Raw genomic sequence first — 72,089 nt, forward strand, 5'->3', positions numbered from 1 at the left:
TTATTTTGTGCACTTTCCCATAGAGTTCCATGCAAATCCAATTCTGATTTTTTTCTCCTCGCCGAAGCGCCATCTGTCGCAAATCGGGGGCACCCGCAAGCAGAAGAGTACACAATCCGGTCACGGCGCTGCGGTAGGCTTCTATGGGCCGTTTCCCCACCTGTCTATCTTACACCCTGGTATAAACCGAGATAATCGTTACGTGTATAGATAAATATGGGTAGTAACTGCTTACGCAGTATATGAAATGATAAAAAGAAACATAGTGTTAACGGAGGGTGAAAATAATCGACTGGGACAAGCGTCTCGTCTGTGTCTTTCACGTCTAAGAGGGGTACATTCGATATGATCAAATCGAAAACATTTCCTGTACAGTTTCTTATCGCATTGTGCTGATGCAACCCGTTAAAATAGATAAGATTGGTCAGGCAATGTACTTTGTCTCGTACTACAGCGCAATAATTCTGGGCAAAGACGGTTAACCAGTTGACTTTTGGAAGGCTAAAATCGCCGTAAACGTGTACTTTGTACTTTGAAGAATCAGTTCGGTTCTCTAGGTCTGCAAAATGGTGTACGAAAACACAAACGTCGGAATTAGGAGGAAAATAATAACAGCCAACAAGGTAGTTGTAGCCATCAGATGCCGGTAATTTCATCCAGACACATTCCCTATACGTCTCAAGGTATGTATGCCTATTCGGATAAAAATAAGACTTGCACGCTATTAGAACACCAACACCGTATTTAACAAGGAGAATTGACTTGGAAAATAAGAGCTGCTAGTTCTAGATTCATTTAGCCACGTTTTGGTCAGAGAAATGATGTCATGGTCACAGGAATGTGCCATTACCAAAAAATTCCTCACTTTTGGTTGTGGGATCTTTTTTTTTTGTAATTTGATAATACAAGTTAGTTTTCCGCGCCATCATTGGGGGTAGCTTGGACAATATTAGATTCTTTAAAGTGCCGTGAAAACGACAACTTGCCATAAAATAGACGGAAGACGTAACCAACACGCCACACCTCAGGCTTGTTCAAGAGTTCAAAAAATCCTTCTCCAAAGAGACATGGAAAGAACTTCTACGTCGGATACCTGGTTTTCAGTTTGGTGCACACGACTGCCTTGTCCCCAACAAACCCTGCCAAAAGTCTTTGCACATCCGATGCTTTTGTGCTCGCAGCCAGACTGGAGGCAAAGGGACCTGTCACTGCCAATGGTCTCTGGGCGGTCTTCAGCACGGACAGCTTAGCTGTGCCAACTGTGGTTACAGGCCTATGCGTCTGCCTCTCTGGGTCGGATGAGCGGTGCACAACCGTACGTCGTTGACGACCACGAGACTTTTGTCGATCATGGAACTTCGGTAGCGGTACGCCAGCACGCGATGCACTTGGGTCTGTGATAACAGCTGATGCGAAGCTACCCGTGGATGGAACTGAGCAGTCGCTGCCATTGGGCAGTGTTGAAGATTCTACACTCCCACAGACACAATCCCGGAGTTCACGCACCGTGTCACGAAGCGAAATGTTTTCCATAGACTATGTTTTTGTGTAGACTATGCTTTTATCATATACTAAGTTTTGTCATAGACTATGTTTTTGTTATTTTATCAAGACGTACGCGTTTTTAAAACTTCAAAAGCATCGTTTTGTTTTTCTATAACCAAATCTTGTAAGAACTACCTTACGCAGCACGTGAGTAATGCTCAAAACTTCTTTTATTTTTTTTTATGTGGCAACGAAACTATAAACAGGAGCTCCTAAGAAAAGAAAACCTTCTTTTTTTTCCCTGTAAAAAAATTATGCATCGCAGAAAGCTCAACCTCCGTGAGAATGTTACGCTAGTGGTTGGAATAAAACGCGAAAATGTGAGAACAGGACATTTCTTAAAATAAAAAAGTTAAATGAGACGAACAAAATGTGTATGTGAGCTGATGTACACCAAAACCCAATGTCGTCACAAAAAAAAAAAATTAAATTGTGGGCCTTCGTAGCATTTAATTCAGTGAAACAAACTTGTCAGATAGGAAGAAAACAATACTATATTTTTCGATGACGAGTGCTTTTTACTGATAGGAACCCGCAGGCGTTCGTAATAGAAATTCTTGTTTCGACGACACTCGGCTGGTGGACATCGGCTCATATAGAAATTTCAATTTTAATCAATTATAATTTGATCCAGGTAACGTCACGCTCTCAGACTTTCGAGCTTTCTTCGATGTATAGTTTATTTATTGGGCAGAGAAACACGCATCTGTATTCTCAGGAGCTCCGTATTATCGTTCTGCAGGCGATAAGATAGGGACCCCCCCCCCCCCCCCCCCATTAAGAACGCGAAAGAACGAACCACGAAGAGGGAACCATTAACATGATGGGTGACGCACTTTATTTATTTTTTTTTTTTTGCAGCTGCTAAAGAAGATAAGACTGTGCTATGCACACGGGAGTGCCGAACCGTTCGTTCAAATGATTTCGCATTTCAAATAAGATTGAATATTCATATAAAACATTTATAATATATGTTTCAAATGTTATCTGGAGGGTCTCCAGACAATGCCCGAAGCTGGCTGCCTAGAAAACCAATAGCGTAAAAAAAAAACACGAACAGTGCGTTGTGGGAGGTATAAAGATGTATAGAATATTATAAACAAAACAAGTTACCTACAAAATACAAAAAAAATACTTTGCATAGGGATCAGTTTAACTAAATAACTGACCTTCAAAACTATTGCGGGGAAAAACGAAATAAATTTGATAAGACATACGACGAACGAAATGAACTACAAAGAGCCTTCGAAAATATAAAGTGCTTTCACTCAAACGCCAGTTATTTAAAATTGTGGGAATGTTTTATAAGGGAGGGATATTAAACAGTTATTTGTACGGCATAAATGGAATTCTAATTCAGCGTTTATTTACCATTTGTTTACAATGATGCAGGCTGGGAAAAAAAACTGACTGTTCAGCCTGGCGGGCTCCTTGTTACATCGTACGTCTCTTGTCTGCAAGCAACGCGTCGTCTATTCGGTTTGTTAGCGATCGGGTTTTGTGTCAAGGCCGCCACACTGCACGACTTTCGAAAACGGCGTCCTTCCAGTCATGAACCCGAAGAAGCCACTGATGCGTTCATGCGTGAATGAATGCGTAAGAATCAGCAAAGACAAGAAGGATGAGCGGGTCTATCTTTAATTAGGGCAGTGCCACATTGCGTACTTCCCTTTTTCAAACTCGCCCGACTGTGCACGGCTGCGAACCATATCACTTTTTACGGAGAGAAATTGAGGGAGAGGGAGGCCATAAAAGCGCGCGGGGATCCTAGAGTGCCGAGCTCTACTATAATTATTTGTGGGGAGGCGCGAAACCTGCTGCCTTTGTCTCTAGTCACTGTTCGAACCCAAAGGGCAGACGCCAGCGTTCGGCGCTCGAATGCCATCGAGGGTTGAGCAGAATAAAATTAAACTAGCTTTGCGTATCCCCACTAATTATTCCAATCAGATCTCAGCGTTTTGACGTCCTTATGCCCGCTCTTGTGTCCTCTTCTTTGGTTTCTGTCCATACAGGCCTGTTTGCCTAGGCCAGTGAGCGCGAGCGCGTCTATAAGACACGAGCATGCTAAGGCTGGTTTACAGATTTGGTACAGTTGCGCTCGTATGCAACCGAAACGACCGGGACCACCAAAACACCGCAGCAACCGTGACTCGTGGATTGCTTCGCGAAGCTACCCCCTTGCGTCGTTTGCCGTGCTGTGTGCGGAGAACACTTGTCCCGGTGACTTGGATCGTTATGGTCGCTTCGGTTGCATGCGAACGCGACCAGCGCAGATGTGTGACCCAGCCTTAACGCTTGCATCGAGCATGAAGCGGTACTGCAGTGTCTGATTTTGCATGAACCACGGTGGTTCACACGCGTGCTTCAACATCCGTCTACGGGCAGAAAAGGAGCTTCCGGAAGATCTAACAAAAATATGTTACCAAAAAAATTGCACCTCGTTTTTTTGGTGTCCTTAGAAAACGATAATATTGCATCCCTTGTCGTTTTCTTTTTTTTTTTTGTTTTCTCGTTATTTCTCTTTGAAAATGTTTTTTTTTTTTTTACTAATAGACTTCTTTTATTTTAGCGAACGCGATCAACACGAAAATGCGTTGTAAACCGAAACGCGACCGAGAAATATTCGATTTTCTCGCACGAAGCGCTGCCCGAACTTGAGAAATACAAGCCACTTCACGGGCACCGGCTCGTACCCAAGAATGACTGGTAACCCAAACGAATAGTAAAAATAAAAAAAAAAAAAACTAATATACGCTGCAAGGGAACCAGTGACTTGCCTCTCCACTTGATGTCGACGCGTAGGCATACAAGAAACCGTCTTGACCTTATTGAGGTTACCTTGCATTTAGTAGCAACCAGCATACACCACCACCACCACCAACAACAACAACAACAAAAGAATACAAGCTTCAGCCAAACACACGCTTATGACAGTAATCGGCTCACGGATGATCCAAAATCCGTGAGCGTTTATAGAATACACCAACCTTTTCTATGACCTCAAAACGAGACATTTCTAGCGACGAACGCGAGAGCAGATCCCGCTAATCCGATGATCATTCCCTGCATGGAGGCTGCAGGAGATTATGAGTAAGGGGAAGAGATCATTTTCAATGGATTATTGCGCTCTAACTCTGAACCGACAGATGGATAAGTCGCAACCGGAACCTGAAAGAGCATTTTGACGATCCCCAGCGAATCGATCGAGCTCTCGGCGACTCATTGCTGATTCTGGACGCGTTGGAATAGGAGCCGTAAGGAGATTAATAGAAAGTCTTCAAAAGGAAAGGGGCTTGATTCGAGAGATTTGGTATGCAGCGTGCATCCGATCAGTTGAGTCCAGACAGTCATATTGTTGATATAGGCACATATTTTGAAGGATCATTCAGTATATGCTGTCGGGGTACTCGGGAATTGCAGTTTCTGAATATTTGTTCTACAAGTTTAAGATCACTCAATAAATTAATCGATTATAAGTAGCGATTAAGAGGGTTAAAGTTTGTAATCGACGCCCAGCTATAAACAAAATATCTCGATGTTGCAAACCTTTTAAAACGACAAATTCGAAAAGTAGGCTTTTAAATCACGCGTAAGAGTTCCCACGTTATTTGTAACGTGCGGTACAATTTGGCGGCGATGTAACCATTTTGTTGCTTGTTACAATCAAGAAAAAACAATGCAGTTTCGTTAATGTTTCAGAGCTTTTCATGTGACACATGTTCGATTCACACGTTACAGTCGCTCTCTCCTGGTCGGCAGCGTCATTATCTTCTTGAGCGCCAATAATACAAACGGGGAGAGAGATTCGCATATAGAGATAACATATATGGATTTATCGCATGCCTGCAAACAACCAAAATAAACTAAGTTTGGTCTGCTGGCACTTCGTTTAATGCATGAAATGCTTTTTAACTCTACCCGAAATCCCAAAATTTTGTCCGTCCGTGTCCTCTAAATTTAGCGGAAAAATTCACGTTTCGAGGCCAAAATATTATTGAGTTTCTCTGCTGAATTTAGCGGGAAAATATACGTCGCATCACACCGATTCCGTCAATTATTACCTATACAAGAGCCCTGCGGGGATGAAAGTTTGATCATCCGTATTTCGTCCGCATCCGCAGACTTTGTATCCGCATTCAAACCGCATCCGAAAAATTGAGAACCACGTCCCACCCTCATTTGGCGCATTTATTTTACATAAAAAAATCAAGCATGAATAAAAATTAAAAACATCTGTATAGTATCCTATAAGCCATCTGCTTACCTTTGTACGAAAAACTCTTCCTGTCAGAACACGGTGAAAGTCATTTTAGCATAATCTGCTCGGTTGTATTTATGAAATAAGCGATCATCGTTCCAGAGACACTTCGCATTGCTAAAAAGATGGTCTCAGTTCTGAAATCTTCTTGGCAGTCCATGATACTGACACTCTGTCCAGAAGATGTGCTCAAGGGAGGAAATTTTTATCTTGATTTTCCTTCTTCCTTTATAAAACCCACTTCAGACAGACACCTATATTATGAACATGAAAACATTAACGAATAATAGACTAATAACATTGACTCACTTTATTTATGCCAAACAATAAAAAGTGAAAAGGAAAGGCGTCCACACCTCGCAGCAGAGTACTCGTGTATGTGTGGTATGGCGTAAGTACACCACTGGGAAAATATCACATTATTCAACGTTGGCCACTCCACCTGTAGGTTTCAGTTTTAAACTCGAACGTTCAAGTGCATGCTGTTAACCATAAACTTCAAAACAACTCCATGCCAACTGTCGAGAAAAAGAAAACGCACACACACGCAAGTTTCACTTCTAGAGTCTGCTGATAGAAGAAAGAGAATATCGTCAACATGGACGCATTCGGGCTGGTTTGCCTCTCTTAAATTAATACATTAATACCAGCTAATGAGATGTATGTTTCTGTTGCGGCGCTGGATGTTGAAATGGCATGCACGAATAACGCATCAAGATCGACGTGGGAAACTCGTGCTGGAACAAGTTCCACCACTCAAGAGGATCGAATTCAGTCTCATCGATCTACTTACAGGCGAAGAAGGCACTTGCGGGCTTCCTCTACTTTCTTGTGGGTTGCACGCTTTGGGTTTTCTTTGCTCAAGGGACGGTTTCCTCTTTTTCCCTGACAAACGAGATCTAGCTTTTGCCGGGACGACTGATGCTCCTGGATTTTTTTTTTATTTTTCTAGCGGGAGCTGATTTGAAAAGATAGAACGTTCTGGCATGATTTCCTGTGAGTGTCCTAACTTTCTTGACGTAAAAAATAAAACAATTTTCTCCTCGATCGATACCATTTATCTAAGGAACTTGCTTGCTCCAACAATACGTTCGATGAAGCACTTACAGAATAATTCACTCATTCACTCTACAGTGAGCGGTCGCGCACGTTCATGGTCCGCCTCGGCAAAAAATGTGGATCCGGACTCGCGGATATCCGCATCCGATCCGCATTCTCAGCGCCTGGCATCCGCATTCGATCCGCGATCCGCCAAATCTGACACATTTGTATACGCATCGTCCAGTTTACTGCATATATCCGTGGATTAACCCCGGGTAATCCGAAGATATGCAGGGCTCTAACTATAACGCATTTCATGCATTACAGAACTTTGAAGGCCAAGGTCACTTCCAAATTTTTCATTTTGTATCTGATCTGTATCTTTTATTACCACATCGTCGACTAGTTATTTTAGCACCGATGTAAAAAGAAAAGATCAACGGTTATTATATGTCATCTCACTTGCGTGCTAGCTTTTCTTTGACTTCTGCTATCACATTGGCTCTCTCCCTTCCTGTGTGTTTTTTATCAGCGTATACCTTCGTTGGAGCTACGGTGCAATGCGTCTCCGGTCTGTTGTCTTCAGAGACCTATTCCGCTCATTCATCAAAAGCTGTCCCGCAGTGGCAACCCATGACGTCATAGGAGCCGGTGTGTCATGTCATAGGATGTCGCGATACTGGTGGTTGTTCGGAGAAGTCCCGCCAAAAAAGAACGAGCGAAATTGAGTGAAGCTGTCATCGCGGCGTCCCTTTTCCTGCCAGCCGATGCTTCCATAAACTGTCACATGGGAGAGCCACTTCCAGCAGAACAGGCGTCTGCCACATCCACCACCCCTGCTGTGACACCGCCAGGGTCGCAGCCAGCGACGCCATCCCATTTTGATGACGTCATCAGACGGAATCGACGGACCATTTCTTAGAACACGGTGAGCAACAAATCAAAAAGGCGTTCGAGACACCATATCTGCTAATGAAATTTCAATGTTATTTTCACGGCAATTTGACGACAGAACGTTTTAACTGTCGGTTAGTGCTTCGTCGAAAACTATAAACGCCAAGGTACGGCCCTTCTACGAACGAATGCGACAAAATGTGCCACCGACCACTACATCCAATAGAAAAGTATTAGACGTGCCAGACGTAAATCTCAGACACCCCAATTTTCCGAGATAAATCGGGCACTCCACATATGGATCAACGAAGCAGAACCATTAGGGGCGTCCCAAGTGCGAGAACCCTTTAGCGGCCATTTTTAATTGAAGTGGCGCCGTCATTTATCGGGTTTTCTCGGGGAAACGATGCGAAGGTAAATAAAAGAAAACAAATAATGGGGGTCCCAGTGTCGATAGTGTAAATGCCCATTTGCATTTCTATACTTAGAGCCTGGTCAACTCTGTGCTAGGAAACAAAATAATATTATTTGTACGATCCCCGCGACTTACGGCCATCCTTATGCGACAAGTGTCTTTTGTATGGATATATAAGGGAAATGAGCAGAAATATGATATCTCTCGCCTTTATTCTGTGTATGCCTTCGGGCCAATGTGAAGCTTTACAAATTTTTATTTCTCCAGAAGTGAGAATATGCGGTAGCTCTTTGGGATTCCGATCAAGCTACTGACATATCTTCAATGGAACCCATTGAGAACAGACCTGCTCCTTTTATTCTCACGAACTACCATCGTACTGCTAACGTCACCTCTATGAAAACTAGTCTATCATTGCCACCTTTATACATCTGTTGAAATATTTTTTTTGTCTTTATTCGATTAATCTTTCATCATAATCTTTTCATCATCACATTACGGATATGAAAGCTATGCTGGGATGGGGAACACTCCAACGTAGAAGAAAGAAATTTAGACTTAAATTCTTCCACCGTGTCTTTCACAACAAAACAGGAATTGATAAAGCCACCTATCTTATGGAGCCATCCTACGTCTCTTTCCGTTGTGATCATTTTAAAAGGTTGCTGTGCCCGCTTACAGGACTGACAGTTTTGCTAACCCATCCTTTGTCAAAACCACGAGAGAGTGGAACGTCCTCCCGGAAGATATTGTGTCCATTGATGACAATGACGTTTTCGTTTTCCACTTGTCATGATGTTTTCTTAAACCCCCTACAATATTGCCCAGGGGGCGATGTACGTACAAAGTAAATAAATAAATAATAAATAAATGCCTCAAGCCTGAGCGAGGAACTAATTCCCCAGCTTGTTTACGTTTCCTTTTGTCTAGATTATGAATATAAGCTGGACGTATCTATGATGGAAACTTCGCGTTCATCTCTCGTTCCGCGTACATTTCAGAAATCGACCCACCTTCCCGGGTCACTGCACATCATTACAAACTCGGGCCTCTTTAAAAATGCCATTATTAACCTTCTTGTTGAGTGTGCTTGGGAGGAGAGCGTGTTGGTTTTAGTCATGAATGAAGAAAGAATAATACAATTAAACAGGGACAACACAACCACATCTTTCAACTAGCAGCTGTTTCTAGTTGAAAGATGTGGTTGTGTTGTCCCTGTTTAATTGTTTTATTCTTTCTTCATTCATGATTTGTTGAGTGTGTCTACTAATAGGCATTTTGTCTACTTCTTTAACCTTCTTGTTGCTCTTTCCCTCTGTAATGCCCTCGGGCCATGAGGGTAAACAATAAACGAAACTCAATTAAATTAAATGAAACCCGTTAATTAACAGCTTAACATACTCAGCAGGCAGTGACGATTTTCTTCGTATTACGATGTTTTATATGCGGTGTGCGGTTAAGGCTCTTATTTGAAGATGTTCGCGCACGAACTCATGCTTCTGTCGTCGCGCTACAATCTATGAATAGAAGGTCCGTGAGTTCGATTTTCTGCAGTACATGAGGAAACATATCACGAGAAAAAACAACAAGATCCCAGCGAATGACCAATATACAATCATCTCCGACAAAAAGAATGTAAGCACGCACAATGTGAAAATTAAACGTCATGTACATTGACGCGGTGGACGTAATATTCTTTCCGTCTAACCGTATTTTTAGCAAGTGACGTCGCAATTAAGAAAAGACAAAAAAAATGAAAATCGCGATATTGGAATAAGGCATAGCGGAGCTAACGCCAGGTTATTCAAATAAAACCGCCTGTTTGTGACGGACCTAAAAAAGGCCGGCGTTGTAATCGAATCTAGCCCGCAGTGACTCGATTCCGGCGAGCGACACAAGTTCGCGTGTCGAATGGCGTGTATCCCAACTTAGAGTCACCGGCAGGACAAGAACGGCAGGGCGTGTCTTTTGATACGCCCGGCCTTCAGCACGCGCTCCACGCCTTCCGCCGCACTATGGGAGCGCTTCGGCGAGCCATTATTGTGCACGAGACGCCGAATTTAAGCGTCGTCAACGGCAGGACGCTCGCGCTGCCGGCCGGGCAACTCAAGCTCCTCCCCGCCATCATCGCCGTGTCATTAAGTACATTGAATAGGGGTATTTTGTACTTCTTTCTCAAGTTACGTTTGACCGCGTCCAGCAGACGCTGCAGTCCGATCGAACCAATCACGCAGTATTAAAATTGATTGACACGACGCCGGTCATATTTGTTCGTTTGCTATCGACCACTGAACCAATCGCACGCTGTGAATGTTGCGTAATTATGCATTCGTTTCTGCGTGTGATTGGTCATGCTGGGCAGAGCAGGCGCACAAAGACGACTACCGCCATGGTGATTTAATTTTGGTGCTTCTTGATTAACTTCGTCACATCGTATCCGGAGCTCAAGTTCGTCTGCTCCTTTGCAGGGGTTGTGGTGACGTCAGGACGCCGAGCTCTAATTGGCTCTAATGGAAGCATAGTGGGTAGACCTCGAAGCAAGCTGCCTTCAGTTCTACCCACTATCCTTTAATCAGAGTTAATCGGAGCTCGGCGTTTTGACGTCACCACAACCCCAGCAAAAGGAAGCAGACGACCCTGCGCTCCGCATATCGTCGACAACGGTTGAACTTGAAGTGAAAGGATGTATAATGGCGTTCTCTACGGGAAAACATCATTGTCATCATCGGCGTCTGCTATGTCGGGGCGCGGCTGTTGCAGCTAGCCATTTGTTCCTGCGAAGCGTACCCACACGCGGCCAAAATGAGCCATTGTTCAGCCAAGGGAGCTGCTTGAGGAACTCTTTAAAGACACTTTTGAAGGCAGGTTTTTTTTTATTGTTTTTGTTTTTTCACGGGAACGCCTCGGTCATTAGCAGTCAAAAGAACACCTCACGCGGACAGAGGACGAAGCAGGAGTGACATAACAGAAAGTGTAACATCGAGGAAATTCATGAAGAAGTGACAATGGAAAAAACGAAACCCCTTCCTGCGTGAACGTGGAAGTGGTGCTTGTGCGCGCTCATCAGAATCGCAGACTTGTGCGGCACTCACTTCAGGTGATCAAATTACTCGTATTGAAATATTTTTTTTTGTAATTTTGTGATATCTCGTGTACAGTTATTGACAATTTGAAATACAGTTTTATGTTTTAGAAAGTGAAATTTGCGTGGGCATACTTGCAACGTGAAACCTTACCAAGCCTGTTCTGAACTTTCATCCTCTTGAGATATCAATACAGCCGTTTGTGCTGCACCCACACTGGCTACTTCGGACAGGTAGAGACTTGATCCATATGAAGGTACACAGGTGAGTATCAACTGCTCAGTTCCGTCAGTGGTGACGTTTTCTCCTTCTCAGACGACTTACCACACTTGGTTCGCAAGGCATTTGAAAAGGAGAGCAAGTCAGCTGCCGCATGATGATCCCAGTACTGAGCAGTCGACGATTGCTTGTTCACCTTCGTATAGATCACGACTGTACTTCAAGCTCGGCAAGTGTGAAACTTATCTGATTCAGCCTAGCAGTGGTGTGCTGAGCGGTATGTGTAGAGCTAGTTGACTTGTGTACAGACAGTGGCTGTGCGGTATAAAGCAGACCCAATTGGGAAATTTAATGCAATCTTGTGTAGTCCCATTGATGTTATGATTATGATTATGCAACGTTTTATAGTGCAAAGGAAAAAAAACGCGATATAATCGTTTTTTTAGACTGCGTGTGCCACCTCCAAGCTTGTGTTTGTACTGTTCTGTGCGGTCAAATGCCCTGTATAAGCAAAATTAGAGAATCCTTGAGCTATATGCTGCAAGGAGTGAAAACAGCAGTCCGGCCGCATTCTCCCCTCTTCTGGATACTGTGCAAATGCAGACGGACCTGCACTTTGTATGCTTTGCACTTAAAGGCCCCACATAAAGCACACCGGTTAATAAGCATCAATTATTGTGTAGTGTCCGCGGATTTGGCTTTTAAATGTCATGCACATAGGAAGCACAATGGTGATGTAAAGTACGCCGAAATTGTAATGGTGCACTTTAAGGTTTTACAGGGTATGTTCAGAAAATTGCGGGCCAAATCGTTTGTGTCAAAACTTTACATCGGCCAAAAGAACGTCTTGTGTTGTCCTAGGCCAGGGGCCTATTTAAAAAAATTATTGGAAAACAATGTAGCTAATAATGTGTATGCGTGCTGATTATTGCTTTTTTTTTCTTCCAATTACAGCATACACGAAGGGGGTCTTCAACGAGAAGGGGTAGGATTATGTAGAGAAGCTAGTGCTTCTCCTTATAGGTACAGAGCTGTCCGAAGTAAGGTCAGAATGGAAAGCGCACCACCAAGTTCCGCCTGGTCCTGAACAGCCACAATAATGAACACTGAATTCAGAAGAATAGTAATACGAAGGACCTAGGCAGGCAGCCACACGTTTTGTGTCCGCAATGACATTTGAATATGATCACGAATATTCCTACTTTGCTCAAGGTCGCCTAGTTTACACACCATATTGGTGATGTTTAGCACAGCAGGAATATTTTTTTTTCAGACTCAAAGGTCATTGTTAATTGAACAAATGTGGCTGTCTGTGCAAGTCCTTCGTGTTTTATTCTTTTTTATTTGTGTGTTCATTATTTCATTTCTTTTCTCGTGATTTAGTTCGTGATTTTGTTATTTATGTGTTCATCATTTATTTTTTTATGAAGTTTTAGTTAAAGATATGATTCCCTCGTCGTCATTTTCTAGTCCGGGAAACGGTGGTGACCTCGTCGTGTTCAAGGAGCAGTAATGAGCTTTTCATCTCGTATTGCTTCCGGCGAAGCATGGTGTCTTTGTGCGTGTGTGTGTGCGATGTGTTGATTACAAGGGATGATTTCGGGACCGAACGGAAAGACAAGGCCAGCGAGGAGCGACTGGGGGACTTTAACATCGCACGATGGAAGGAAGGACTTCAACGACGAGGCTAGCAAGCAACCCTTTGCCAAAACTGATGTGCTCGACCGAAGAGTTGAATCAGGACTGTGACCCTGTGAGTAAGAATCAACGACTTTGAAACTTTCGTATAGTTTACACCTTAAATGTCGCCTTCCTTTTGTTTTATTTTAATAGGTGTCTGTGTGCTATTACATTTTTAGTTTATTTTAATGGTTGTCCGTGTGATATTACAATTCTTTTGTCTTGAACGGCGGAAGTGCTTGTTCGGAGTTTTGGCGCTTTTATGTATATAACTTTTTTGCGAGCGTTATACTCTGTCTGCTCCCTCAACAACCAATCCCGCCAAAGAACTGTGATTTTCCGACGTCGAATGACATGTTACAATGTTTCCCAACTAGCGATCGCCTACATTCTATCTTTGTAGCATACATATTTGTCGGAATTACAAATTTCCAACCAGGCCGATAAAGATTGGTCAGTGGCCTGTTCTGTCGATGTATCTACGTAAACACACGTTTGGCAGTGTGGGATAGCAGTAAAATGTCAATTCTGTGGATATTCATAGAAATGCATTATATGATCCCATGTCTGGACCTGAAAGTATGGTACCTGTCCCATGGCAATAATTTTAATGTGATACTAGAAGGAGCATCACATGAAAATTGCCTTATATGGGGTGAGTACCCTATTTTCCAGGCCCAAACACGGGATCATATAAAGCAGTATATATATGGTATATAAGCAATTGGGCAGATATGGCTATATCCATCCAGATATGGCCTGATTATGCATATGTGGTCATATCTGCCCAATTCCCTATATATCCATATCTGTGTTTTTTATTATAAGTCTAGATATGATATTTTTGTAAGGGATGGCTTGTAGCATCAGCTGCAGTACATCGGAAGGTGAAACAGTAGGTATGTCACACTATTAAACTATTTATATTATATTCCGGTGTTGCCTGATACGGTTTAATGTACGGTTAGACCCACTCCGGTGAAGCTCTACGGATGTGACAGATACGGTTCAGCTTCCGCTTCGACCAATTACGGTTGGGTTTCCGGACTGGGTATTTCCGGTTCATTTTACGGTTTCTAGAAATCCGGTTTGCTTAGGGGCCCATATGACGGATTGAAATTCCGGATTCATTTCGGTTTATCTTTAAACCGTTTTTTGGTAGGGTAGTAGTTCAAACCGAGAAAAAGAACTGCACAACATATGGCCGCTTTTTACAGCATCGAAGCTGAGGATGACACTTTGCTGTTTGATTCGACTTAAAAGTCCAACACTCAAGATTAAGAATAACTTCAACGATTGAAGCTAGACATCACATAACGCTTTCTTTTAGAGTCAGTCGTGAAGAGCAGTATTTTTGTCACTATTCCTAAAGTCCAGCAAAACACTTAAAATATTCCTTCCTTGGAAGGACTCTCAAGGTTTTTCTTCGCAAGGCTTTCTTCACTCCATCACCGAAACGTACCTCCCAATAAACCCTCTCGACTTCCCCCTTTTTTATTTCTCGCTGGAGAACGCCGTGTTGATTGAAGCACGGGACGCTGAGTTGCTCTATCAGCGTGTTCACAAACGCAGGCTCGGCGACCGCGAAAGCAACAATCAACGATGCCCTTTTCGGCCCCTTACCTCTCCGCCTGCACGCAGAAGAACCATTTGGCCGAAATAACCCGACGCGCCGAAACCTCTGGGACCAGCCGACTAACCAACTGAGCAACCTTCCCACCCGGAAATGATAATCACAGTCAAAGGCGGTCGCGTATGTTTTTGGTTCCTTCCGGGCCATCGACTGGGTCAGCAAGCATTCTCCCACCCGTCCTAGCTTCGAGTGCCAGGAAGCAGACGATCACATACTCTTCGCGCTGCGCTGATGTTTACCCATTACCTGTTTTTTGCTCAGTCATCTTCGCTGGAAGCTGTACTTCGTTTCACCTTACGATGTACCGCTACGTTCGCTATCCTAGCCATTCCAATCGATCCAGCGTTCTGAACGTGCAAAGCTACTACGTGGTCTGCGCGTCATTGCCTCATCCTTCCGAAAAATCACGTGATTTTCACACGCCTTTTGATTCGCTCAGACGGCTCGTAGCATCCACTGTGGTCAGTTCTAGGGCGAGAGAGTAAGACTGAGTCCTGATGTTCTCCTTATGGTTCGTGCTGCTGGGTTTCAGGGGAAGAACGCGAAAAAATGCTGCTCTGGTAGAAACGGAGCGTAATTGCTTTGTTTTTGTTGATTTCTTTTGTGTGGTGTTGTGGTTACCGCCGCATTAAGTTAGGCTTAGAAGTGGGCTGCTGTCTGCTAGGGGGGGTGGGCATTTTCGGGGAAAGCGTGCGAGGTCTGGTAAGTTGAGGTAGATGGTAATTGCTCCCCGGAGGACTGCTCCGTGTTCCGCTGCACCGCTCGTTCCTTCGAAAAAATGGCGCAGAGCGAGAGTTGGGAAGTGGGGCTGGAGAGTGCTATCGCTTTTCCAAAATGTTTGTGCGAGCGTTGAGTTAAAAAAATAAAAATAAAAGTGACACTCTTTTTTGGTGTCACTTCAATGCCACACTTTAACAATTGTTTCAAGGTGTGAACTTTTTAAACACTCACTGCTTTCTGTGCTGAGGAAAGAACGTGCCACAAGGCTTCGTTAAATAACGCAATTTCCTGTATTTGCGAGTGGTCAGCACAAGTTTCGAGGCCAATGTGGTTGTGTCAAACTACTCGGTATTGAGATTGTAACGTTAAAATCTACAAAATAAATGATTCCTATCACCTACGTTTTATGCACATTTTATATTCTTTTTTTTACCGCAGTCGGCATTCTGCGATGTACCCATGATTACAATATATCTTAATAATTATGTAAAAAATGTCATAAAAAAAAGTAGTTTCGCGCTCCAGAAGCATTATTTTGTCGTTTAAGCAGCCCCCCGAATCTATGACAAACCCTGTGCCGTCGTCGTCAAGACGCAACATCAGAACGACATTCAAACGTCACCTTCGCGCTGTGAGCATCAGAGCAAAGGTGAAGGGGTTCTTAAAAAAATGAAATAGAAGTGAATTACTGCATAATTCTGTCCCGTAAATTCAATTATCACAAGCATTTGACCCAAACATATCCAAAAATGTAAGAAAACAAAACAATAAAAAAACGAAAAATTAACGTCAAACTCAGAAGTTTCAATTGCGGAAAGTGAGAAACGATTTTGATTGCTCGAGTAAAGCGCGATCCAAACCAACGCTTCTTTTTGCGCCTGTAGGTCGTGCGGCTGCGGATGTGACGCATTTTCGTGACGTCGCGCCGCTTCTTCGCTCCTTCCGGGCGCGCACAAGAAAGTTGGTTGATTTCAACTTCTTTCTCAACGCGCACAAAAACGCGCGGTGACGTAGGAGGGCGCTCCTGTGTCCCGGCCAATCGGTGGAGGGCAAGCTAGTTCCGGCTCTGCGTTTCTCGCCGTCTGGCTGCCCTCTCCTCCCCCCCTTTTATTCTCTTCCAAGATGACAACGCGATCTCTCTCTCTCTCTTCCTCTCGCCGTCTGGCCGGCCAGTCTGTCGCAGTTGCACTTTGCTTGTGCGCTCGTGCCTGCCTGCGCGCGTGCGCGCTCGCCCGAAGTTTCGCCCGTCCAAACCAAGGCGCACGGTTCTGACTCAGAAAGCGCGCCCGGAAACAGCAAAAACGCCACGAAATGCGTCACATCCTCCGCCGCACGACCTACAGGCGCAAAAAGAAGCGTTGGTTTGGATCGCGCTTAAGGCTTGCGGAAGGCGCGGAAACGTTGAGATCTCTGCATGAAGTCACGACTCCCTCCTCTCACCGAACACGTCGGGAAGGATGCAGGGCTTAAGCGCTATTTCCAAAGCACTATTCAGGCTACACTTGGCACATCAACTCAAGATATACTTTTGATATTCGTAATCCTGGAGGTCGTATGAAGACATTTTAAGTCTCTTTTTCCCCTCAAATACAAAACCTTCGGGGCGCGAACGCACGTGGGAAAAATCAATCAAACAAAAAAACGCATATGAAAGTTTTAGCATGAAAATATGGTTCCACAACATTTTCCACAAATGGAACCAACGAGGATATTTGGGGTACGGAAATTACAAATATACAGTGAAAGAGTGAGGAAGAGGAGGAAATGGAAGCGTGTGGGAGCGCGCTTTCACTGGAAAAATTCGGGGGTACAGACACAAAGTCTTTGTCTTTACCCAGCCTTGAATACGTTACCAAAGATATGTAATCGCTACAGTTAAAATCACTATTGGCTAAGAGGTATCCAATTAAACTAATTAATTCATCAAGAAAAGTAATTGACCGTTGTTTGAAAAAGTAACTGCTGCTTTTCCAATTGCTGCCGATTTTCAAATCGACGGATTTTACTGCCTGTTTGAAAACGGGTGTTCCGTGCCGTCCATGATTGAGTTGGAATAAACGAATGTATCAACTACTCATCTTTTAAATAGACAGATTTTAGAATACCGTCCTCTTGCCGTATTCTTGGTTCGAAAATACCTTGGTAGAAAAGTTTTAGAAAACATGCGGGGCCATTAGAAAGGAAAAAGAGAAAATAGCAGCGATTACAAATAAACATGAACACAGTGCAGCGATTACGAATACACTCGGCCAGCTTACAACTTTACTACAGAATACAAATAACTTTTGTACTGACAAAAGTAATAAGATTACTCTTGCGATTACTTCCTAATAAGCGTAATCAGACGACTACAACATATGTTTTAAATAGAATTAGACTATAAGTAATTTGATTACTAGTAACGACTTGCGAACATATCTGCAATCTGCCCTCTGTCTCTCTCGAAACAGAGTGCACAGAATACGCAGCTACATCAAATTAATCGAGTACGAATACATTCACTCTTTATTATAAGTACTCAGATTGCTCGATCATGTGAAAAGAAAAGTAATTGGACGTTACTTGAAAGAGTAAGCGTCACTTTTTTAAATAGTTAAGATTTTCAAACCGCGATATTCTCCCGGTTTGAAAAAGGGTTTTTGTACAGTCTAATATTGGATTCGAATCAGAAAATCGGAATCTACTCGTATTCTAAATCCACCAATGGTCGTAAACCTTTCTTCTTTGAGAGGTTCGGCTCGAGGATTCCTTTGTAGGCAACTTGTCTAAACAAACAGAACCAAAAGAAAGGGAAGAAAAAGTGGTTACAGTTTCATGCATTTTTAGTACTTCATAATGGTAATAAAATTACTCTTTTGATTACTTTCTAAGAAAAATGCATTCGAGTGACGTCACAATCGCTACGGGAAGTAATCGATAGCAAGTGATTTGCTTACTTGTAATGACTAGCGTGCAAGTCTGGAGCGAACGAGAGCGTCGTGTGCTTCTCATGCAGTTCCTCGTGTTCGAATGCCGAACGCCGAACGCCGAACGCCAAACTTGTACGAACGCGTTCGGCGGTCATACGAGTTAAGAAAACGGGCAGAGGCAACTTTACCCAATCTTTGCGGATAGACACTCATTTTGCCCATAGACCAATTTCACCAGCCAGTATGGCTACGCCACGGCTGCCGCAATGCATTGAGAAAACTTTAGTCTTACTACGAGTGCGAAAACCTCGCTGGAGTTCTGCACGTGCAGAGTACGTACAGTCTCATACACTGCCGTCTGCCTCTTGTCGACTGAAGCATAGCCGCCTCTGTTGGCGGCGAGTTGTTTTAGTTGTGCCCTGCTAAGTTTACCTGTTCTGACGTAATTACTCTGCAAACAACAAGTTCGATTGTGTTCGTAATTAGCATGGTGGAAGATTAAAATCGCGCTACTCTGAAAGCCACTCCGCAAACACCGGCAAAATTTAAGTACTCACATTATTCTTATTTCCGTCAATAAGAAATTCCTTGCTGACGTCATAGTCAGCATTGGGCCAATCGTGGCATGCCCACCACAGTGCCGCTATCGATGGATGACGCCGCCAATACTGACAAAGCCTGGCAGATCGCCACAAGCCGTGGAAGCCGAAATGGAAAAGGTAGAGCGGCAGTCAACGAATGAAAGGAAAGCCACGTGACGGGCGCCCCGCTGTGGCGAGACGCCGAAACTCACTTCTCCCGAGCGATGGAATGTCCGCTCGTGCTTCTCGCGTTCCTCGCGCTACCGCTCATGTTCTCTTCGGTCTTTAAAACCATGTTTCGGCTCCTCGCCACTGCAAAAGCTGTGCGCTAAAGACCAGCTTCCCCAAGAATTTCTCTGTGCTACCAGATTCTCGCGCTCAAAATCTGCGACTGTGCACTCTATGCCTCCGCCGTCGAACTGGCAGGAGTTGTGAGTATAGAGGAGGCTATGACGAGAGTCATGGCGGCGTCACGCATCCGCCGAATGCTCGGAGAGATCGGTGTATTGGAACTCGGCGTTTTGACATTCCCCGCGCATTTTAGTTTCACCATCTCCCCATCAGCTTTCTTCTGCCTATACCTTTATCAAGACCATATATAGGGTTTGCTGGCAATAAATATGTTTGTTTTTTGAAACAGAGTGAATCATGTTTCGCGCATTCCGAGTTCCAATCTACATCTTTGTTGTTTTCTTTTGCACGTGAATTTCAGCCATTATGACTCGACACAAGACTAATAAACAAAATGAACCAAACAATAGTTAAAAGCCATTACGATCTCGCACTACTGATACGTTTCAGATTCGCTTTTAGACGTCACAGCCTTGTAGGCCTAAAGCAAGAGTCACACTCCTAACACCATCATGTAAAAGACAGTCTGTAGACACTGTCTCACGCGTAATGTTTTTTTTTTTTTATGGCAAATTTTTTTACATTGGTCGAAAACAAAACTCATTTGACATGATGATAATGCAATAAAGCAAAACTGCAAGCGAGCCGGAGAAGATTGGCGATAATACTCTCCGGAGAAGGGGAACAAGGGTGACATATCCTGGTGCTCGTATCGAACCAGGGACATCTGCATTTCCAGTGGAGCGCTCTACCAACTGAGCTAACAAAACTTAGACGTCAGTGGAGCAAACGGGTTTGCTCTACTGACGCATAACTCCTGGTTAGCTCGAACTGTGGCTTTAATGGTTAGACCCTCGTAGGGTTTAAGCAGAAAACACACTACTATCGAATCATACATAAGACGGTGTGCAGAAACTATCTGACAGATATTTCTTGCCATTAGGCCGATGCCGTATCATTGGTCGTACAAACACTGCAACGAACTGAATTGGTCGGCTTGTTGGTAAAACACTGTACAAACAAACAGCACTAAGTACTTCTACTAGTCCTCGTTCTTAGCGCTGTTTGTGCTCAAAAATGGTCCGTGGGCATCTCCGAAGCATGCATATATACAAAGCACAGATGTTTCGAACAGTCTTAGGGGTTGCCTGGAAATAAGTTTATTTCCATGACCGCAGTGATTGCCATGTCCTAAGAAGTTTTGGAAAATATTTTCGCCTAGAGGCACTCATTCGATTCATCTTCAGGACGAAAATGGAGTCGCTGTATCTGAGCTTCATTGCGCTACTGTATTAAAGAATTATTTCTCTTCTGTGTTCACCTGTGAAAATACCACTGATATTCCATGTTAACCCTTGTCCGACTTTGTACCTATGGCTTCCATTGACATTTCAGCCGATGGAATACTTCACCTCATAGAAAGATTAAAACCAGCATCATCTTGTGGTCCCGATAATATAAACCCGAAAATTCTTAGCAATACCAAAGTTACATCTAGTGAGTGTCTTAAATTGATCTTTTCTCAGTCACTGAAGCAAGGTTGCTTACCCTTGAAATGGAAGGTGGACAAGGTCGTTCCAGTCTTTAAAAGCGGCGATCGTAAGCTGCGCTCGAACTACCGTCCCATTTCATTAACCTGCATTGCGTCCAAACTTCTTGAGCTTGTAATATTTTCCCACGTTATTTCCCACCTAGAAGAAAATAACTTTTTTTTTTTCAATCGCCAGCATGGTTTTCGGAGGGGCTTCTCGTGCGAAACGCAACTTGTAGATGTAGAGTTCACTCATAAACTCTTCACTAATACTGACTAACTAAGCCAAACAGATGCCTTGTTCCTTGATTTCTCGAAGGCATTCGACAGGGTTCCTCCTCATCACCTAATCGATAAACTTTCTTGTCTTGGCATTGACCCTCTTGTTGTCTCCTGGATACGTGACTTTCTTTTTTCTCGTACCCAGTTCACTGTTGCTAACAACCATAATTCAAACTGCGGTCGAATCACTTCTGGGGTTCCTCAGGGATCCGTGCTTGGACCTTTGCTGTTTCTAATATTTAATAACGATTTACCTAACTTAATCATGTCTAGCATCCGTCTCTTCGCGGATGACTGTGTTCTGTATCGCAAAATTAATTCTCAAAATAACCATCTTCAGCTTCAAAGTGATTTAAGTTTAATTTATGCTTGGTGCTCCAAATGGCTTATGTCATTGAATATATCAAAATGCAAGCTGGTTCGCTTTACTCGGAAAAAAACAACAAGCAACTTTTCATATTTTATTGGTTCCGACCTAGTTGACTCTACATCTTATTATAAATACCTCGGTGTAACGCTGACAAGAGATCTAATCTGGAATAACCACATCGAAACTATTGTGGCAGAAGCTTCCCGGACTCTGGGGTACATCAAACGAAATTTGAAAGAAGCGCCCTCTCACTTACGAAAATTGGCCTACGAAACATATGTGCGACCGAAATTGGAATACGCATCAGCCATTTGGAGCCCACACCAAGCCTATCTCATCAGCCATCTTGAGTCCATCCAAAATCGTGCTGTTAGATTTACCTTAAACGACTATTTCCCAACGACTAGTGTTTCATCTCTCAAACGTCAGCTCGATATCCAAACTCTCAACGTACGACGTAAAATAACACGCTTAAGTTTGTTTCATAAGGTTACCCATTTTCACCCAATACTACGTTCCTCACTGCTTCTTCCTCCTAGCAGATCATCATCACGGCTAAACCACTCACGCCATGTGTCGCGGATCACTGGTCGCACTAATAAATTTAACCAATCTTTCTTCCCACAGACCATCATAGACTGGAACGACCTGCCACCTGACATAGTGGCCATTGATGACCCCACCTTGTTTCGTGATGCTATAATTTCACGTTTTTACTAAGTATCAATCATTGTATTTTTTCACATTTTATGCAAGTGCAGCATTGTTAGCGGCAACACCTGGTGCTTTGTTTTTGTATTTTTTCATGTATACCCCCCCCCCCCCCCCTAATGTAATGCCCTTGAAGAAGGGCCCTTAAGGTTACAATAAATGAATAAATGAATGAATATAATGCACGGGCAGTGTGCTGCGGCTCTGGTGGTTAGAACTTCGTAGGCTTAAGGGGGATACGAGCAATTAAATATGCAGACAGATTCTCTGGCGCACGGTGAGAGGAAAATAAAAGTAGAGCGGAAGCCAAACCAAAGGCTTTGGTGATTTTAAACGCGCCAGTCGCGACACCCTATTATATTTAGCGGTACTTTATTAACCTTGACTCCCCTGTTTTGGTCGGACCGGGATTGCGCTGAGCACTTACATATTGAAGCTCTCACAAACACACTTTCGAGGCTGCTACGCTTGTCTCCGGGTTTCGGAAAGTTTTCGTTGGAAGGCAATGCAGTCCGCGAATTTCGGAAGAGTTCGGGCAATGTGTAGAGTATATAATATTTTATATGTATTAATATATTTTACTTCACTTCATATTTAAGTAGTTTTTGCTATCCTTGCGGCCCTTTCAAAGCCCTTAAACCGACGTCTCACAGTCCAAACATCGCACAAATGACAAGGTGCTCGCCGCAGGCATGCTGACATATGTATCTGCTTACGCGCCTCGAGCAAGTTCGAAGTACCTTCGTTCCCTACATATGCATACTTGGAACTTGTGTATAGATAACGTTTTATGACCAGTGTAACAGGGCCGCCATGTAAAGGGTAAAGAGACCTCAAGCAGTATTTGAGCACTGCCTTTCGTATAATGTATTATCCGCGGGAACGTTGCTCAAGAGGGCACTACCGAAACATAAACAAATAATTAGTCCTCAGTTGTTTATGCAGCAGGAGGTTAGTCTTCCAGAACATAGCGACATTGCGGCCCACTTTAGATGAGAAATTTATTCAGTGCAGTACAAATGCGATCCTGGGGTCTTTTACCTGCATCACGCTGTAGTGATACACTACTGCACGGCCGTACGGGCTCATCCAGACCGAAACGGGCAGGTGTGGCGATTGAACCCAGGATCTTCTGGTTCTGCAACCACCGAAACCACTCGGTGTTACTAGTTCGTCTCGGTGTAAGCGCGAGTGAAAAAGAAACAGAAAGAGCGAGCGCAACACGTTCAAACGTATTGCGCGCGCGAGAGCTCGTGAAGCGAAACTGTCATTCGTGAGAACATGCTTGCTCGTGCGCTCCGCAATACCTTCGCTCGCACTTGGGTAAAACGACGGGCTCCCACACAGTGCCCCCAACGTTTTCAAAACAACTTACGTGAGTGCCTGCCTTCGTTTGAAGTCTTTTTTATACAAGAGATCGTGCGAATGAGCTGCAAGACAAAGCCACGTCTTCTGGCAGCATGACGGGGCTGCAGTAATGTGGCAAATGGGCTACATTCACTCAAGGAATGAGAACGGCAGTAAGGACGTTTGGTTGTCCCGTCTCCTGCACGAGCTTCGAACTTATCCTCGATAACGCTTCTGTTTATCGTCAGTTTTGACCGTAAAGCGCAGCAAAAGTACGGTGGAAGGCAATGGTCGAATGGTGAAGGGCGAGTATTTGAAAGGAACGCCTTCCCGTTCTTGTCGTGTCAGTTACTATTGCCTCAGGGACGTAATCGAACCCTCTTCTTTTAGTTTCGCAGTAACTGCTTTGCGTTTTTTGCCTTCTTGATTTCGCATTAAATATATGTATATATATATATATATATATATATATATATATATATATATATATATATATATATATATATATATATATTCTTGAAGTTCACTTAGTCCTTTCAGTAATATCTTTTAATGTTCAGTTAAAGCTGGTTCGCAGAGCGCAGTTGCGTTTTATTGCGTTAGGCATAAAGCTGGCGTTCCACCGCTCATATACGAAATACAGTCTGCGAATTCGAGTCACCACAATATACGTCCTTCGAATGTCGCGTGCCAATTTTACCCTTGGACTCTTTGCCATGCGGCATTCGAAGCGCGGATCTAGCTCTGACTCGTGTTCGAATTTATATGCAAACTGTATCTTGTATGACGTATAAGCAGCGTGATTATTGCCTAGGTCACCAAATCATCTGTGTCTTGAATGTTGAGTGCCAGGTTGTCTTTTTGAACTGGTGGTCACGCTTAATAAAAAAACATAGATGTGCCGGTGACTTCTGGCGTAAGCTCCCGTAAAGTTTAAGACGTAACTTAACGCAAGAAAACGGGGATGTGTGAACTAGCCTTTATAAAATTGCCCCACTTAGCGTCCGAGAAAGAAATGTGAAGGTTGACGTCGAAAGCGGTTTTAGTGTCCGCAGGGTGAAACGAGCGGATCGAATTTTTGCCCTTTGAAATTTGTTCCACCCACCCTCGCCGAAATACATTGAAGAAGTAGATCTGATCCGAGATCGTTTATTTATGTTTTAGACTGACAACATCAAAACTATATAACGAGAAATTTATGTGAAAAAAGACAACATCCTGAAGCCACACTTGAATGAAAAAAGCTATAACCTGTTATGCCGACTGAAAACTTTGCCTTGTCCTTTGAAAGAATATTGCCAAAACTCATTAACCAACCTCAAAGTAAGGAAATAGAATGATACAAAAAAAAAAGAAAAACAGAAGTCAAACTTGAAAACGTTACTTACTCACCCCGAAAGCTAAACAAAGCACGAAATACGAACCACCGTGAGTGCAAATGTCGTTCCCAAGGAAAACTCATCCGTCCGCAGCAGGCGCTCTGATTTGCGGGAAAGCGAACCACGAAGTGCCTTAGAAAGCATGCCGAGAATAAGTTCAAGAGGCAGCTGAAATACGATGGTCGAGTTCTGTTCCGCATCGATGGTGACCAGCGTCTGCAGGTACCTCAACTGGAGCGCAAAGGACTCTCAGATATGACATTTGCGGCCTCCTTGAGAGCGCGAGAGGCGTGCTGCGAGCCTTCTACCGAAATAACCTTCGCCCTGCCTTCACGTACCGCCTCTGCTTCGGTACCCATTGCCCTTTGCATCTGAATTGGAATCTGGAAGTCCTTCATTTCAACCCTCTCAACTTTTACTCCCCAAGGGTCTGTAGCCACGTCTAAAGCAGATTGCATCATGTGAGAGATAGAGTCCCTCATCAAGAACATCTCGGATAGAATCGTTCTTCTTAGTACGTTCCTGAGCACACTGGATGCCAAAGTCCTCCACGTTGCTGATGGCCATGAACGGGTTAAAGACGTGGTAGGAACCACGGCGTCGACGGTCACGTTGACTGAGCCTTTCGATAGGACTTCTTTTGGAAGTACGTCTAAGACGACCGTGCGCAGCTATAGAATTCGGTAGTCGTCGGTGCAGTGGATGATGAAGAACAAACCAGGTCCCTTGGCGCCTCCGCGAATTATCCGACCCATTCTGAAGATGCCGGCTCGCTTGTAGTCATTCATCATCACGACGCAGAAGAGCAGTGAGAAAGGAAAGGTGATACAAATCAGGAACCAGGAGATAAAAACCAACACTGAGACGCAAGGTTGATCGCAAGGCAGTCCGTTATCCATCGTGGAACTTCTGCGGCTGCAATGCCTTTGAATTTTGCCGCTCAACGTGAGGTGATACGGCTCCTAGAAATTTTCGACACGTGGACCTTCGCCACGTACCTCGGTTCAACAGCACGAGACGAGTGGTTTATGAGGATTAGAAAATAAAAGGCAGTATCTTTCTACTCACTTTGCGCTTGGTAAAGCGCATCACTTCTTCACAGACAACGAGCACTTTTGCAACCATGCGTCAAATCGCGTTCAGCGTTCACGTGAACGTATCTTTGGCAGATTTGTGATTATGCGTGATTGCCCATACAATCTGACCTTTAGCGAGAGCTCTCCACGCTGCTAACATTAGGATATCATGCTTCAGCACCAGCACACCCGTCAGCACAAGTTGCACAAGAGGCAAGGATGGCAACCAGCGCGTGCTGAATGCGGAGCTTTTGAAAACTTATATTTCTTTTCACCTTAAGTCAAGACGTAGCCGATGCTACAAGCGCAAACATGTGGCCCTAAACAGTTCTTGCACTGCACGAGCGTGCGTGCATGGCAGCAGAGAGGTATATGGAGACAGTGTGGCCGAGAGCCGTGTGTAGGGCGAGTTCGGTCAGCGGGAGGAGCGGGCAGAGGCATGACCCGCACCAGACTAAAAAAAAAGGCTGACATATTCTCTTGACCAACCAGAAGCCGAAAAGAATCAACGTTGGAAAAGAATATCCCAGTGGTCGTAGCAAGAAACAGTTTTAATTATAGGTATAAGCGCGTACAACGTTAAATGTAGTAACCCTTCATGCTTGAAAGTAGGGTGCGCGTGATATTTCAATTCCGGTCATTCAAAATCATAGTGGAAGAGCGCGACTAGCAAAACGATCGACATAATCCGCACGCCAGGCGCCGAGGTCCGGGAATCTGCCGTCCGAGCGATCACACTCTAGCCAAAAGAAAAACAGAGTTCGACCGGCACATTCGTTTCTTGCATCATTTAGCATGATCATAGTTTAAACATCACGTGCACTATATTTTCAGCCATTAAGAGGAGATTAAAAAGAGAAGGAGGGGAGGATACATGGTTTTGCGCAAAAAGACGGACACAAGAGAGAGAAACAAACACGAGAGCAACTTACATCTGTATTGAGGAAACCTTTAGAAAACATGCATATATATCGTCATCTTCAATACGTCCACGCATGCGTCGTATCACTATCACAGGCTCGTCACAGAAACTTATCAAGGAAGCGTTTATCAGCATTATACAAACTTATCGAGGTATCGCTCACACATGGTCGCCTTTCTTTTCGATAAAGAAGGCTTCCAACAGCTCACGTGGTTTTGTCCCTTTCTTCCGCCCGAAAGTACAGTTGCAGAAAAACGTGGCTCACACTTACAGTTTCTGCAGTGTGCAGGCAAATGTGCCCCGTCATTAGTCTTTAAACTTTAAACATGCTGCCTGAGACGGTCGTTGGCACACCTTCCCGTTTGCCCCATGTGTATCTTCCCACACGTGAGCGGGATTTTATAATGACCTGTTTTGCAGCCAACAAACGGCCTCGTATGCTTTGTGCCGCATCCTCGCTTCTGTCTGCTTTCTCCAGTAATGGCGGGGGGGGGGGGGGGGGGCAGAGTTGCCGAGTTTTGTCGGACCTGTAAACACAATCGGCAACCCATGTCTGTTCGCAGCCTTCTTGAGGTTATGCGAGAGTTTGTACACGTATGGTACCGCTTCAGGTCTCACATTCCTCAGTGCTGACTGCATCTGTTTTCTAGCAGTGTGACCCTTCACTCTTTGCAGGATGGTTTCCGTCAAACTCCTCAAGACCGAATCAAGGAAGCTCGCTGACAGACCGCTCCTTCTAACTGACCTCCGCAGCGCGCTCCGCGCAATATAAGGTCAATAAACGTGTTTTCAATCAATCAATCAATCAAACCTAATATACTTCATAGTAACCCACGGAAGTTCTGGAGCTTAATCTTGCCAAAAAATAGCAACCCTGTCATCCATCTTAAAAACGCTAATGGCGACCCCATCCTGGAGAGCGACTGCCCTAGAGTCTTTAATGATTACTTTTCTTCAGTTTTTACAAACGAGTGCTTGGACAGCGTTCCCATATTCCCCGATCAACCCTACGAGCCTATGCCCCCTATCACTGTTACTTCTGCCGGAATAAAAAATCTAATTGATAAATTAAAACTTACATCATCTGCTGGTCCCGATAATATCAACTCTAAAATCCTAAAAAATACTAGCATAATTTCAAACGAGTTTCTTAAATTGATCTTTACCCAATCACTTTCTGAATGCTGCCTTCCCTCTGATTGGAAGATAGCCAGGGTAGTCCCAGTTTTTAAGCAGGGTAGTCGCTCTTCTGTGTCTAATTATCGCCCAATATCATTAACCTCCATCTCTTGCAAATTACTAGAGCATATACTTTACTCCCATATCATGTCTCACCTAGCAAGTAATTCTTTTTTCTTCAAGCAGCAGCACGGTTTTCAAAAGGGACTTTCCTGCGAGACTCAGCTTTGTGATTTTGTTAATGACCTACACACTAACCTTGAATGTCATACTCAGACTGACGCCGTTTTTCTTGATTTCTCAAAAGCCTTCGACCGTGTCCCTCAACAACGCCTACTCTCTAAGTTGTCATCTCTACACATTGACCCACTCACATTTTCATGGATACGTGACTTTCTTTCGTCCCGCGTGCAACTAACGTCAATTAATGACCAAGAATCATCCCTAACAAACGTGACTTCTGGTGTTCCGCAGGGGTCTGTTTTTGGGCCTCTGTTATTCTTAATATATATAAATGACCTCCCTAGCAATATTTCCTCTAAAATACGTCTATTTGCAGATGACTGCGTCGTCTATAACAAAGTAACATGTGTGCAAGATAACGACCAACTTCAAAGTGACTTATCTAAAATTAACAAATGGTGCGATGACTGGTTGATGTCGTTAAATAAATCTAAATGCAAACTAATTCGCTTCACTAGGAAAAAATCTGTACTGTCCTACCAATACTACCTGGACTCCGACTTAATTGAGAATGTTTCTATGTATAAATATCTTGGTGTAAGACTAACACCCCACCTCTCCTGGAATAATCACATTGAAGCCATTACTGCTGACTCATCAAGGACCCTTGGACTAATAAGACGTAACCTCCGATCCGCACCTCCCCTGGTTCGAAAACGGGCGTACGACACGTACGTCAGACCTAAATTAGAATACGCCGCTACCATCTGGGATCCCCATCAAATTTACCTAATTAACAACCTCGAAGCAGTTCAAAACAGGGCTGCTCGTTTCATCCTGTCTACTTATGATCACTCATTTAGTGTTTCCGCCTTGAAAAGTCAACTAACTATGTCCTCTTTGCAGCTCCGCAGGAAAGTCTCTCAGCTCTGCCTTCTTCATAAAATCTACTACCACATTCCAGTCCTTAAAAATGAGTTGCTATCACCCCCCGACCGAACATCTTCACACCTTACCAACACATGTACAATCAAGCGTATTTCAGGCTCTACAAACGCATTCAATCGATCATTCCTCCCTCAGGCCATCAGCGACTGGAACAACCTCCCATCGTCCATTGTCACCATTGTGGATCCCATTAATTTTCTATCGTGTATTAAACTTCATTTATCGTCCTACTAGTGCTATGAGTTGTGTAACTTTGAGCAGACCTGAGTGTGTTGAGTGTGCTAAGTGTGTTTTAGTTTCCTTTTCTGTTTTTTCTTGTACTTGCGTTTCTCTGTTGTATAAAACTCGAATACCCCCCCTCCCCCCCTTATGTAATGCCCTTCACGGGCCCTTAAGGTGTAAATAAATTAAATGAAATGAAACGATACCTCGATAAGTTTGTATAATGCTGCGAAACACTTCCTTGATAAGTTTCTGTGACGAGTGTGTGATAGTGACACGACGCATGCGTGGACGCATTGAAGTTGACGATATATACGTATGTCTTCTAAAGGTCTCCTCAATACAGTTGTAAGTTGCGCTCGTGTTTGTTTCTCTCTCTTGTCTTCGTCTTTTTTGCGCAAAACCATGTATCGAAACGTTCACAAACTCGCCCAACAACAAACTATTTTAGAGGAGGGGAGGATACGGAAAAGGAGCAAAAGACATGCTCTCCCCTCCGTACCCTCCCCTCCCCCTCCTTAAGAGCTGCGTACACAAGTTCGCATTACAGAGGTTTGTAAACATCTTTCAATTTTTCAGAGTGCAGCTCTTAGGCGCCCGTTTCCGGCTTGAGCGGCGTCGCCGTGGCCGTCGGCCCAACCGCGCGTTGCATTATGGGACATTTCCCATTATGACGTCACAAGTGACGTCACGAAGGTCACTAGGGTAACGAGCTACTTCACGAAAGTCACTCGTAAAGCTCACGACGAAGGCCACGACCTTCACAGTGAAGGTCACGGGAAGGTCACGATTTTCACGTGACATTCACTCGTGAAGGTCACGACTTCCCCGAGTGACGTCACGAGGGTCACTAGAGTCACGAGAGTCACGAGTGACCTCACGAGGGAGGGAGTGGAGGAGGAGGAGGAGAGGAGGAGGGGAGCAGAATAAGAGGCGGAGATAGGAGGGGTAGAGGGAGGGTGAGTTGGAGGAAGAGAAGGAAGAGAGGAGAAGGGGAGAAAGAGAAAAGGAGGAAGAGGGTACGGAGGAGGAAGAGGGGCATACCCTCCAGTCCGTACCCTTCCCTCCTCCTCAAGAGCTGTGCTCTAATTCGGCATTACAGGGAATTGTAAACATCTTTAATTTTTTTTCCTTGTATGACTGTCTGTCACTTTGGTCGTACAAGAAATTAGAGATATTTACGATTCTCTGTAATGCCGAGTTAGAGTGCAGCTCTCGATGAGGAGGAGGGGAGGGTACGGACGGCAAGGTATACCTTTCCTCCTTCCCCCCGTACCCTCCCCTCCTCCTCGCCTGCTGCCATCCTATTTCGCGGGAAATGTTAGTTAAATTTTCTGCTAAATTCAGCAAGAAAACTGAATTGGTGGGAGGCGAAGTGACGTCAATTTCCCCGCTATATATAGTGGCGAAATTTTCCCCCTATCTGCAGCTTGAACGTTTTTTCGCTAAACTTAGTGGAGAAAATATTTCGCTAAATTTAGCGAGAACAGTTTTCCATGAATTTAGGGAAAAAATCACCGGATAAATTTTGCGGTAAACTTTTCCCGCTAAATTTAGCGGGAACCTTTTCCCGCTAAATTCAGCGGAAGATTTTAACCCGCTAAATTTTTGCGAGGAAATTGTTCTGCTAAGTTTAGTGAGGAACGTTTTTCGGTAAATTTAGGAGATAAAGTTTCCCGCTAAATTTAGCAGAACAATTTCCCCGCTAAATGTAGGGGAACATTTTCCCGTAAATATAACGGAAAACTTTCCCCGTCACTTTTAGTTGTGAAACTTTTCCACTATATTTAGCGGGAAACCTTCCTATAAAGTAATGCGCGCGGTTACACCGACGCCTATGGTGACGCCGCTCAACCCGGATTTGAGCGCCGAAGAAATACGCTCTACAAACTGTTGTCAGACAGCTTTGTAGCATGCATATATATTGTTATGAACGGCCCCCGGACCAAACCCTCTCGATCTAAACCACCCGGCACTGGGGAACGCCCCTGGGTATCGTCGCCATATGGTTCTGGTCAGTTGAGCCCGGAAACGAAGCGAGAGGCGACAAAGGGATGGCTTTCGACGGAGGACCACCGTGTTGATGTCGCCACACCTAGGCGCGAAGCTGAGCCGGACCCTTACTTCTGGCGGGGATTACGCTGGCCCGAAACGGGGTCACTCGACGCAGGAACCGGGGGGGATTACTGTGCGAAGATTCCGGATGACGGTGCGCCAGCTGCGGGACCTCCGTGAGGGTGTGTTCAGGACGGATCATCCTCGGACGCCACTTGCGGTTGTTCCGGCCCAACCCTTTTCGTGCCACAAAGCCGCCTAATGGAGACATCGGCACCACCTCGGCCAGCGTCGTCTCCCAGGCTGAGAGTGGACCCTTTGTTGTCGCCTCCTCGGCGCGGCATTCGAGGGCGGGAGTGACTCGGCGCCGGGATGTGATGTCCGGCCGCCACTACACTGTGTGCTTGTGCGTGCTAGTGGGCGGGGCCTGACCAGTTTGGGAACGGCGTCCTGGCCTAGAGACGTAAAGAAGGGGGACCTTATAAAAAGAGCAGTTTTACGCGCTCTCGGTGTGTTCTCACGTTGTTCTCATGCCGTACGGCAGACTGTACATAGAATGTAAATAAACAGTTTGAGAAGAAACACCCTGGCTCGCTACCAACTCTGCCCGATGTCCTGGGCGACGCATGGCTCCAGCGGAGATCGACTACATGGACAAGCCCCGAGTCACAACAACTGGATGGCAGCGGTGCGATTCGACTCCAAGCCACTGAGGAGACCTGGTACGATTCGACTCCAAGCCGCGGAAGAGACCTGATGGGAGCGACGGCACGGAACCTGCGGAGTTCGGGCTGCGGCACCGGTGAGTGTTCGACACTTTTCCTTTGAGATTTACCAGGATTTGGATATCAAAGAGTAATATTTAATCTGGTTCTGAACGTCTACCTGGAAGAAAGAAAAGGGCTACTTCCAGGTGTGTGATAGGAAAAGTGACTTACACGTCAGGTATCATGGATCTCAAGGCACTACGCAAACCAGATCTAGAGGCAATTTGCCTAGAGTTGGGGATCGACATTGCGGGCCTGAAAAAAAGCCTCTAATTATGGATGCTATTCATCAGTCGGGTGCTGACGGAGACGAACTGCAGGAGTATTGGGAGTTTATTCAGGAACGCGAAAAAAGAGAGCAGGAGGAAGAAATGAAACGCGTGGAAAGAGAAAAGGCGCAGAAAGAGTCCGAGGAGAGAGCAATCGAGAAGGCCAGGATCGACCTCGAGCTTGCGCGGGCAACTGGGAAACCAAGTTCAGTGGGGCAGCAGGGCTGGAAAATGAAGAATCTTTTGCAGCCCTACAAGGTTGGCGAGGATATAGGCCTATTCCTCGTCAATTTTGAGAGGGCTTGCGAGAAGGCAAGTTTCTCTCGGGAGTCGTGGCCTCAGCGCCTCTTGACGTTGTTGCCGTGTGAGGCGGCGGACTGTCAGCGCCCGTTTGCAGAAGAGGAAGACAAAGACCATGAGAGTTCCGGGAATGAGAAATACGTTATATTATTTAAGCGAGCGGAAGAACTATAATGAGAAAGAAAGATAAAAGTAAACCGTCAGAAAAGAAAGAGAGAGTCACAAAAAAAAAAGAGTACAATAAAGAAATCTCTACACGCGTCTCAACACTAATCAAAGTTCCGTCAAGTCATAGACACATCAGGTGAATCTCGCTCACGAGTCCTCCGTGGCCTGTCCTCGTGAAGGCGGTTGTCTTCGCCTCGATGATTGGAGGTCGTAGCGCAGACTTGGCTGGGAGCTGTGCATGGCAGTCCCAGGTGTCGGAGTCCGGCGAAGGTTCCGTCGACCAGACCGCTAGACTCAGCGTTCCGCTGACCGTGGCAGCTCTTGAGCGATCTGCAGGCCGACCGTCGCGGTCCGTGCTTCGCTTCCAATTCCCTGCTCGGTCGCGCGCTCCCCACCTCGTGCTCTTCCAAATCTTCTTCGTCTTCGATCGCGGCCGCGGTCGAAGACGAGGAAGAAGTGTGAGGTGTGAACGCCACCTCACACTTCTTTGGTCGCGCTGTGATGTTAGCGGCTTGCAGACGATCGAAAACTGTTCTCAGAGTTTCCATGTGCTGTGCCGATGAGTCTGACGCTATCAGGATGTCATCAGTACAGTGATGAGCGTCAGCGATTCCACCAAGTAGTTTCCTCATCAGTCTTGTAAAGATAGCCGAGGCAGTCTTAAGCCCGAACGGCATAAACCTGAATTGGTAGTGTCCACTTCCTGAAGAGAATGCAGTTTTCTCTTTGGCCGACTCCTCCAACGGGATTTGCCAGTATCCCCTCGATAACTCTAATTTCGGAAAGAACCTCTTTCGTCCCACGTTGGCAAAGGTGACATCAATCCTTAGGATAGGCTCCGCGTCTACCTTCAGCACGTCATTCAATCTTCGATAATCCACGCAAAATCTATTGGACCCGTCTTTCTTTTTAACAGTCACGACCGGTGCATTGTAGGGTGACGTACACCGCTCGATGACTCCCAGTTGTAGCATCTCCGAGATCTCCTCTTCTACTACGTCTTGGACCGCAAAGGGCAGCGCATATTGTCTCACCCGGACTGGTTCCTCAGTGGTCAGTTTCAAGTCACACGTTACCAAGTTGGTCTGGCCGGGTCGATCTGAAAACACCGACTGGTATTGTCCAATTAATCTCCATACCTCCTCCTTTTCCTTGTCCTGCAAGTCCTCGTTGACGACGACATCTTGCCAAGACTGTTCTGTAGTGTTTCTTTCGGAAAGAGTCTTCTCGCTGAAGTCTTGCGTCGCCGCGCCGCAACTTGGCCGATTCATCCCGTACTCCAGCCTGTCTTTATATTTCTTTAACATATTCACGTGGAATACTTTCTTCCGCCCACATCAAGCTCGTAGTCGACTTCATTCCTCCTACTTGAGACTTCAAAGGGTCCCTTCCATTGCATGATCAGTTTATTATGATCGCTTGGAAGCAGGATGAGAACCAAGTCCCCTGGTCTCAGTTGGCGGGTGACGGTCTTCTTGTCGTAGTATTTTTTGTACTTGCCCTTGGCTTCTTCCAAACAATGGTGAGCCAACTCGCATGACCCTTCCAGTTTATTTCTTAATTCTAGGACATGGGCGTAGGTCGTCTTGAGGTCAGCTTTGAGAGACTCGTTGGACCATATCTCCTTGAGGATGGTCAACGGTCCGCGCACCTTCCTCCCATAGAGCAACTCAAAAGGTGAGAACTTCAGGCTTGCTTGCGGGACTTCTCTGTAGGCAAACAGCAATGCCGGAAGGTACCTATCCCAGTCTTTGGGCCTTTCCTGACACATTCGTTTCATCATCTGTTTGATGGTTCCGTTAAATCTCTCAACCAGTCCATTCGCCATCGGGTGGTAAGGGGTGGTCAGTAGGCGCTTCACCGAAAGAAGTTTGCTCACCTCCTTCATGAGATCTGAGGTGAAGCAGGAGCCTCGATCGCTAAGGACCTCTGATGGAATGCCGTACCTGGAAAACATCTCTAAGAGCGCTTCTGCCACTTGCTCTGTCCCAATGTTCCTCAAGGGGACAGCGTCCGGGTACCTTGTGGCCATGTCCACCATCGTCAAAATATATCGGTTGCCCGAACTTGCTGTTGGTCTAACTGGCCCGATGATATCTACTGCCACTCGCTTGAATGGTGTGTCGATTGTAGGCAAGGTCCCCAGAGTTGCTTTGCCCACTCTTCCTTTTGGCACTGTTCGTTGGCAGACGTCGCATGAGCGAACATACCACTTGATGTCGCTCTGAATTCCGGGCCAGAAGAACTCTTCTGTCGCCAATGCAAGCGTATTCTTCACACCTTGATGCCCAGACATGATGCCATCGTGTGCCATTGACAACACAGTTGGCCTGTATCTCGTTGGGAGCACTAATTGCTCAATGCTTCTCCCAGTGGCGAACACGCAGCTTCGGAAAAGCAAGTTGTTTCGAATCACCATGTCATATCTTGTCCGGCATTTGTGTTTCCTTATCACCTTTCCTACGTTGTCGAAGCACTTCTTCAGGGATGAGTCATTCCTCTGCTCCTTCGAGAGCTCCTCTGCTGTCGTTTCAAGGATTGGAACCTGTGGTACGTTCAAGGGTGCCTGTCCTCTATTGCTACCGTTCTTCGCCTGTCCAAGTCCGGCGACGTTGACATGTAGCATCGTAGAGTGGTTACTTGGGACGCGTCGTGATGAATCAGCTCTGTTCATCTCGATTCTCCGCTCTTCCATGTCCTCGCAACCCAGATGCTCGGTCCGCGGTGGAATTTCGTTGCTGCTCTGTTGGTCGCAATTCCAGGCCAGGTCCGGCTCGTGTGCCTCTTTTGCCTGGGGGATGTTGCCGAGAACTAAATCGTACAGTGGGTTGTCGATACATTTTGCGATAACTTTTCCAACGAAGAAAGCTGTATCAACAAAGATCTCAGCTTCTGGTAGGTATTTTACGGTTCGGTCAAGCAAAAATACAGGGCTCGATTTGCCAGTGTAGCACTCGACAGGGACTAGGCTCTTTTTCACAACTACGGTATTACAGCCAGTGTCCCGCAGCACTGTTACCTTCTGTTCCCCAAACGACCTTCAACTACAGGCATGTTATCCACCAAGAACTTGGGTGCTCGTCCAACAGCCGCATTTACAACTGGGATCCTGCCTCCATTCTTGAGGGTTATGTAGGAATCGTCCGGTTCCCCTTGCCTTTCATCCGATGCTGTCCATAGACAAGAAACTTGGGTCTTATCCCCAGACCTCAGGTTGCATCTTTCAGCTTTATGCCCCGGCTTCCCACAGTGCCAACACGTAGATGGTCTAGAGTATTTGCTTCGACTCTGGCAGTTCTCTGCCTTGTGCCCTATCTTGTTACACAAGAAACATCGGAGAGTTCTCCTTACATCCTCCTTGAGCGCGTTACCGGATGTCCTCATGCTGGCATTAAACTCACGTTCGTCTCCTTTCGCTTTTTCATAGCTCGGTTGAACTTGAGCCTCTAAAAATACGTCAGCCTTTCCTGCCAGATCGTCTAGCGTCGTGCAGTCCCTTTCTTTCAAGAACACGGTTAGCTTGCTGGAACATGTTTTAATAAACTGTTCGATGAGCATCGTCTCTCGTAGCGCCACGAAGCTCTTCTCCACCTCAGCAACTTCCAACCATCTATCAAAATATCCGGCCAACCTCGCCGCAAACTGTCGTCTAGTTTCTCCGTCTCCCGGTTTCGCATCACGAAATTTCTCACGATAACCTTCTTTGGTATATCGGAACCTCTGCAGCAGCGCGAGCTTCACCTTGGTGTAATCCATCGCGTCCGCAGGAGTCATGCGACCAACAACGCTTAATGCCTCTCCCGTTAGGCATAAACTCAGGGTGGTTGCCCACTTCTCTTGTGGCCATTCTAGACCTGTCGCCGTACGCTCAAATCTTTGCAAATAAGCGTCGAGGTCGTCGCGCTTCTCGTTGTATTGCGGAATAAGCTTATGAGGGCTTGCCCGATGACTTGGTCCAGCTGAATTACTTCGGTCCCCCTCGTCTCGTGCCACGCGAGTTTCTCTTTCCTGAGCCGCGAATCGCAATTCTAATATCTCGCGTTCTTTGTCTAGTCTGATGGCTTCGGCCTGGCATGCGCGTTCTCTCGCTTGTTGTTCTTCTTTTGCCGCCTCGCGCGCCTGTGCTCGCTCTTCTCTCAAATAGTTCTTTTCTCGCTCGACCCAGTTCCTGAGCTCTTCACCAACGTACCCCAGCTCTTTTCCGGCCGCCATCAGCTTCTCAGTTTCTACAATCCCGGAACTAGCCATCACAGTGCTCCCGCTCTCCCAAACAAGCGTGATGTAATAAGTGGTCTAATATCCTGGCAAGCTCGCCATTGTCTGGAAGAAGCCAAGGGCAAGTACAAAAAATACTACGACAAGAAGACCGTCACCCGCCAACTGAGACCAGGGGACTTGGTTCTCATCCTGCTTCCAAGCGATCATAATAAACTGATCATGCAATGGAAGGGACCCTTTGAAGTCTCAAGTAGGAGAAATGAAGTCGACTACGAGCTTGATGTGGGCGGAAGAAAGAAAGTATTCCACGTGAATATGTTAAAGAAATATGAAGAAAGGCTGGAGTACGGGATGAATCGGCCAAGTTGCGGCGCGGCGACGCGAGACTTCAGCGTTCCGCTGACCGTGGCAGCTCTTGAGCGATCTGCAGGCCGACCGTCGCGGTCCGTGCTTCGCTTCCAATTCCTTGCTCGGTCGCGCTCTCCCCACCTCGTGCTCTTCCAAATCTTCTTCGTCTTCGATCGCGGCCGCGGCGCAATCATTGTCATGAGGATCGTGACACGGACGTGGTAGCCAGGCTGAGTAGGGAAGACTCGGAGGACTACACAAAAGTAAAATCGGGCCTCCTCAGAAAGTACAGGTTGTGCGCCGACGCTTTTCGCAAGCGATTCCGTGAAGTAAGGAAAAAGACCAGCGAGTGTTATCCTGAGTTTGCGTACAGCCTGAAGTCGAACTTAGAGGAATGGCTAAAGGGTTCCGAGGTTTTTGGGAACCATGACAAGGTGGTAGAGTGCGTCTGTCTGGAACAGTGTTTTAGTACCTTGCCCGAAGAAACCCGCTACTGGGTGCAGGACCGGCCTGACGTGAAGACGGTACAGCGAGCGGCGGAACTCGCTGAAGAGTTCAGCTCTCGTCGTGGCGTGCTTCCCGAATGGCGCGGTCGCCAGCACAGAGACCCCTCGAAAGGGACCGGCGCGGGGTTTAAGGACAGGTTACGGCAAGGGAAAGAGAAGGGTGGCCACAACGGTAGCGCAGATGGGGCGGCGAAGGAGGGCGAAAACGGAGGAAAGAAACCCGAGGAGAAAGGGCACGGGAAGGCGTTCGAGTCCCGAAAACCTTCAGTATGCTTTAGGTGTCACGAGCCAGGGCACTTCGCTGCCGGGTGCCGTAAACCACGAGTAGTGTTTTCTTTCGTGAGTGAAGACGAGATTTGGTTGTGAACGGTAGACCTTGCAAAGTTCTCCGTGACTCAGCCGCTACAATGGACGTGATTCATCCGTCCTACGTAAGTCCATCTGACTTTACAGGCGAGTGCGCCTGGATTAGGCAGGTCGTTGAGGAGAACAGCGTATGTCTGCCGATTGCCAAGGTCAAAGTGGAAGGGCCTTTCGGGGAAATAGAAGTAGTAGAAGCAGCGGTATCGAAGTCCCTGCCCGGGAGGTACCCTTACCTCTTTTCAAACAGATCCGATCACCTCCTGAGGGAAAGGGGCCTAAGATTGGGGGAAGGAGTTGTCCAGGCTTTGACACGTTCCAAAGTGCGCGAGCTAGCAGCTAAGCAGTCGACCGAACACGGCAGTGAGGGCAGTCGGGACGACAAGCACAATGGGTCAACTACTTCTGACTCCATCGAGATCCCTGAAGTGATTGAAGTTGCGCCCAGAGAGAGCAGTGACAGTAGGAGTGATTCGGCTGAGGATCAGGAACACGTAGATAGACCAACTCCTGAGGAAGAGGGTAATTTTCTCTCGCCTCACTCATCGAGTTTTCAGAGCCTGGTGGAGGTGGACAGAGACACTTTAGCGGCCGAACAGGCGAGTGACCCCACCCTGAGTAACATGACAAACCACACTCAAAGGGAGGGAGTGGCTAAGCGGAACGTTTCGTTCCAGACTCGTTCTGGCGTGGTTTATCGACAGTACAGGAATCGCAAAGGGGTCAGTTATGACCAGCTTGTAGTTCCGACAAAGTATCGCAGGGACCTTCTCTGTCTTTCGCATGCTAGCTCTTGGTCGTGTCACTTAGGCTTAAAGAAAACCAAGGCACGATTGCAACAGGAATTTTACAGGCCGGGTTGTTTCAAGGAGGTGGAAGAGTTTGTGCGCTCGTGCGATGCCTGTCAACGCGTTGGAAAGCCAAATGACAAGCAAAAGGCGCCACTGAAGCTGGTACCACTAATCACCGAAGTTCCGACGTCTGGTGATTGACGTTGTGGGACCTCTTCCGGTGACCGATTCAGGATACCGGTACATCTTAACCATGCTTTGCCCCTCGACTAAGTTTCCGGAAGCAATTCCCTTAAAAGAGCTTAGTTCCGCCGGGGTAGTTGACGCGCTTCTGTCGGTGTTTGCTCGGATAGGATTTCCGGCAGAGGTGCAAAGCGACCAAGGGAGCGTTTTTACTACCGCCCTGACCACGACCTTTCTAGAAAAATGCGGAATTCGCGTAGTGCACAGCTCGGTTTACCACCCTCAGAGCAACAGCGTTGAAAAATGGCACTCAGTTCTCAAACGCGTTCTACGCGCGCTCTGTTACGAGCGTAAGAAAGACTGGGAAGCCTGTCTGCTTGCTACGATGTTTGCTCTGCGGACGGTCCCGCATGAAACTACTGGGTTTAGTCCCGCTGAGCTGGTGTACGGGCGATCCCTGAGGTCTCCCCTCCGAATGTTACTTGAGGCATGGGAAGGCGAGGGCGAGCAGGTGACGGTTGTGGCCTACGTTTTAGAGCACATTGATCGCATGCACAGCACTAGAGAGTTAGTAGAGGCTAACATGAAAGCCGCGCAGACGAAAGCCAAACTCTATTACGACAGAACAGCCAGACGTCGCACGTTCGCCGTAAGGGACGCGGTTATGCTGCTCAGGCCCACTAAGAAGAATAAACTAGAAGTTCAGTGGGAGGGGCCAGCTGAGGTGGTTGGAAAGTTGTCTGACACGAACTATGCGGTGAAGATGCCTGGCCGGCGAAGGGAAGCCAGAATATTTCACAGCAATTTAATGAAACCATACCGACAACGGGAGGCAGTAGTCAACCTGGCTCTAAACATGCCTGAAGAAGTCGAGGCAGACTTTCCGCGGGCGGTAACGAGCCAGGAGGTGAGTCTCTCCAGCGAATGCTGGAGAGAGTAGAACGCGAGACGGAGTTAGATCCAACGCAGGTAGCCAAACTCCACGCTCTGGTTAATGAGTTTCGTGACTGTTTTGCGGATAAACCAGGGAGAACCAGCCTAGTGGAGCATGACATCGAATTAACGACCGATACTCCGATCCTTTCCAGACCTTATCGCGTCTCTCCTAGGCAGAGAGAAATCCTAGATCAGGAAATAAAGCGAATGTTGGAGCTAGGGGTCATCGTACCAGCGGAGAGCGACTACACCTCCCCGGTAATCCTGGTAGAGACTCCTGGGAAAAGCCCTAGACCCTGTGTGGACTATCGAAAACTAAACGCCATAGCGCGGGACCAGACTTACCCGATCCCTAATATTGAGGAAAAAGTCGAGCAGGTAAGCAGCGCAAGGTTTCTGTCAACTTTAGACTTAACTAGAGGTTACTGGCAAGTCCCCCTAACGGAGCGGGCAGCCAGTACGCGTCTTTCATCACTCCGATGGGAACCTTTCGGCCAGTAGTGTTAAGCTTTGGCTTAAAAAACGCGCCATTTTGCTTCTCCCATCTCATGAACCGGGTATTGCAAGGGCTGGAAACTTTTGCTCTTCCTTGCCTCGATGACATTGCTGTGTTTTCTGAGAGTTGGGAGGAGCACGTGGCAAATCTGAAGGAGGTTTTGAATCGCCTGCGCGACGCCGGATTGACCATAAAAGCGGAAAAATGTCAACTAGGCCGAGCCTAAGTTAACTACCTGGGCCATATCGTAGGAAGAGGATACCGACGGCCGTCTGAGCTCAAAATCGCAGCTGTAGAAGAGTACCCGAGGCCATTAACCAAGACGGACATAAGATCATTCTTGGGTTTAACGGGATACTACCAACACTACATCCGAGGCTACTCCCAGATCGCTAGTCCGCTGACAGACGCTCTTCGAAAATCTGAACCTTTGCGGGTGCTGTGGAGTGATGCGAAGGAAGACGCCTTTCGTTCACTCCAGAGACAACTGTTGAGCCAGCCGATCCTTCGGTCGCCGGATTACAGCCGTCCTTTCATAGTGCAGTGTGACGCGAGCGGCCGGGGCATGGGGACCGTGTTAAGCGAGAGGGAGGACGATGGGAAGGAGCACCCTGTCTTATACGTTAGCCGAAAGCTTTCTACCAGAGAAGAGGCCTAGAGCGCCTCGGAAAAGGAGTGTGCATGCCTGGTTTGGGCGGCCGGAAAGTTGGATTGCTATCTGACAGGTACGCGCTTCACTTTAGAGACAGACCACTGCCCACTCACGTGGCTCCAAAACATGTCCGCAAAGAGTGGGCGTCTTCTGATATGTAGCTTAGCTCTACAGCGGTATAATTTTGAAGTAAAGTCCCGAAAAGGCAAGCTAAACGGGAATGCGGATGGGCTTAGCAGAGGCTTTGTCGCGTAGGTTGAAATTCTTGATAATGTTGCCGTTTTCTTCTTTTTTTTTTCGCGTGTGTAATATGGTTTGATGTCAGCCTCATTTTGATGAAAAGCATCATCATATGACTTTCCTTGGGATCAAAATTGAATGAGTTAATCGCCGGCTTTCAGAGGCGGTATGTTCTACTAACCTTTACATTTGGTTGCGTGGTGTATATTTTCTAGATCTTTTGACGTATCAGTTACGGGGTTGAGTGTATTCACATTAGTGGTCTTAATTGTTTGTTTTCGCTACCTGGTAAATTTCACTGGTGGAGTGTTGGGCACTGGCTGGGGTTACGGCTTCGGCTTTTTGCGGGTTCTGTTATGCCTTCGACAGGTCTTCACCCAAGTCTGCTCCTCCCGGGGCAGTTCTTCGTTGGCCAACCACGTCTACGGAGGAAGCGGAACTTCCTGGACTCTTCGAAGAGCAGCGGTGACTGCAACCCCTTCGAGTCCACTACCTGGCGGCGGAGGAGCTGTTATGAACGGCCCCGGACCAGACCCTCTCGATCTAAACCACCCGGCACTGGGGAACCCCCTTGAGTATCGTCGCCATATGGTTCCGGTCAGTTGAGCCCGGAAACGAAGCGAGAGGCGACAAAGGGATGGCTTTCGACGGAGGACCACCGTGTTGATGTCGCCACACCTAGGCGCGAAGCTGAGCCGGACCCTTACTTCTGGCGGGGATTACGCTGGCCCGAAACGGGGCCACCCGACGCAGGAACCGGGGGGGGGATTACTGTGCGAAGATTCCGGATGACGGTGCGCCAGCTGCGGGACCTCCGTGAGGGTGTGTTCAGCACGGATCAACCTCGGACGCCACTTGCGGTTGTTCCGGCCCAACCCTTTTCGTGCCACAAAGCCGCCTAAAGCGCGAGACACATGCGCGAAAAATCTGTCCGATCCGACGTCCGATCCGGCAATACGACTGCCTGATCCGAAAACTTTGGTCGCGTCAGGCGTCGGATCGGCGATCCGACGTGCGTCCAACGCGCCAGATAGTTTTGCACGGCGGACGGATTGTCGGATGCGTCCAGACAATGACAGCACAGCTAGCGCGAACGTCATGATGACGTACTGGGTCTGTCGGGACGAATCAGAAAACGGGACGGGCGACGGGAAGCCGGACGCGTGGATCCCGCCGACCCATTCGAGGAAGATGGCCCCGGCAGAGAATGCACGCGCTAACGAGAACGAGCTTCTAAGTTTGCTCGTGTGAGCTAAACCGTCAATCTGGGACCAGAGATCTGTGAACGCGGACCTCCGCTGGGGTGCTTGGATCTCCTGGGCGGAGCCGAACGGATCGTCGTGTCGCATGCAAGGTCGGAAGCGTGTGTCTCAAACTGTCGCGTGCGGCAATTCGGAGCGGCGTTCGGACTGTCGGATCGGACGTCAGATCGGACGATTCTGTCGTCCATGTGTCCGAGAGATCGGCACCACCTCGGCCAGCGTTGTCTCCCAGGCTGAGAGTGGACCCTTTGTTGTCGCCTCGTCGGCGCGGCTTTCGAGGGCGGGAGTGACTCAGCGCCGGGATGTGATGTCCGGCCGCCACTACACTGTGTGCTTGTGCGTGCTAGTGGGTGGGGCCTGACCAGTTGGGGAACGGCGTCCTGGCCTAGAGACGCAGGGAAGGGGGACCTTATAAAAAGAGCGGTTTTACGCGCTCTCGGTGTGCTCTCACGTTGTTCTCATGCCGTACGGCAGACTGTACATAGAATGTAAATAAACAGTTTGAGAAGAGACACCCTGGCTCGCTACCAACTCTGCCCGATGTCCTGGGCGACGCATGGCTCCAGCGGAGAGGTCTGTCTGGAGACAATTGTGTTATAACGTCTGCGACGTTATCACATCTTTCGGCACGATGCATGAGCAGTGTTACTGCGGCTAGGTGCAGCCTACTCAGGTTACGGTAAATACTCATGACATTGCTAACTAAAGACATTCAAAGTAAACCAAAACAAAGAAAATTCAGTAAGTGTAACGCAGCAGCCTTAAACCGTTTGGGCAACTTTAACTCATGGGTTAGATAGTGCATTCAATATAATTTTAAAAAAATAAACTTTACTTGATAGAGTAGTAATGATGTATGTTTTGACTACTAGACACTCTGCTTTGAGAAGAGATCAAAACATTACTATTTGAATGTATTTGTTTTTTCTGGTGGAAACGCGTGTCTTCAAAATGTTCTCCTAATCTTAAAACCGCACAATGAAACCGCGAAAACGTGCGTAGTTTTTGTGCTCATTCTAAATATCTGCTCATTTTCGCCATCGAGAGGATAAAGCCTTCAAGAAAATTGAAATTTACCAGTCTTTGTTTAAAAGGAACGATGGAGAAAACACTGCTGAACAAAATATTATATTAAACACATGGCTAGATACTTAAAATATTAAAGACTATAATGCTGGAATTACTTTTAAGATTAATTCATTGTTAATGATTTTACCAAGCATTTGAAGTTCAGTGCTCAACGTGTAGTTGCCAAGTAATAAAACAAAATATGAATAAAAATTTCCTAGACCTATATTGAAAAGTTTGTTTTCAACATATTAAGCATCACATATTTTGTTGCACGTTGCAAAAAAGCTTGATTTGTGTTTGGCACAGATGATGAAATTATTCCCCCTAAAACTTTTTATTTATTTTGAAATTTTTTTGGAAAAGGATAGTTTTGCAGTCAACTTCAATGCACATTCAGTCCGCATTGACATTACAAATTTATTTATAGCTCAAATATTAACCCACGAAATGAAAAACATGGTAGATTGAAAAACAACCCCTTAAGCTGTAAAAGAAAATATTGACTTATAATCGCAAAACACCTATAGGTTTTAATATATTTTACACCCCCGCCTATTTTCATATGTATGCGCAGGCCCATAGCCAGGGGGGGTGTTCAGGTATCAGAACATTTCCCAAGATTCCACTTTAATATATATATATATATATATATATATATATATATATATATATATATATATATATATATATATATATATATATATATATATATATATTTTTTTTTTTTTTTTTTTTTGTATCGTGATTGCAGCAACACTTTGAAACACCCCCCGAAAATATTTTCCGTCTATGCCACTGTGTATGGGCATTCTACCGGAGTGCGGTAGCGTACTCACCACTGCGTGATGCGTTTTAAAAACCTGAGAGGAGCATCGGTAGTGCACTGACTATAATTCTTAACGACAGCAGAAACCTCAGAAGCCCATTGGGGCAATCTAATCTTCCGCTCTCTAATACCACACACACACACAGAACGAAATTACATTTTACAAAACTCAACTAACTTTTGGGTAGAACTTTGTCCCTAATCGCTTACACTTGTACAAGTGCACAGGCATTGAAAATATACTAGCTAATCAACTAAACTAAAAGTAAAACCCATTGTAATTACTTCTTTAGGAAAAACATTTACATTTCAGCTGGGTTCATCTAATCATCATCTGATACACGAAAGGCGCCGGGACTAATTCAATTATCACAGTCAGGCGCTTTTGTCCACACGTCCTTGAGAACAAAAGCAAACACACTCTTGTTTACTTTTTGTATTTCTTCCCGTTTATATGTGTCACCCCTTAGCGCATTTTGTATCTTTTCACTTTGCACAACGGAAGAGCCTGTGAACCCCGTCTTTATAAACACTTCGTTTTCAGATGCTCATTAGTTCGTTTATGTACTAGTAGTACCCTATTTACTACTAAAACAAATAGGCTACACACCAAAGTATTTTTTTCTTTAGTACGCGTGTGCAAACATTCTTTGTTGATTTTTTCTTGCGAGGAACACCATATATTTATTTTCTTTGAGTAGCCGCGCTTTCTGTTGTTGTTTGGCCTAGCTAATGTCCGGCTGCTGCGTTATTAAAATATTAAACTAAATTTGGAGTTGACACTCTCAGCACTTGCGCAAGGGCATAAAGAAATATTTGGGTGCTCTTGCACTGGTAGACATAACGCAGAGAGAACTTCAACCAGAATACATTTTGTTCGTCCTGTGTTTGGTTCTTAAGACCAATCTTGGACGGCAAACATAAGCAATATCAGAAAAGGAAAATGTTACTATATTTTCTGAATTTCATCAAAACATGCACTTTAAGCGCAATGAGTAAAATCGCGTTCCTACCTATGTATGTGTGTGTGTGTGTGTGTGTTTTTGCCCCTGGTGATTTTATATCACATCTTATCTTGTTTGCCTTTCAACCGAGGCGCACCTGTTCAGCTTTTGTGTTCTGTGCTGAATTCATTATATTTCTTTTTATCGCCCCGCTAAAGAAAATGAAGGCTCTGGAGGGCAATTGTTGTGACAAGTTGTCGCTGCTTCGAGAGCGGGAGAGTGTGTAATTTGGTTACATGTTTTACCTCTGACATCACACAACTTGTTTTTATGAAAGAGATGGAAAAGGGGCAAGAGCAACGTCTCGAGAACAAGCCCGTATTTAACAACTCCTAGACAAAAAGTCTTAGTTCTGAATTTTATAAGTCACTGAAAGACAATTGAACGGCACTGATGGAACACGAGTGCCGAGTCATCCAGCGTTCGTTTGGAACTCATTCTAAGCACGAGTTCCGGCCAACCTCTGGCGCAGTAACGTATTTGTAAACGGTGGGCGACATGCGACATGGCAACGCCGCTCGCGCCGGATTGGAGAGGACGCTGCATCGACACATATAGCAACGGGCACTCCGGCCGGCAGGCATTGAGCGTGAATCACTAGGTCACGTTTTAACCTCCCATCCTCCCCCCATCCCCCCCACCCTCCTCCTCTTTTCTGTTCGCGACTCTTCGCGGCGACGTTGCACGTGTGCATCGCTGGTGCACGAGAATGAGCAGCCCGTTGCTATATGTGACGACACAGCGTCCTCATCAAGAAGCAGCCAATCGGGCGGGAGCGGCGTTGCCATTCCTCGTATCGCCCTCCGTTTGCAAATACGCGGCGCAGCAATCTTATCGAATTGGTGCTCTGCGCTGAAAACCAGTAGGTGGCATAGAGACTCCAGCGCTACTGCCTTTCTGCCTCCCAAGTGTTGGAACAAGTGTACTTCGTTACAGTAATCACCGACCTTTGGTCGGTGTTTACTGTATTGACGCCAGTAGCACAGTACATTGGGCGTTTGCGCGGCACATATGTCATGATTCATTCCAGCGTGAGCAAGGTTCGGAGTATCCCCTAAAGAATCTCCCAATTTCAGTTGATTTGAATTTTAGTTTATATTACAATTCATGCTGCTTGGCTCCTTCTGCACTTCTCTAATTTTCCGCCTCTTTTCTTCGTTCTTTTTTTTCCATTTTGTCTTTCATAATGTTAATTTATTTTAAGTTCCTCACGAACCTGCAATAAAAAGAAATGTCCAAGATGCTGACCTTGGAACAAAAACATATAGCAGAAGTCTGGAAAATGAGTGATATTCGAAACATCGTGTGGTAATTCACTCCAATCATTTATTGATAAAGTAAAAGGAACTTGATTGCGTCGTTATAGAAACTATATATATATACAGGGTGTCACAAAAACGTTTACAGATTTGTTTTTTTTTTTTTTTGACGCGAAAATTAATTGGTCATAGATGAACGCTCATTCTTCGCCCAAAGGTACCGCTAGAGATCACAACCAGATGCCAAAGTTTCAGCCCGATCCGAGAACTTAATCAAAAGTTATAAGTGATTGTCTGAAAATTTCAATGGAAGAATGCCGGTCGACGGATTTTTCGAATACATGGGACTCTATGAGGAACCAGAAACTAAAAATGGGCAAAAATGGGCTCCATTTTCCCATTGAAACTTTGGCATCCGGTTGTGTCCTCTAATGCTACCTTTGGGCGGAGAATGAGCGTTTGTCGATGCCTAGTTTATTTTTGCGGTGAAAAAATCCTGTAAACATTTTTTGTGACACACTGTATATATATTTGTTTTGCTGTAAAAATGTCAAAAAGACTTAGGAAAAAAAGAATTAAAATACTTCTTTTTATTTCAAGCTGGTCATTAACGACGAGAGAAATATATACATGCAACAATTATTCACTTTGGTTCCTGTAACGTTTTCAGGTCTGCATCAATAGAACAGCGCGTATACAACGCTGTCCGTTCGTAACATTTCATTCTGGGAATCAAGATGAAATAAAAACTTATTATACCAGAGCTAAAGTATTGTACGCGAAATTCCCAAGAGGAAGGATAGACGAGGGAAGTTTACCGTGATATTGAAGCAAAAGTAGATGTAAAAGCAGGCCAGAAAGCACGAATAAATTAGCATTCTAGAGAAAAGAAAACGCTACCAATAAAGCGCGTTGCTTCCCAAGACCATAAGCCAAGACGTGCGATCCAAAACCAAAGGACCAAAGGTCGCCCACCTCAATTCTTTTCCCTTACGTCTCATTGCGGTCTCGCTGGCAAGACACCGACAACCCACTCTGGATACTCGATTGGTTTTCGCTGGATGTTTCTTTATTTTGCTTTGACGTCCCGATACGTGCAGCATCGACAGACTCCCCTGAAAGAACCAGGCGTCTCAAGGCAAGCTCGCCTCAAGAACCTTCTACTGCTCAGAGCTTTTGGAGCAAGCTCTCAACATGCTGTGTACCTGTGGGGGGCTGAGGACCACTCCCCAATGCTGTGTACCTGTGGGGGCTGAGGACCAGTCAAACTGCTTGCACAACTTTTTTCCTCAGCTCCCACCATACTTGTATGGTATATAAAGTCATTATTATTAAGCTACACTGGCCGAGGTTGAGAAGTTTCGCGTGGCTGTCAAAGAGCGTGCTGCGCAAGCGCGAGGAGCAGTGACGTCACACGGAGCACAGCTGGCGCTCCGGAGCCGCCGCCACCGCGCGCGCCTCGCCTGTCTGCGCTTTCCAGAGGAGTGACGTCATAGCAACGGCAGACGCACTGGCTCCGCGGCGTGCCCATCTGTGAGCCTCCGTTGCGCATTGGCCAAGTCTGACCCTTCACCGGAGCCGCTTGATAGCTCCTCTCATTTTGTGCGCATAAGCTCACGCTACGTATATGCTGGCATAGCCGAGCTAAGCCACCGCAATTTTTTTTGTCTGCATTCATTCGTCTTTAGTGTCCGTGTGTGTGTGTGTTTGTGCGCGCGTGTGCGTGTGCGTGTGTGTGCGCGTGTGCGTGTGTGTGCGTATGTATGTGTGTGTGCGCGTGTGCGCGCGTGTGTGTGTGTGTGTCTGCGTGTGCGTTTGTGTGTGCGTATGTGCATGTCTGTGTGCGTGTGTGTGTGCTTGTGTGTGTGTGCGTGTGTGCATGTTTCTGTGTGCGTGTGTGTGTGCGTGTGTGCGCGTCCGTGCGTGTGTGCGTGCGTGCGTGTGTGTGTGTGTATGTCTGTTTTGCGTGTGTGTGTGCATGTCTGTGTGCGTGTGTGCGTGTGTGTGTGTGCGTGTGTGTGCCTGCATGTGTGCGTGCGTGCGTGCGTTCGTGCGTGTGTGCGTGTGTGTATGTGTGTGTGCGTGCGTGTATGTGTGTGTGTGTGTGTGTGCGCGCGTGCGTGCGTGCGTGCGTGCGTGCGTGCGTGCGTGCGTGCGTGCGTGCGTGGGTACGTGCGTGCGTGTGCGCCCTAAATCGAAAAATCCCGAAGTTTTGCAACCCTTGCAAACTCTTCCCGCTCTGAAGAGTCCGAAATGAGTTCGACGCGATCACACACTGGTCTTATTTCATCATTTCGTTGCGACAATTTGTTCTTCTTAATTACTGGACCAGTACTTCTTCGGCGTATTTTTATGGTCGTTATTTTTCAATGTTTTATTAAGTTCTGATGGCTCTGTTTTGCTAAAAAGACGTGTCCGAGATCGACTCAGGTAGACCGGTCTGGAGAGTGGAACGAAACGTTCGTTTGTTAAGAACACTTGAGGTTGGCTTTCGCATTACCGCTACTGCAGTTTTGTTAACGGTTAATTTAGTCCATATTACTAACTTATTGTTCAACATTTTCATATTCTCTCTTTCTAACCCACCTTTGGGTTAAAACAACGAAGGGTATGAGAGCGGGTGAAGAAAAGCAAAAAGACAATAACGAAGGCAACCTATCCCGACTAGTTTCCGCTCTTCTTCTGCAGTCGTTTCTCCATTGTCGCCAAAGCCGGGAATCCCACTCTGCTTTACTTTTGTTCGACCACTGCCGACGTTGCTATTCGGTGGAGGCAACCAAGCGGCTCCAAACGTTTATGAGCAAGGCGTTCGTTTTCTTTGGGTTCGCTATCACTTTCTATGCCAGTCACACACACACACACAAGAAAAAAAGTCGCATGATTGCGAGGCATTCACGATACGTGATTGGTTTAAACAGGGTTTGCAAGCGGATAAGAACAATGAGAGATTTTGTCGATGTGCTTTTGTTGCCACCTGATTAAAAGTGAAACGGAGTATAGTCGCTTTTGTCATTTTTACCCGACATTCGGTCGAAGGTGCACTAAACTTGCAAAAATATTTTCGTAATGCCTCTATAGGACACGTACTAGGTACAAATGTCACAAAGTAATGTTTCCCCAAAAAGAAAATGGTGTAGCGCAGTATTTACTTCGCGAGAGTAATTTTGTGTTAAGAGAGATTTCGCAACACAACTGCTTATACAAAATGTCTGCTTAAAAAAAGAAAACAGAACGTTTTTTTTTTCTTTTTTGTTGTAAAATTAAAATACAACTTGCAGAACGCCCATTCTCCGCCAAAGTGTAGCGCTAGCGGTCCGTATCCAGATGCAAAAGTGTAAGAACTCACCGTCATCTCATTCAAAAGTTAGAAGGTAAGTTCTAATAATTATTTAATAGAAAAATGGGGCCCGTTTTCGCCCATTTTCGGTAACTGGTCCCCATTCGGTTCCATGTACTGTAAAACCTTTAATATTTGCGAGCCCTCAATTTTCGATAATTTCACGAATTGAAGATTTCGCGAAATTTAAGGGCGTGCGAAAATTTCGCTCCTTAAGATTTTCAATGCAGGCGTCTGGAATTCGCGAAATTTAGTGGTCGCGATTATGTCATCTGTTACCGATTCTCGAAAAATAGGGGCCGCGATAATAAAGGGTTTTACAGTACTCGAAAGATCCGCTGGCCGCCATTTTCACATTGAAAATATAAGAAAATTAATCATGTATTTTTTTAATAAGGTGGCGGGTACTTCTAAAACTTTGGTAGCTGGTCGGGACCGCTAGTACTTTATTAAGGGTTACCACCCGTCCCGCGACTCGCGGGACTGTCTTGCATTAAGGGCTCGTGTCCCGCGTCCAGCAAGAAATCACCAAACCTTCAAAATGTCCCGTATTGCACACTCATAAAATTCACTCTGCAACTCATGATGCCGAACAACGGGGCATGGGGAAGCGCGGACGTCGCTGGTAATCGTGTGATACGAAATGGTACGCCATTTTCTATCCAAGCATTCCGGGAAGCGACTATCGTTCTTCAGGAAAACCAACACGCATGTGCCCTCGTGCCCCTCCTCTTGGTGGCAAAATAGTGTAAGAAAAATTGCTCGCTCAATGGTTAAATAGAAAATATTATAAATATTTTCAAATCGCTGTGTCAATGCGAAAAGGTTTCTGTAGATATTTTTTTAGCGGATACAGTCATAATCACAACAATCGAAAAAGAACATAATTTTAAAAATTTGCGTAGGTCCATGTTGATAAAAGCAAGCGTCGACAAAAAACACCCGCAAAAGATTGATTGTTTATTTTATTTTCATTTTATGCGTTGAGTTCTGGTACAGTCGATTTTTATGTTTTAACTTCTACATATTTAATAACATATTTTGCAGAAAAAATGTATAACTGGGAGTGAAACATGTTTGAGCTTATTTGCTGCAATACAACTAGAAGGTGTATAAACCGCACAGGATAATAAATGTGTTAAGGGGGAGGCTGGTTTTTATATAATAAAAAGTTTGGGAAAATTCATTAAAAGAATTCTGGTATTTAGACATACCCACCCAGCTCTTTCGAAAATGTGATTGCTCTACCTATACTTAAAGGACTTTTTTCTCTCTTCACACTTTTTTCGCATCTACTGATGCCTTACAGACATTTTCTGAAGCTTGCCTTGGACAATATTAACACGTTTGGTGCCATTTTAATTGAAAAACATAGAGCTGTGCGGTGATAGTATTTTTATAGTCTTGCAGCTTAAGAGTTCCCCTAATAATTACTCTCTTAAATAATGAGAAAACATTTCTTTTACACTCTTTTACACTATAATTACAATCGCGTTTTAGTAACATAACCCTTTCAGTTAAGATCTAAAATAGCATCACCGCACGCACAAATTACAACCTTGTGAATGCAGTTGCATTAAATATTTTAATAATTTACGAATAACTTTTCTCTAATGACCCGTAACATGTGACCTAATCAATAAACCAATCTCTTGTAACTCGGATTCTAGTGAAATACTCAATATCTGATTGCATATTCGAATAGGTGCAGATGTGTTACACCAGTGTGTTATATGATAAGTATGCTTTTATAAATAAGAAAATTAATCTAAAGTCCACATGACCCATTAACAGAGCCTCGTTTGGTTGTATGCGTGCTAGTAAATTTATGCAACCCCCCCCCCCCCCTACCCCGCGTGTCCCGCATTTCGCTACCAGGAAGGGGGTCACCGTAACTACATTTATGCAGAGAATGAGCGTTGGGCGATGCATAGTCTATTTTTGCACACACAAAAAAAGTAAAAACATAATCTATACATTATTTTTCATTTTTTTTATACACGTTGTATTCCGGGGTCTACGTCCCAAAATAAAAGCGTGTATCGGACATGTTCGAACTCCAAATGTGTCGCGCGACCTTACTATTGCTCTAAGAGTGCATTTTTTTACTCATGTGTGCGACGTATTTGTGATTTATGAGTGTGACGCACGAGTGCCTTTTGACTTATAAGTGCATTTTGCAGTTTGTCTCTCCCGAAATAAAAAAAAAGTTTACACCTTTAAGAGTGAAAAGACGCTGTTCCAGAGACTTATAAATCCATGAATTTACCTTTGCAGATTTCTCAATATAAGCAATATACACTTTTCAATTATTGACTACGGTGCTCTTGCATGGCACACCCTTTATTTCGACGGATATTTTGTCCCACTGACAGTCGCTTTAACGGAGGTTGTTGCTTTTGCGATCATCTTGAATAGTTATTGCCTCTGCCGATGCTTTCTTTCTTGGAGATACATTTCTTGTTGTGTTATAATATGCTTCACGTGAGTAATTACGAGAACGAAGCAACATAGCTGTAACATTTGTAATTGCAGAGGCGACAACCATTGAATAAGCATCTTTGATTTCTTAAGTTCCTATGGCGCTGGATCAATTTCCAGCGTTATGATTTCTCTCGTGCCTGGTTTATTAAGATTGCTTTGTTGTTTCTGTGCACGTGGAAACAACATGTGGTGCTTGTGGCTTGTAAACATAGTGCTCGTACAAATATATTCCTATGGTGCTGGTAGGATTGCCAGAATTTTATCCTTTGAGTTCTTTATCGACATTCAGAAAATGTTACTCTTCCAGCCTTTTGTTAGCCCCGGGCAGGCGTGTAGTAAATACTCACTAAAAGTATTTAAGTTAAGTTACTGAGTACCACGAAAAATAGCAACTGAGTAGAGTACTGAATACTCAAATTTGTAAAGTAATTCAATAAACTACAAAATACTCCAAAAAAGTAACTCGTTACTTTCAAGATACTCTCAAGTTACAATTTTATCTGCAATTCATTGTCAAGCAGAACTGAAGCCAGAAAAAATTATCCTCCCAGCTACCATGGAATGCCCTGGAAATCGCTTAGCTAGACTTTAGGTGCCACTCAGGATTCTAGGAGTTCACAAGTAACTACGAATGAAACAAAAATAAAAATGTTTTTTTTTTTCATACCTTTGCCATGGCGAGGACATAGGCGAGGGCAGCGCGGGGCCCGTTCGCCTGCGGAGAGAGTTTCTACACAGAGGCTCGCCTCCGACACTCCCCTTGTGTCAGGTGTTCATGTGCGCTTCCCCCTTCAGTGCACTGGCAGTGCCGTGCAGTTGGGGGTCGGGGAGTCCAGGCTAGGGTAAAGTCACTGGATCGGGGGAAAGTAGCGCCATTCTTTGATGTGGCAGAGCGCCGACAACGCCGCCATCTGATTGGTCAAGGGACATCACGTGGTATAAATCTTCTCGCGGAGGTACCGCGGGCCATCCGCGGGCTGTCTCGGCTGCCATTTGGTACATTCGCGCGAGACGGCTGCACGGAAGACGGTGTGTTTTGCAACGCGGTTGGCACGATGCCAACGTGCTGCGCGGTCGGGTGTAGCGGCCGATACGAAGACGGCAAACTTCTGTTTAGGCTACCATCTGGCAAGCAAAACAAGCAGGACGCTGCTCGAAGAAACGAATGGTTGCGTAAAATAAACCGTAAAAACTTCACGCCGTCGACCCAAGCACGACTCTGCGAGGTAAGCAACGACGCCAGCTTCCATCTCTCTTTGTTGTAATAATACAGAATACCCCTTTAACCGACAGGATCATTTTACGTCAGACGCGTACGAAGCTCATCGAGCGGACGGGAAACGTAAGCTCAAACCGAACGCCGTGCCATCGGTGTTCGCGCATTTGAAGCCACGGGACGGCCACATGCAAAGAGGAAACCTCCCCGGCAGAGAGTTTCTCCGTGTAAGTACGCCACTATTTATTAGCACGTTTGGTATGTGCGTTATTTGTGTGACATACTCCTTGCGCGTGTGTTATCCCGCTAGAGAACGAGCTTTCCATATCCATTTCACGTGTTTCGCTGCCGGAGCTGCCGGGATATATGCTCGTTCATGGTCACGGTTGAAACTGTTCTTGCGTGAGGTGTGCTCTCACCGCTGTCTCTCGTGTTTCTTATTTGTGTTTTCGAAACGATTTCGCTACGAATTCCACTTGTAAGAATAAAACAAAAAGTCAAGGATTGACCTCTGAGTCAGCGAAGAAATTATTGGTGGTGCATTTTTTTTAGTTAATTCTAATTGAAGTTTTTCAACTAGCAGATAAATGACATACATAGTGAAATTGCTGCTAGGTGAATTTCTGCAGTGTCCAGCTTTGGTGACAATTGCCAAGGCACCTGGTGCTTCAGAATTCATAAGCATTATTTATTAGAATGGTGGTATTTAAGTGTAAATTAATAGAATGGCACATATATAATACTGACTTTATAGTGCTAAAGTGTGGAACATACAACTTTTAGGGCGGCAGAAATAATTGCCTTTGGAAGAAGCTCAACCCACAATAACTTGGTCACCAAACATTGGAGAGTAAACACGACATGCTGTGTAAAGTTTAGTTCAGTTTTGTCAGTCTGATGTCTACAAATGATGTGCTCCCAGAGGCAGTTTCCCCATTAATAGTCGAACGAGATGTCCCAACCTCCCTTCATTGTGGCACCAATTGCTGGAAGTTTGTCCTAAGACTCGAGGACGACTGACAAACGCTCCTTTCGTCAATGCGCCTGATACAAAAATACTAAGCTCGTGTTGTTTGTCTTGACAGGTGACGGAGACCTGCACGCTGTGGGCCCGGGCATGGAGGACGGACACACCTCTGCGACAATGGAAGGTGTGTTAGATGAATTTGGTCGTGTAAATCAGCTCTGCGATTCCCTGTGGTCACCTGTTTTCCCCTGTCATCCTAGGGCGACACAATTAAATGCCTTCGGAAGAAGGCCAACCGACAATAACTCGGTCACCAAACGTTGGAGAGTAAACACGACATGCTGTCTAAAGTTTGGTTCAGTTTTGTCACTCTGATGTCTACAAATGATGTGCTCCCAGAAGCAGTTTCCCCATTAATAGTCGATCGAGATGTCCCAAACTCCCTTCATTGTGGCACCAATTGCTGGAAGTTTGTCCTAAGACTCGAGGACGACTGACAAACGCTCCTTTCGTCAATGCGCCTGATACAAAAATACTAAGCTCGTGTTGTTTGTCTTGACAGGTGACGGAGACCTGCACGCTGTGGGCCTGGCCATGGAGGACGGACACACCTCTGCGACAATGGAAGGTGTGTTAGATGAATTTGGTCGTGTAAATCAGCTCTGCGATTCCCTGTGGTCACCTGTTTTCCCCTGTCATCCTAGGGCGACACAATTAAATGCCTTCGGAAGAAGGCCAACCGACAATAACTCGGTCACCAAACGTTGGAGAGTAAACACGACATGCTGTCTAAAGTTTGGTTCAGTTTTGTCAGTCTGATGTCTACAAATGATGTGCTCCCAGAAGCAGTTTCCCCATTAATAGTCGATCGAGATGTCCCAAACTCCCTTCATTGTGGCACCAATTGCTGGAAGTTTGTCCTAAGACTCAAAGACGACTGACAAACGCTCCTTTCGCCAATGCGCCTGATACGAAAATTCTAAGCTCGTGTTGTTTGTCTTGACAGGTGACGGAGACCCGCACGCTGTGGGCCTGGCCATGGAGGACGGACACACCTCTGCGACAATGGAAGGTGTGTTAGATGAATTTGGTCGTGTAAATCAGCTCTGCGATTCCCTGTGGTCACCTGTTTTCCCCTGTCATCCTAGGGCGACACAATTAAATGCCTTCGGAAGAAGGCCAACCGACAATAACTCGGTCACCAAACGTTGGAGAGTAAACACGACATGCTGTCTAAAGTTTGGTTCAGTTTTGTCACTCTGATGTCTACAAATGATGTGCTCCCAGAAGCAGTTTCCCCATTAATAGTCGATCGAGATGTCCCAAACTCCCTTCATTGTGGCACCAATTGCTGAAAGTTTGTCCTAAGACTCGAAGACGACTGACAAACGCTCCTTTCGTCAATGCGCCTGATACAAAAATACTAAGCTCGCGTTGTTTGTCTTGACAGGTGACGGAGACCTGCACGCTGTGGGCCCGGCCATGGAGGACGGACACACCTCTGCGACAGTGGAAGGTATGTTAGATGAATTTGGTCGTGTAAATCAGCTCTGCGATTCCCTGTGGTCATTTGTTTTCCCCTCTCATCCTAGGGCGACACAATTAAATGCCTTCGGAAGAAGTCCAACCGACAATAACTCGGTCACCAAACGTTGGAGAGTAAACACGACATGCTGTCTAAAGTTTGGTTCAGTTTTGTCACTCTGATGCCTACAAATGATGTGCTCCCAGAAGCAGTTTACCTATTAATAGTCGATCGAGATGTCCCAAACTCCCTTCATTGTGGCACCAATGGCTGGAAGTTTGTCCTAAGACTCAAAGACGACTGACAAATGCTCCTTTCGTCAATGCGCCTGATACAAAACTACTAAGCTCGTGTTGTTTGTCTTGGCAGGTGACGGAGACCTGCAAACTGTGGGCCCGGCCATGGAGGACGGACACACCCCTGCGGTGACGGAAGGTAGGGAAGATTGTTATTTGGCTCGATTGCATAAACATGACCTTTTCCACCTCTTCTAGCATGTAATCTGCAGTTATCCTCACATATTAAGACATGCATGTTTTTTTTGTTTTTTTGTTTTAGCGTGCCTCATTCATGAAGAACGAATAAAGGAACTTGAAAGAAAGCTTCAAAATTCAGAGAGACTAGCAAGAAAGCTGCAGAAAGACAAAGAAAATCTTCTCCGTGACCCTCGAATGCTCCTGGCGGATGATCAAGTAAGTGCGGAATGAACTCTTATATTCACATATTCACGAAGACAGAAAGAAAAGGGTGTTTGTTTTTTTAGCAATCCCCAGTGGCAGAATATTCATTTCCATAAGGAGTCTTATAGGTTGTGTTCAGCACAAGCGAATGCACAGGTTTAAGCTACCTTTGCAGGTTGTTTTGTTTGCACATGTAACCGGGATATTGGAGCCGTCTATGTGCCATTCAAGTGTGACTATATGTCGCAACAGTGCACAGAACTATTCTGGTTAATTGTTTCATGCTGATGAAATGCTTGCAATAATTTATTGTTCTGAGCAATCATATTGAGATTCTGTTTCAGACAACAAAGCAAGCTGAAATATTTGGTCATGTCAATATTGTGGTTACTCATGAATTCAGATGAGGTGTTCTGTGTCGCTTTTATTTCTATTCAGGTTGAGTGCATCAGAAGAGATGGCATGCGTGGTGGAAAATGGTCAGATGCTACTGTCCAGATGGCTATGAAGCTGCGTTGTGCATGTGGCAACAAAGGGTACATGTGCATCAATGAGAATGTTGTGCCGTTGCCCAGTGTCCGCACACTTCAGCGAAAGATAGAGCATGTCAAGTTTAAGCCTGGTAAGTTTTCCCCCTATTGCAGTCCTGCTTCCTAGTATAGATTAAAAATAGTACAGTGCTTCTCTATATTTGTTTTCTTAGCTCCGAGAACATTTTTGCATCCAGTTCTAATAGTTTATGCATATAATTGAATTCCAGGCATCCTGACTGAACTTTTTCCATCACTCAAAGCCAAAGTCTCTACAATGCTACCTGAGGAACGGAACGCAGCCCTCATGATTGATGAGATGCAGATCACCGCAGGCACGGACTATGATCCTTCTGTGAAAGGACTCATCGGAAAGCTAAGCACCAAACTAGGCCCAAAGGCCACCTGCACCGATGGACGTGCAACACATGCTATGGTCTTTATGCTTGGTGGGATGACCTCACGCTGGAAGCAGACTGTGGCATACCACCTAACAGGTAGCGAGCCATTTTTCACAAACTAAATTGACATCTATCCTGCAGATAAATTGGTGCTAGGTTCATTGTTAAATGTTGAGTGAAACTACTTTAGAATTAAAATGAAAATAATGTAAAAAGGCAAAAAACTACTTTAAAATGCTTGACATATGACCGGCAGGCAGATTGGAAGACAGGCATTAACCTTGATTTTACTTTTTAGAAAAAAAAAATTCACCCTAATATTTGATACAACAGCAACTGCTGGTGTAGGCATTAAAAATAAACTTTTTTTCAGGGACGTCATTCTGCAAGCTAGAGATGAGGAACTTCATCTTCACCTTGATCAAGGAGTGCGAGTTCATCGGAATTCGGATTGATGCAATCATCACAGATATGGGCCCAGGGAACCAGGCCATCTGGAGCATTTGTGGCATTGGTGCTACGAAGCATGGCAAGACCTCAGTCTCGTGTGCCCACCCGTGTGCCAATGGGTCGGACAGACAGCTGTTTTTCATAGCCGACGCACCGCACGTGCTGAAGAACCTTCGAGGCCATCTGGTACGCGGACAGCTCACCTCCATTCCAGATGAAATTGTGGAGAGGAACAAACTCCCAACGTCCGAGGTAAATTTTCTGTCTCGTCAATTATCACTAGCGGCTAATCCTTGCAAATTGAAAAGACAGCTTTATCCTGGTTATATGCTGACAGTCGGGGGGGGGGGGGGGGGGGTTGGGGGTTGGCATACGGGAGAAGGGGGTATAGATGCCCATGCATACTTTTATTCGCCCTAATAGGGATGGATAATGATCATGAAAACATTTCGATATGCAGGTGTCTCTCAGCTATGTTCGGGACGTGGCCCAAAGGGACGGGACAAGTGCACTGAAGCTTGCTCCGCACCTCAAGGACAAGCATCTAGACCCGAACCATTACGAAAAAATGAGTGTGTCTTCGGCCCTAGCTGTCCTTAATCATAGCACCGGGTCAGCAATTCGAGTGCTTGTTAAAGAAGGCAAGATGTCGCCTGCTGCAGTCACCACGGCGTGGTTTCTCGAGACAGTTTATAAGTGGTTCCGCTTAATGACCTCTCGTACCAAGAGCCTTGCTATGAGTGAGCTCAACTCTCGGAAACATGATGATGCCGTAGAGTTCCTGAGCGAGGTGTTGGATCTGTTCAAGAAGATGACCATTCATCTGCCAGGCAAAAGCCCTTCTTGGAAGCCAGTACAGACAGGCGTCGTGATTTCGACAACTGCAGCTCTGTCTTTGCAGAACCTGTACTTGACGCAGTACAACTTTAAGTACCTGTTCCTCAGCCGACTGACGCAAGACGCCCTCGAAAACCTTTTCAGCGTGATAAGGCAGAAGAATGCAACCCCCCGACCTCTGCAGCTCAAGACTGTCTTGCGCACAATCACGCTCTCACAGTTCTTCCAGCCCTGTAGGACGGGGAACTATGAGATGGACGACGCTGAATACCTCGCAGATTTCATTTCGAAACGCCAAGCAGAATCGCCAAACGAGGAGGTGCTGCAACAGGACGGCGCCTCAGCGATTCAAGATGAGTCCGCATGGGAGCTACCTGACGATGACGACCAGATGCTCGCCCAGGTGGTCGATGTCCTCTCCGACAGCCAAGCGGCGATGGGTGAACTGCAGTCCACTCACAAACAATCACTGCATTACCTCTGTGGATACACGGTGAAGGCAGTTTGTGGCAAGTACAAGCTGTGTGAAACTTGCAGGTCGGCACTGACTGACACAGAAAACAAAGAAAATGCTTCGCTAACTGAGTTCAAGTCCTACAGAGACACCAGTGAACAAAATCCACTCTGTATGGTGTCGTTAGCTGTTTTTGCTCTGCTTGAGAAGTGTGAGGTGATATTTCGTTCACAAGAAGCTAGCATTGTAGACGGAACTGCTAACCTTGCCAATTTGTCTGCTCAAGCGCTGTGCGAGTTTTCACGTGACCATCTCCCGACATGTCATGGGGTGGCGCAGAAGCTAGTGGATGCTTTCTTGCTAATGAGGTTACGCTTTGCTTTGCGGAAAAGCAATGAACGGTATGCTGCAAAGCAGAACAACACCAGGTGTGGAAGTCGTAGTATAGGAATGCGAGGTTGTGTCAATGCTGTGCGTTAACAGCGTTATTCAGGTGGGATGAAGGAGTAAAGGAATTTATTTTTGATGGTGGCTACGAAGTCTTTCCAGCACCTTGAACTTGTGATATTTTTAGAAAGTTGTGAAACTAGTAAATGTGAAGCTTTAGCTGGTTGTATGATTTTTTTTATTTTTTATTTTAGCTAATTCTAATATTAAGCAAGTAGTGGATGTCACTTTCTGGAGGAGTCGCAGAATTTGTGTTTGGCGCCTTAAGCTAGTCTTACAAACTTCTCGGGCATGTGATATTTTGCAAATGTGTGATACCAGTAAAGGAGAAGCTTTAACTAGTTGCATGACATTTTTAATCTTTACTTGTCATAATATTAAGCAAGTACTGGCATGTCACTTTTTGGAGAAATTGTTCCCCCATGTTAACATATCTCTTGCCATGTTTCCTTTTTTTATACACAGTCATTTCATGATAACATTTTTCTTTATCCTTGTGTTAGTCGTTTGGGTTTGTGCAGTATCTGATGTGTTATTGCTGTGCCAGAAATGCTCAGAACTCACACTGTCAAGTACCTGTTGCCATATTTCCTTTTTTTTATATGTGGCCATGTCATGATCACTTTTTTTTTATGCCTGTGTTTGTCATCGTGGCTTGTGCAATATATGATGTGTTACTGCTGTTTTAGAAATGTTCAGAATTCGTGAGGTGTTCTTAGCATTGAATGCAGCAAAATAAATACACATCTAATTTTTTTCTTCTGAGTTGTGTTTTCACTTTTTCTTTCGTAGCTTGGGGGACATGAATGGGTAATAGGAATAATAATTTAGTGACTTCCTAATTGTACCGGAATCACAAAACTTAAAAGATTGTCACTGCAGTCAACTTCACACTGCCGTGCAGCATTTCAGTTATTTAAGCATGATGCACCTCGGAGGTTTGCCATTACAGAGTAATTTGATATGCAGATCGTTTTTGTAAAATTTTTATAAGATCGACGGGAAGAAGCGACAGGAGCGGCAGTGGTTTATATTCCGTTGTGTGAGAATAAAGCAGGAAGAGCTAAAACGAAAAGCCAATACCGCGCTGATCTCACGCGCTTTTAGCCAGCCTGCTCATTCTTTGTTTTACAGCGCTACTAATGCCATAATATATAAATGTAATATTTTTCTGGCTCCTTTTGAAGAAACTATCGGTTCTACACACGAAGAGCTGGTGGAAGTGCAATCCGTGAGGGTGTCTTGTGAGGCAGGATGCTGGCATCGAAGCCCTCGATTTCTGGCCAACTTTGCTTAGTTTCTTCCCGCATGTAGAGCAACTGTTTAAATTTGCCTGGCCATACTTCTAAAATACGCGACATAGTGTCCGAGAAAATAATGGCACACGTGAAAACCCCGGAACCCCCCTCAATTCTTCCCAGCGAAGCGCAGCATGCAACCATGCAACCGCGAAACGCGCCGCCTCCTTCGGACCAAGATGGCGGCGACCTCGCGCCGCTCCGCGCCGTTCCTCAGCTTGGCGCTACTTTCCCCCGATCCAGTGACTTTAGGCTAGGGGAGAGCGGGCGCCACCGTGGTGGACGCCGGCGGTCATTCGTGCTACCAAAGAAAATAGCGAGCTTTAGTAGACCGTGTTTCCTCCTGCACTGAGCCCCTCCGCTACATGCAACTCTACAGTCCAGGCCATCGGCACGCAGTCGCAGTGGCGGTTTTTTCGTAGCGGAGGGTTAGCGTAGGTGGAGAACGGTCTACTAAACCTTGCTAATGCTGCGTACGCCGCGAGCGATGGGCCACCGGATTGAAGCCATTAGTCGTCGCGTCTTACAAGTCTTGTGTGCAAAGAGAGCCTAGTGAAACGAACGAGCAGTGTGTGCAAATGCGTGCGGATGCAAAGGATTTTTTGAAGCTGGGAGGCTTTCTTTTATATGCTTTCAATCAGGGATGGGCAAAATACATGCAAATATGTATTGGAATACAAATACAAAAAACTTCTTCAAAAATGTATTTAATTACAAATCTAATTACATTTCCAAAAAAAGCATTTAAGGACAAGATACAAATACAACCATATGTATTTGGTCTCCTCCAAATACTTTTCCGAATACATTCCTCAAAATTTGCGTCAGCGACTTCAGGGCACCTGCAACGGGTTTCTGGGTATCTCATTTTAATTTTGCATCGCACACTCGGGAGCTAGTGCGGGAGGCTCTAGTAACGTAATATAAATATAGTCACAAAGAAATGTAATCAGCTTGAACGTAATCGGTGAAAAAAGTACGGAGCTTCAAGCAGCTTTTTTTCTGTCGATTATATTTTGGCATAGACCAACAAAGAACCGAGACGACCAAGACGCACAGCACTAGCTAGATAATTTTTTTATTGTTGCAACTCGCACCAGTTACTAAAATCTGGACGACACGCGCATTTAGAATGTTCCAGGCAAAAATGTGAATGGAAATCAGGCTAGAAAGTATCCCAAGTTGTCACAGGCACTTATTTAGCCAGTCTGCCTGTGAACGTCGATTTCGTCACTATTCTTCCCCTGGACTAGCACCGTAATCACAAAGTCAATAAACGCTTGTGCTTGATTGAGAGACACTTCATTCGATGCAGAACGTAGTTTTCTTCCTGCTCTGGACAGTGACAATAAATTTGAGGGATGTTTTTCTCGCCCACGAAATTGTATTTATTTACAATTGTATTCGAAATACCCACGTTTTGGTATTTAAATGGACACGTCAAATACATTACCCGATTTGTAATTAAATACAAATGCAAAATACACAAAGTATTTGAAAAACGTATTTCAAATACTTGTATTTTAAATACTGCCCATACCTGCTTTAAATCCATGACCGAGAAAGAAACTTCAATTTACTGTCGATTCTTACCAAACACTCGTAGAACCCACCCTCTCCGACACAAGTGCCCTCCCTCTGGCTTGTAGCCTTGTACATATATTATGCTTTCACCGGCATGCCCTTGTGCTTCGGAATCTCTGTTGCTCTTGCGCTTGTCCACAAAACAAAATTATGAGAAAATATGTTTTGACGTTTTGGCCATTTAGAAGACACTACACGCGTCCACTTGGCTTGTGGTTGCGGCAACTGCTTCTCCGTGTCATCTCTTTCAGCAGAAACACGAAAGTGCACGGTATTATCTGGCACAAAATGTACCTGCAATGGCAGGGCGCCTGCCATTGCAGGTATAAAAATAACTGGAGTTGAATATTTTCCAAGCTTCCCGCATCTAAAGAAAATAAAAAAAAATAGAAAGTGACTTAAAAGTAACTTTAAAATGAGTACAAGTTACTTGAAAAAGGTATTTAAGTCAGAGTGCTACAGACTGACGTTCGAAAGTATTTGCAAGATACCAAGTTACTCACAAAAGTATTTAAGATAGAGTAACTCGAGTAGAGTACTTAAGTTACGTACAGGTCTGGCCCCAGGTTAAGTTTATTTCCAGAGTTAAGGGTCTAACGCTATTTAGTGTACCGACACTTATAAAGTACGCTCTTAAGAGTTCAGCGTTCATTTAAAGGAACTCGCAGCATCCACTTGGTGCGTTTGCCACTTGTTCATTTAGGTAGGTCCGTTTAGATTTACGGCCGTATTCTTAAACGGGCCTCGACTCGACACTCCACCTCGACTCACTGGAGTGGAGGAAAGCAGCTCGCCTCCACTCGAGGAGCCATCGGGCTTCACAGACGCGCCTCGGCGTTTCCTCGGCTGAGGAGCTCCTCGAGAACACTTTCTCCACTCGAGGAAACTCGAGGAGACGTGAAAGGCGTCTGGTTACGAGGTTGTAGTAAAAAACGAAGTTGAAAACAATATTGTGGTGTGAATTATGAACGTATTAGTTCATTTTCTTTGAAGGGACACATTTTACTAGCATTGGATCGGGAGTCTGCAAGATTTCTGCTTCGCAGTGCGCATGTTTTATGCGTTGCGGCCGGTTTTCGGACAAACAGCCACAAGCGTTCTCCGGTCTGGCAACGGTGGCGGCCGCTCTCCAGCTTTTGCGTCGTAGAGGCAGCTGTAGCTCGCTACCGTCGTTCGCTCTGCGTCTCGCCCGTTCTTCGCCGTCTCACCTCGTCTCACCGCTGATCTGCTTCGCTGTAACCGCCTAGAACGAGCATTTTCACCCTTCCTCTTTCTTCAGAGTCCTACTAGAGTGCCTTGCCCTACAACGATGTCGTCCAACGAAGGTGACAAGAAGGGGCGAGTGGTTCCACGAAGGAGGGGAGCTTCGTCGTTTTACTAACAACTCCCCGAAAGAAGCTAAAATTGACGTGTAGAAGAGTTCACCAAGTATAAGCGCCAGCCGCGCGTCCGCCCACCAGTGTTGGGACAACGGTAAACCAAAGTGGAAGAAAACAGACTCCGAGAAGAATCAGGGCATCCACGCAACAGGTGTGTAAGCAATTTCTATATTCGGGCAGAAAAACGCAACGGGTTCGCAAAATCACATGACAGGACGTGTGTACTCAATAACTCTGCAAGGGACTTTGCTGTGGCCACCTGCAGCTGGTCAAGCACGTTACTTTCGAGGCCGTAGGTGGGCAGTGACGGGGAATTGTCGCTATCTTTGGTGTTTCTTGTGCCGACGTCGACAACTTACTTTGCGTGTTGTGCTATATCCAGGCGAAAATTACGCTGCGAACATTCTGGTTGCGCCACACTACCTTAGCCTCCGGCCCCTTTCTTGAGATTAGAGAGGAAACCAGGACGTATAAAGAAAAACGCGACGCACGAAACTGACACTAGAGCACATAGAAGTTACGCTAAGTAGGAGTTTCGACTATGTCAATTAGACCTAGCACCTCATCTCCTTGTGTGCTAATCTTTTGAAGAAAAAAAAATCTTGTGCAGGTTTAATTGACTACCAGCTCTCATTTCTTAATTGTAACCTCCTAAGAAATGCCATTATGTGAACATGAGACGTGCTGGAGTCCAGTTGATAGATGCCTTTTTTCAGGTGTCCATGTTAGTGTGCAACCATTGTCATTTATTTTCGAGGTTAACCAGCGCATTGTACTGGTATGATTAAGCTGGCACAAATTTAATATGGGTAGAAGTATACATTATTGATTTGAAAAGTTGTGTGTCTACAATATGACTGTTGTCGATGATCACATTAAGCTACTCCAGTATTTTCCATGCATATCAAGAAACAGCACAGGTATGACATCACTTGTTTCGCATTCATTTCTTGCAGTTAAGTGTTGAACAACAAATTGTACTGTATAAGTTGTAGTATGATTTGTTTTTCTTTCTGCGTTGTGCTCTGTACATCTCAACTCATGGATGCTGTCACAGGATATTCTTCGGCCTTTCATTGCAGGAGGGGGCACTGGTGTCGCACCCGCTGAACAACGAGCCCGTCCCTCCATCTTGTGGGCGCACTGCTGTCCCGTATGGCAATGCGGCTGCCAAGCTCGTACAACAGTGCAGCGCCCGCGCTGGTTGGCCGGTGCTCTCAATGCTGCCAGCCGCCATTCCCGAAGCCACAGTGAACGAGCGTGACAACTGACATGATGTCTGGTAAAAGTTTTCAATTGCATTTGCTACGTACCCATGATGGTTAGTTGCTACTTGATCACACAGCTTCCAATGTTTATTTGTAAAAAAATCTGTCTCTGCTCTTCCGTTTATTATTTCGATTTTGGCATACTGTCTCGTAGGAACGCTAAAAACTGTGACAATGAGCCACATTTCATGAATGCTACTTGTTAGGGGTGCCTCATAGGAACAGAGTAAATTCCTTGGGTCTGGATAATGACATGTTTATTGACGAATACACCACACGTGTGCCCAAGGGCCAACAAGGTCCGAGATAACAGCGCTGTTTCTTTTGACGGTATCACCATTTGGAGTCTGCCCTGCCGCTACTGACAGTATAACGGAAAGGAAAGGGTCAGAACAAGGAAGGACAACTTTCATGTTTACCAACAGTTGGCATTTAACATTTCTGTAATGAGGTCGTTGTGACAGTTTCTACCAGTTCTCCGGTGTCTTCACCGTGCCTGTAACACTCGGCGTCAATGTGTTGTGCGTGCCTAGATTCACCTGCCTCACCGCTGCTGGACTGGGGTGGCATCATGGAGGTTGCGGTTGCTGCGCCACCAACCAAGCCCCCGCCTCCTCTACCTCCTCAGCTGCCACGTGTGGTTGACCGAGTGAAGACAACTAAAGGCCGCACCGACTGAAGGAGCTGCACCTGCTGCAGGTGGAGCTACGTCAGTGTCAGGTTGCCTATTAACAGACGCAGGCCCAGGTTTTCCATCAGCAGCAGCGTAACAAGCTGGTTCGAGCTTGAGCTGCTTCAGCTCAACAAACTAATCACGCTGCAACAACTGCTTGTTCTCGGGGCCCAGCCACAACAGTAGGTTGATTTATTCGACTTGTTTCATCTTCCTGTTTAGTAATTACAGTGTTTTACATTATCTTTTGTGTTTAAGAATGCTTTATTAAAGTCTGTGACATCTTCATTTTATCCCTAAGTTAAAGACCCCAGGATAGCTGTCGTACCACAGCTATCCTGGGGTCTTTAACTTAAATCCCAGTAGTGATACACAACCGCATGCTGTTACAATGTTCATCCACATCGATACAGGCAGAGGCAGAGATTGAACTCAAGATTCCTATGTTCAGCTGTACGAGCTTTCACTCCACGTGCTCCAAGCTGTGATCCGTTAATGCAGTCGACCACCGATCCCCTTGATGGAAATTAGGAATCTGTTTGAATGTACAGCCAGGTGGTTCCTAAACATTGCCACTGTTATTTATGTAATGTCTCTTTTATTATTGTGTAGTCCATGTGCTGCCTCGCTCATTAAATGCTGTTGTCACAGAGTTTTGCCATAGTTTTTATTGAGTTAAGACCTCTCATTTCCTGTCCAGGGGTTTGTGCCTCGCAATCCTCTATGAACTTGCACCGCCTACCAGAGTAAAGTCGACACCACATTGACGAGGCTTGCCCACTGCCTTTTCATTGCGGAGGTGGCGCCATGTCACAGAGCTTTTGGTTGCTTGTCCAAAGATCCCCAGGTGGTCAAAATTAATCCTCAGTTCTCTGCTGGGGTGTGCCAGATGCCTGTCGTTGGTTCGGCATGTAAAACCCCCAAATTTGTCTTCACTACCTTTTCACTGCACACTACTACAGTGCCGACGTAGCAATTGGGCCCAAGTTTGCAGCTGACCACACAGTGATACAATAATTGAGCAGCATTTCCAGCTAAACCCTGGTCGGTGCTCACCTCATTCATGCTCGCATTCAGTAATACGTAGTGTGATGCCATCGGTTTGAGTGCATGGGCCCTGCATGCTTGTTTAAGTAACTGTTAGGTAGGACACCCTTGACTGCCTAACACCCGAAGGTGTCCTCACAAGGAATTGCTGCGCTATTGTAATATTTATTCTAACCGAAAACTCTTCATGTGGGGTCACAGCTGCAAGACATCATTTCAGACATTCTCATGTATAAGTTTATTTCAAACAAATGTGCACTGAACAACTCACTGAAAAGTCTCGAATGAGCACGGCAAAATTTTGAGTTATTTTAATGTAATTACCTGAAGCTTCTCACTTTCTTTGTATCCTGCTACCCCCCTGCTTTGTGTGATGACAAATATTGAATTGTTCTCGAGCAAAATGTTTCCACAACAAAGAGGGCAAGTTGGTCTTGCTTCTTTTGGAAGATTGATAAAACAGCAACCACCAGCATAGTTTCAAAACACTGTCATCCAGTGGGAACCTGAGTAGAACAAAGACATTGCAACAATCTGTGGTGACCAACTAGCTGAGAAACTGGCGGATCTGTTTCAGTTAAAATTAGAAAATGTGTGGCCATAGTATAAGGTTTATTTGTTTCTGGCCCGATTACATTTTGAGCTTTAACATGGCCAGTGACTTGATTCTTCGGTGACCTAAGCTAAAAAGGACATGCTCTGCATTCAGTTCCTACTGGAAACACCACACAACGAGTTGAGCCCGCACCCATGTCCCGTTGAATGTGTCCACGGGGTCTGGAGTCTATGGGAGATGAGACTGCCTTCAGCATCGTCAGTGGTGGGTGGGACTGGTAGAGCGGGAAGTGGCTCGTTCTGCAGGTGGGCCAAGTTTTGCAGTACAAGTCCACCAGTGATCATCACAGCTGACCATTCAGGCTTGTGCTGCTAGCACATGTCGAGGCACGGAAAGTGCCTAGGCCCGCTGCAGTGAGTTCCTAGTTCAGAAGTGGGCCTTTTGGTAACTACATAAGACAAAAATGAAGAACAATACAGCACAATTATTGTTAGAATAGAAAATGTGGGACTAGCTTGTGGAGTAGTGTATGTCCAATTAATGCTGAGACTACTGTTTTCGATAGAAAGTGCTGTGTATGATAACACTCCTCTTCAGATGTATACACACAGCTTTTTGTCGTGAGTGGATAATATCCCTTCGCGCACATCTTAAGCTTCAGAAAGTCTCTTTTAGATGGCTGCAGGCAGCAGTCCGGTTCGGGTGGTATGCTGTACGATATAAACTTTGGTACTAGTTGAATTTTCAGTACACCCTGAAAATACAACTAGTCAGCCGCGGTCTCATTTAAGCAACAAATGCCAAGAACCAACAAAGAACCAACCTCAATGAACAACAAATGTTATTGAGCAGTGGGTGTTGGCCGTGCAGTTTGGTTTACATGACACAAGCACATGCAGACACAAAAACTGTTTACATATGGGACTGTTGTAGTTAACGATTGCACAGACAACTTAGTGAATGCCACCAAATCAATGCTTTCATGCGTATGTAGAAAGTAAACATTCGCTCATCATTTTCAATTTTAATTTAACTTTATTTTAAGTTTTCATGTCTGAGAATCTGACTATCAAAAAGGTACATCTGGGATGAGAGTCGAGACTGTGTTGCAACACACATCGCCTCATCCCACATTCACTGGAAATGTGCTTTGGTCATGATCATTCTTGCAAGGAGGGTGCGCTCGGGCCGCTATCATTGTGCTCGGTAACCCGATCGGGAGTTCGTTTTATTTCAACGTATTTCTGTGTTCTCACAAGAGTCGGCAACCATTTAATAACATTTTTTTTCTTCATAAGAACGGGAGTACGTTCACGCTCGGTCGTGCAAACTGTCGCCGGATACAGATTTGTTTTAAAGTTTTGATTGATATCGTTACATCAGAGTTTAGACCTACGATATCGCATCTCAGCGTACAGTTTGATTAATTAAGTTTGACACTCCTAACGCAAACAAAAGGGGTGAACTTACCTGCACGTTGATGGAGAAGTATCCATTTCTGTTTCGAGAACACTTCCACATCGGGACCGCCGGGTCCTCTTATCAATGCACCCTGGAATCTTCCAGGGTATGTGTATGTGTATCCATATGAAGAATCCAGGGGCATCAATGCCCCTGGAATCTTCATTTCGCAGCAGCCCCGCTCGAACGCATTATAGTTCGCTGCGCCCTGCGGGAGCTTCACCGAGCGGGTGAAAATGGTCCGTGCGAGGAGCCGCGAAACTCGCTCCGCAATCCGGCACACAGTCGGCTGTGCCATGTTCACATGGTTCCCGTAACATTTTGGAACGTCCTGGCACCATAAACGCTGAAAACAACGAGGAGCTGCAGCATCGTTGAGGGCGTCAGGCCCCGAGTACTCGCGCTCCTGGCAGAGACAGCAGAGTGCTCGCCGGTCGCCTTCGTGAAGCGGCACCGCACAGGAAATCCGCGGTCACTGAAGTGTTCCAGCGGGTTCAGGCGTTCTCTGAAACTTCGTCTCGTCACACGTCTCGATTCGCTGTCGCCTGCGTCGTCGTAGAGGATCTCTTTTGCGCTTAAAACGAAGTGCACGAACTCCGCGAACGACTCGCCGGCCGCCATGACACCCCAAACTCAAGTCGAGGAGCGGCTCGAGGAAGCGCCGGACCTACCTTGAGATTCTCGAGGAAAGAGTCGAGTATTTCCTCGAGTCGAGGAGCGTTTGGAGTGGAGGTCGGTTTATGAAGCGCAAAACCGGCCTCGAGTGGAGTTCCGAGTCGAGTTTGAGTCGAGTTTGAGTCGAGGCCCGTTTATGAATTCGGCTCATAGTTTCCAGCTCAAAGGTTGACATGAGCTCTTCATAAGTGTAGTCATTTTAATCGACGCCGGCTTGCGTGAGAGTGCAAGATTTCGGACGAAGAAGATGACATCCTTAGCAAAGTACAACTGATACACGAAACGTTGTTTCAACGAAAAACAATGTGCACAGAATCCCTAAATAATAAAAATAAAATGTTTCATTCCCCGCGAAAAAAACACACGAAAGAATAATACGCAGGGCCGGCGTTCAATTTAAGTCCAAAGGTATCGCTAGCGCTCTGGACCAAGTGCCAATATTTTAGAACTAAACAATATCTTATTCGAAAAATGGAAGGGATATTTTTTTTTTAACTTTCAATTGAAATATCGCGGCCAAAGAAGCCCATGAATACAGGTAGATAAACGGCGTCAGCTACATTGAATGGTGCTCGTTTTTTTCATTGAAAATTTCACACTATAACTGAAACTTTCGCATAAGATGACGGCACGTTGTAGTTTATTGTGCGTGTTAGTATTTCCAAATAACGCATTCCTTTTTCATGGGATGCTATAAAACGACACTTAAGCAAGGTGATATTCACGAGAATAAGAACCATGTCTGCTTGCAACCTTTTTTCGTGTCTTGTTCAATAGGAGTTGCCCAATCCGTCTGGGATTCTCGTCGCAGAGGTGCCGTTTGCGAGATAGACCTTGTGTCGGTGGAGACAACACTTTATATCACTTAGGTTAGGTGCCGAACGAAAAGCAGAAATTCGCGCACATCTTAGATATACCCTTTCACCCTTGCTCCCTTTTCTAAGCGTTCATGTTTATATTCTCAACAATCTATAGCGGCAAAAAAAATTAGAAACAAAGAATGAAGTAAAGGGAATTGCGTCATTCGGGGAACGCGCCAAGAGTAGATCCTTTCGCAAGACGGTCTTAGGATGGGGCCAAAGTTGCAAGCGTGACGGCTGTGCAGCCCACCCCCCCCCCTCGCCCCCTCCCCCATCTTTCTTCCCCTCCCCCCTCCACTTTACCTTCAGACTGTCGAAAAGGTCGCTGTACGCGTCAGAAGGTTATCGACACGTGACAACAACCGTTTCTAAAAGAAATGAATGTGTGCGCGGCCTTAGAAATACTCATGGCTGTTTTCACATGCCTTCAGTTTTTTCTAGACATGTTTGCATGAACAAACAAAAAACAAATTCCACGCTTCTGAGTTTACTTTTTAGGTGTCGATATATTTCTAGCGGCGGCAGAAATATGCCGAGATGATCTCAAAGTTTCGCCATCTGCGAAAGTTATATATAGCCTATGTCTATATTCTTTGAAAGCATACTAAATCAAAGACCTCTTTGACATTTTCTATTCCTTGCGAGTTTCGTAGAGTGCAAAGAACCCTAACAAGTAGATCAATAAGCCGTCTGACGTAATGCGAATAAAATCTGAAAGTCACCTACGTTCATGTTGACACTGCAGAAACTGCCATTTTTAATTAAGCCTC

General features: G+C 45.5%; 1 protein-coding gene and 2 pseudogenes across 1 annotated transcript; 1 reads left to right on the plus strand and 2 right to left on the minus strand.

Moving 5' to 3' along the window:
• Nucleotides 1–24,970: 24,970 nt before the first annotated feature.
• Nucleotides 24,971–25,848, minus strand: LOC120838966 (annotated as a pseudogene).
• An 8,499-nt stretch (nucleotides 25,849–34,347) lies between these two features.
• Nucleotides 34,348–36,794, minus strand: LOC120838968. Its single transcript, XM_040209140.1, has 2 exons — nucleotides 36,077–36,794; nucleotides 34,348–35,906 (listed from the first exon to the last, which is right to left on the minus strand). The coding sequence occupies exons 1-2, from the start codon at nucleotides 36,792–36,794 to the stop codon at nucleotides 34,348–34,350; spliced, it is 2,277 nt and encodes a 758-aa protein (XP_040065074.1).
• A 20,977-nt stretch (nucleotides 36,795–57,771) lies between these two features.
• LOC121835154 lies at nucleotides 57,772–58,217 on the plus strand (annotated as a pseudogene).
• The last annotated feature ends 13,872 nt before the right edge of the window (nucleotides 58,218–72,089 follow it).

Source organism: Ixodes scapularis, unplaced genomic scaffold, assembly GCF_016920785.2.
Source record: "Ixodes scapularis isolate PalLabHiFi unplaced genomic scaffold, ASM1692078v2 PGA_scaffold11__112_contigs__length_91849675, whole genome shotgun sequence".
Lineage (NCBI taxonomy): Eukaryota > Metazoa > Arthropoda > Arachnida > Ixodida > Ixodidae > Ixodes > Ixodes scapularis.

Coding starts and splice junctions, on each gene's coding strand:
- LOC120838968 (XM_040209140.1), bottom strand. CDS start 36,794: ATGGATTACACCAAGGTGAAGCTCGCGCTGCTGCAGAGGTTCCGATAT. Junction 35,907..36,076: donor TAACATGCCTGTAGTTGAAG/GTCGTTTGGGGA, acceptor TTGTTGATACAG/CTTTCTTCGTTGGAAAAGTT.